Source organism: Pteropus medius, unplaced genomic scaffold, assembly GCF_902729225.1.
Source record: "Pteropus medius unplaced genomic scaffold, Ma_sr-lr_union100, whole genome shotgun sequence".
NCBI lineage: Eukaryota > Metazoa > Chordata > Mammalia > Chiroptera > Pteropodidae > Pteropus > Pteropus medius.
In genome coordinates this window covers 11,997,730-12,069,818 of record NW_024351730.1, presented here as the reverse complement: position 1 = coordinate 12,069,818, position 72,089 = coordinate 11,997,730, and the positions used below count along the sequence as shown (strand labels likewise).

General features: G+C 33.8%; 1 long non-coding RNA gene across 1 annotated transcript; it reads right to left on the bottom strand.

Moving 5' to 3' along the window:
• Positions 1-17,087: 17,087 nt before the first annotated feature.
• Positions 17,088-49,046, bottom strand: LOC120588376 (uncharacterized). The gene is made up of 3 exons (XR_005649238.1): positions 48,814-49,046; positions 25,608-25,644; positions 17,088-17,164 (listed from the first exon to the last, which is right to left on the bottom strand). It is a non-coding gene; the product is annotated as an uncharacterized LOC120588376 (long non-coding RNA).
• Positions 49,047-72,089: the final 23,043 nt, after the last annotated feature.

The following is a 72,089-nucleotide window of genomic DNA, read 5'->3' as shown; positions in this document are numbered from 1 at the left end:
TTCAAGCTAGAAGAAGGAACTCATAAGTATGTTTTCTGTGCAGTTTAAACTTTATGGAAGTGGCAAATATAAAATGAGGGAGAGAAAAAGAGAAATTTTATTACGTGAAAGTGTTTAGATAGACATTGAATTTATTACATTTGTTAAAACTATTATTTTCTTTTTACTGATTTCACCACAGTTAAGGAAAAATAAACAAATATTCCAAATCCAAAAATATAGCACTTATTAGAAGAAGTCATTAAAAATCTTTAAGTCATGTGCCTATGACTGTATTTAGAATCAAATGTATAACTCTAAACTACATAATAGGTTTGAAAATTCAATCATTACTGCTTCTAAAACTTTAAAGTGTATACGAATCATCTGAGAATTTCATTAAATGCACATTCATATCTAATAGGTCTGGGATGGGGCCTAAGAATTTGTGTTCCTAAGAGATTCCAGGTGAATAAACTTGCATATTGGAGGTAGTGACAGTTACATGGCTGACATCTTTTTCTTATCTCTAACAGATTTAAAAATATTTATTAATGCAAGGTTTAATAATAAAGTTTTGTTGCATTGATTTTTCATCAATGTCTACAGTTTGAGTGAAACGTTTGTTGTTGCCTCAAACTGATATCTGTTTATAAAAACACATTTTACTGAGCATAGGTAACTGGATATGAGTTGTATGGGTGTGTTTATGTTGAGGGGATGGCGTATGAAGAATATAAATTGGTAAGGAAACACATCCCTGATAGCAAGAAGGTTAGAATCTACTTGGAGGAAAAAGACACATAAATAATTATGATACAGCATACTGTATTAAAAACGTCAATGGAAAGATGGAACTGGATTTGCTAGGAGGAGTTAACATTTGGGATAAGTGTCTGACGCTACTGCTACCTCATTTACATCTGGTTGGACCAGGAGTCCTGTTGTGTCCAGAATAACCAGACCCAACTTGAGTGCTCTTAACCAGGAGACAGTTTATTAGCCGGCGGCTGTCCTTGCAAAGGAGCAGCCTCGAAATGCCAAGATACAAGGTTTTTAAGCCCCAAATCCTATTCCTCATTCTGTCTTAAACACAAAGGTCCATCTTTCTCCTATTCACTACCTGTCAACCCACTGGTCAGGTGTGCAAGCGGGAAGTACAGAAGCAGAAAGCTTGTGTTAGAATGTTATGTTCCTATGGGTGATTGCCTATGTTCCCATGGACAATAGCCAGTGTTCCCATGGGCGATGGCCAAACAGTAATTTTCAGCTTATATACAATTGATTATTTTTCATGCCACGCAAGCAAGCAAGGTTACACAGGCTAAAATTGGCAGTTAGCGTATGAGCTCATTGTTACAAGTTTCATGATTAACAGAATGTGGTTAAGGGTTCCAGAAACTAGGCCTAAGTTATAGACTTCCTTTGTCCAATTTCAGGTTTTAATTATTCTTTAACCCTTTCACATTTCAGCAGGCCATTACAGTCCAGTGCCCTAGCCAAAGGGCAAATAGTAGTAGGCCAGATCTGTGAGACAACGGCAAACTTTGAGGCAGCTCAATATGACGCATTTGTCTAAAAAGGGAATCCTGTATTGAACTGTGACAAAACCTTCATTTTCTTTTTTTATAATAATGATACATTATTATAGAATTGTACACTTGAAGCATACATAATGTTATTAACCAATGTTACCTAGATAAATTATTTTATTTTATTTTTAATATTATATTATTTTCAGGTATACAGTACAATGGATAGACACCTATAATTTATGAAGTGAAAGAACCTTCATTTTCACAGCTTTGAATGCAAAGCCTTGGGAGACAGTGACAGAAGCAGAAGCAGCAAAGAAAACTGATAGCAGAGTAGAGCTGAGTCACAATCATAGCAGAGACATGCATGCATGTGACAATGAACACTCACTTCTGAGGTGATTATGAGATGATGGAATTGAGAAAGCAGTGATTCTCAAAATTTCTTGCACATTAGAATTACTCAAGGGGCTTTCCAAAATCCCAATGCCCAGGCTAAAACCCAGCCCAGACTCTCTGGGGATATGAGGTTTCAGTGTTTGTAAAAAAGCTCCTTAGCTGATTTCCAATGTAGAACCAAGGTTGAGAGTTACTCAGACTAGGTCTACTATCAACAACTAGACCAGCTGCTAAGTCCTAGAACTCAAAGAACCACTGCTCTAGTTCTGCTTGAGGCTTGGTTATGGAGTTGAGACTGGGTTGCCCTGTTTTTAAAAACACTACAAACACACTGGAATTGCCAAGCTGGTTGAGTAGAATTCTGAAGCTGCTTCAGACCACACCCACAACTACGTAAGAAGAATTTGCATGGGAAAGAATCCAAACCAATGAGAACAAGATACAGAGGTGGACAGGTTCTTGGTATTTGAGCTTCTGCATCCAGAAATTCCTGAAGTTAGTTCTATTCCTGGAGTTTTCTACTATGTGAATGTCGAAATTATCCCTCAACCATTTGAGTTATATTTCTGACATTGCAACTAGGACAGATCTTTATAAAACATAAAATAATATATTTTCTCAGAATAATAAAGGAGTGAAAAAGACATCTAGTATTTTATTTTTTCCATACTTATTTTTGCTGATTTTTTTTTCTCGGTTACCTCTTATTCGAATGAAGTTCAAGTGATACTTAGCTCTGTTCAAAGTTTATGTTTGTGTGGGCTCCTAGCACATCCACAGCAACACTACTCCAGACTAATTGATCAATGTAAGTACTAAGTAATAGATGCACAATGAGAATTTTGTTTATTTAAAGAATTTATTTGAAATAAATTAATAAATATTCCTGATTTTACTTGTTTGATATCTAGGCTATTTTTCTTGACTCGGTAATGTTTCTTGTCCACATACTAGTAAGATAGTGAAGCAAGGTAGTGAAGGATAACAGCAAAACAGTGTTTGAACTGTTAGAATGTTATATCTAAGCAGGGATGTGAAGAAAGTTAATACAGAGGTGACTGATTAAATGAAAATAGGTACAGGAGCCGATAGACTGCTTTTATAAGGTCAAAGAACTATTTTAGGACTTGCTGATTGAGAAGGCAGGAAGGACAGTAATCTACCAGAGTGAATTCAGGACAGCTTCTATGAGTAGCCTCTCTCATCACTCTGAAATCTATTAACACAATACATTCATGACTCCTTTCTACTAACACGATAAAAAATAATTCATTCATTCACATTTTCAGACTTTAAACAGGTTTGTATTATTCTATATTATAATCTTTTTTATTTTTTAATTTAAAGATTTTTTTTTAATTAAGTTTACTGGGGTATCAATGGTTAACACAATTATATAATTTTCAGGTGTACATTATCATTTGACATCTGTATATTCTATTGCGTGTTTACCACCTAAAGTCCAGTTTCCTTCAGCTACCGTATATTTGATCCCCTTTACCCCGTCTACCTCCCTCGCTCCTCCCCCACCTCACTAGTAACCACTAGTCTATAGTCCTCTGGTAACAACTAGTCTATATTCCATGTCCATGAGTCTCTGTTTGTTTGTCCTGTTCATTTGTTGCTTTTAGGTTTATATCTCACATATAAGTGATATCATGTGATTTTCAACTTTTTCTGTCTGGCTTATTTCTCTTAGCATGATTATCTCGAGGTCCATCCATGTTGTCGCAAATGGTAGATTTTTGTCTCTTCTTATGGCTGAGTAATATTCCATTGTAAAAATGTACCACAACTTCTTTAGCCAATCGTCTATCGTAAGACATTTTGGCTGCTTCCATGTCCTGGCCACTGTGAATAATGCTGCTATGAACATCGCTGTGGAAATATCTTTTTAGATAGGGGTTTTCAAGTCTTTGGGTTAAATACTCAGTAGAGGGATTGCTGGATCATATGGTAGATCAATTATTAGTTTTTTGAGGAACTTCCATACTGTTTTCCATAGTGGCTATACCAATTCTCAGTCCCACCAGCAGTGTATGAGGGTTCCTTTTTCTCTGCATCCTCTCCAACATTTGTTATTATTTGTCCTGTTGATTAAACTATTCTAACAGGTGTGAGATGGTATCTCATTGTGGTTTTGATTTGCATTTCCCTAATAGCTAGCAATGTTGAGCATCTTTTCATATATTTGTTGGCCATTTGTATATTCTCTAGGAAGAAGTGTCTGTTCAGATTCTCTGCCTATTTTTTGATTGGATCAATTGTTTTTTGTTGTTATTAAGTTGTATGAGTTCTTTGTATATTTTGGATATTAGGCCCTTACCAGAGGTGTTGCTTGCAAATGTGTTTTCTCATTCGGATGGTTCTCTCTTTACTCTGTTGATGATTTCTTTTGCTGAGCTTTTTGGATTGATGTAGTCCCATTCGTTTATTTTAGCTATTACTTCTCTGGCTTTGAGGTCAAATTCATAAAATCGTTTTAAAGTCCAAGGTCCTTCAATTTAGTTCCTATGTTTTCTTCTATGCATTTTATTGTTTCAGATCTTATATTTAGATCCCTAATCCATTTTGAGTTAATTTTGGTGTGTGCATGGTAACATACAACAGTCTAGTTTCATTCTTTTGCAGGTGGCTTTACAGTTTTCCCAGCACCACTTATTGAAAAGGCTTTCCTTTCTCCACTGTATGTTTTTAGTTTTAGTGTCAAAAATTATTTGCCCATATAAATATGGGTTTACTTCTGTACTCTCGATTCTGTTCCACTGGTCCATGTGTCTGTTTTGCTGCCAATACAATGCCATTTTGACTACTGTGTCTTTGTGGTATAATTTGAAGTCGGGCAGAGCAATGCCTCCAGCCTCGTTCTTTTTTCTCAGGATGGCTTTGGCAATTTGGGTTCTTTTGTGCTTCCATACAAATGTGATGATTTTTTGTTCTATTTCTTTTAAAAAAATGCAGATGAGATTTAGATGGGATTGCATTAAATCTGTATGTTTTAGGTAACATGGTTATTTTAACTACGTTGATTTTTCCAATCCAAGAACAAGGAATATCTTTCTATTTCTTTGTATCTTCTTTGATTTCTTTTAATAGGGTCTTAAAGTTTTCATTATATAGGTCCTTCACTTGTTTCATTAAATTTATTGCTAGGTATTTTATTCTTTTTGTCGTAATTGCAAAAGGAATTATTTTTTCCACTTCTTTTCTGATGCTTCATTATTAGAGTATTTGAATGCTATGAATTTATGAACATTGATTTTGTATCCAGAGACTTTACTGTATTTGCTTATTATTTCTAGTAGTGTTCTTGTGGAGTCTTTAGGGTTTTCTATATAGAGAATCATGTCATCTGCAAATAGTGACAGTTTGACTTCTTCATTTCCTATTTGGATGCCTTTTATATCTTTCTCTTGCCTGATTGCACTCTTTAGTACCTCCAATGTTATATTGAATAAGAGTGGTGATAGTGGACAGCCTTCTGTTGTTCCTTATCATAGAGGGCAGATTTTTAGTTTTTCATCATAAGTGTAAGGTTGGCTGAGGGTTTGTCATAGATGAACTTATTATGTTATGGTACTTTCCTTCTATACCAATTTTGTTAAATGTTTTGATCATCAATGGATGCTGTATCTTGTCGAAGGCTTTTTCTGCATCTATTGATATGATGATATGATTCTTATTTTTTAATTTGTTTATGTGATGTATCACATTAATTGATTTGCATATGTTGAACTATTCCTGTGCCTCTGAGATGAAGCCCACTTGATTGTGGTGTATAATTTTTTAATATGTTGCTGTATCCACTTCACTAGTATCTTACATTGGATTTGCATCTGTGTTCATGAGAGATATTGGTCTGTAGTTTTTTGTGTGTGTTATCTTTACCAGGTTTTGGTATCAGAGTAATATTGGCCTCATAAAATGAGTTGGGAAGTATTGCCTCCTCTTTGATTTTTTGGAAGAGTTTGAGGAGAATAGGTATTAACTCTTTGAATGTTTGTTAGAATTCACTGGTGAAGCCATCTGGTCCTGAACTTTTACATTTTGGAAGGTTTTTGATGATTGTTACAATTTCCATACTTCTGATCAGTATATTTAGATTTTCCAGTTCTTCTTGATTCAGTCTAGGAAGACTGTATTTTTCTAAGTACTGGTCCTCTTCTTCTAGATTATTAAGTTTGGTGTTATATACTTTTTCATAGTATTCTTGTATTATCCTTTGTATTTCTACGATGTTAGTCGTAATTTCTCCTCTTTCATCGCTGATTTTGTTTATTTGTGTCCTTTCTCTTCTTCCTTTAGTGTGTTTAGCCAGAGGTTTGTCAATTTTATTAACCTTCTCAAAGAACCAGCTCTTTGGTGCATTTATTTTTTCTATCATTTTTTTTTATTTTCAATTTCATTTATTTCTGCTCTAATTTTGATGATTTCTTTCCTTCTGCTGACTTTAGGTTTCATTTGTTCTTCCTTTTCTAATTTTTTAAGATGAAGCATTAGGTTGTTTATTTGGGCTCATTCCTGTTTTTGGAGATAAGCCTGTAATGATATGAACTATCTTCTTATGACCACTTTTGCCATGTCCCAAAAGTTTAGATATGTTGTACTATCGTTATCATTCATTTCTATGTATCTCTTGATATCTCTTTTTATTTCTTCTCTGACCCAGTTCTTCTTCAATAGCATGTTGTTTAATCGGTATGTACTTGTGGTTCTTCCTGCTTTCTTTCTGCAGTTGATCTCTAGTTTCAACACATTATGAGAATATGGTTGGTATGATTTCAACTCTCTTATATTTGTTATCTCTGTGTCCTAGTATGTGGTTGATTCTTAAGAATGTTCCATGTGCACTAGAGAAGAATGTATAAGCAGCTGTTTTGGGATAGAAGGCTCTGTAAATGTCAATTATGTCCAGTTGGTCTAATGTGTCATCAATAAGGATGTTATTTCCTTATTGATTTCTGTTTGGATGATCTGTCCATATCTGAGAATGGGGTATTTAGATCCCCTATGACCATAGTGTTTTGGTCTGTTTCTCCCTTTAGTTCTGTTCATAATTGCTTTACATATTTCGGGGCACCCTGATCAGGAGCATAGATATTAATAAGTGTTATGTCTTCTTGGTACATGATTCCCTTTATCATTATGAAGTGTTCCTCGGTATCTTTCTTTACCCTTTTTATTTTAACTTTTATTTCATCTGATATTAGTACTGCTACTCCCACTTTTCTCTGAATGCCATTTGCTTGAAATATCATTTTCCACCTTTTCACTTTGAGTCTATATTTGTCTTTGGAGCTGAGATATGTCTCCTGAAGGCAGCATATGGTTGGGTTTTGTTTTTTGATCCATTCTGCAACTCTGTGCCTTTTTACTGGTGATTTCAATCCATTTACATTTAGGGTGATTATTGAAATATGAAGTCTTCTTATAGCCATTTTATCTTTTGCTTTCTGGTAGCTCGGTATTTCCATTGCTTCCTTGTCCTTGTCTTCTGTTTTCTTTATTTTGGTTTGCTTTAGTGAGTTTTCCCTCTGGTCCTTCTGTTTTATGTTATATACTTCATCTCTGAATCGTTAGCATGTGGTTACCATTATGAATACGTAAAGGATAGTTTTATATATACAGTCATCCATTTTCTTATCTCCATTCCCCATTGCAAATTTGGTTCTTTGAATCCCCCCTTTTTCAGTTATCTCAATTTGTTCCTATATATGATGAATGTTCATTACTATTTTGCTGTAGCAATTCTCTTCTTATTATTTAAGCTTATAAAGCCCTGTTCTTAGTAAGGATTGCACTTCTTTACTTCTATTTGCCCAATAATCACTTTACTTCTAATTATGTTTTGTTTTGTTTTGTTTTTGTCATTTTGTTTTAGGTGAACCTACCCCTTTCAGTATTTCCTGTAGTGCAGGTAGTGGAGAATTCCCTCAATTTTTGCATGTCTGGAAAGTTCTTAATTTCTCCTTCATATCTAAAGGAGAGCTTAGCTTTGTATGTCGTAGCAGAGAATTCCCTCAATTTTTGTATGTCTGGAAAGTTCTTAATTTCTCCTTCATATCTAAAAGAGAGCTTAGCTGGATACATTATTCTATGCTGGTAGTTCCTTTCACTTAATAGTTTAAATATTTGATTTCATTCCTTTCTGGCTTGTAAAGTTTGTGCTGAGAAATCCAAGGATAATCTAATAGGTTTATCTTTATAAGTTACCATTTTTTTCTCCCTGGCTGCCTTGAGAATTCTGTCTTTGTTGTTGATTTTTGATCATTTTAATACAATGTGTCTTGGTGAAGGCCTTTTTGGGCTGAGATATTAGGCGTTCTGTTGAATTCTTGGATTCCAAGCTTTAGCTCATTCCTTAGATTTGGGAAATTCTTGTCAACTATTTGTCTGAAAATGCTTTCTAGTCCTTGCTCCTTTTCCTCACCTTCAATAATGCCCATTATTCTTATTTTTCCTCTCCTGATGGTATCAGGTAGTTCTTGAATTTCTCTTTTATTATTTTTATTCTTCAATTTCTCTCTTCTTCCTTGTAATTTAATTCTATATTTCTGTGTTCAATATCACTGATCCTTTCCTCCATTTGGTTGACTCTATTTCCCAAGCTTTTCATTTTTCAACTCTTGCAGTGTGTTCTTTATCTCCAGAATTTCTATTTGGTTCTTTTTGAAGTTTTCAGGGTCCTTGCTCTGCTCATCTAGCTGTTTTTTCAATTCCTGAAATTGTTGATTTGAGTTGTTTTAGATCTCATTGAGTTTTTTCAAAAGTACCATTCTGAATTCTCTATCATTTATGTCTATAAGCTTCTTTTCTGGAGATTTTTCTCTTTCTGAGATGCCTTGTCACCTTGGTTGTTCATGGTGCTTAAGGGAATATTTCTCCACCTGGGCATTAATGGAAGTGTATTCTGCTATTTTTCCAGAAGGATGACTTATTATATAAAGGTCTCTCTTTAGCCTGCTGTAAAGAAGGTGCTTTTCTTTTGGTTCCCAGTAGGTGGTGTCTAAGCCTCTTGGATCCCTGCTTTATGTAAAGTCTTAATGCTTTTCTAATTTTTTTGTAGATATTTAATCATGCTCACTACTCTCAGTTTTAGTCCCTGTCAGTGTGAGCGACAGTCTGGACAGCATTTGCTCAGATTCCCCTGGGGCTTTGTGATGATTGGTCTTGGAGGGTATGGGGGGAGGGCCCTCTGGATTGGGGGTTAAGGGCTGTGGGTCAGCCTTGGTTTTGTAATTGCAGCTGGCAAAAATCAGCTGTTGTTTCTCTGTGGTCCCGTCCCTCTTCTCTGCTTTCTGCCCTGATGACTGGGCCCTTCACCCTGCCGGCCATGAGGAGCCCACAGCTATCCCAGGCAGGAATGTTCAGGGAACTCAACACATGAACTCGCTGCTCCTTCTCCCCTCCCCCTCATCCTACAGGGAGCTCTGGCAGCTGTGAGAGGCAGGTTCTTTATTACCCTCAGTCCACCACCCAACACCCGAGACTTTGACCTGTGGTAGCTCTTATGTGTAGATCCCACGCTCAGATGTGCTGGTGTGTAGTTTGGGTGTTTTTTGTGGAGTTTTAGATGTTCAGTTTATTGTTATTTCAAGGGGAGAGATCTGGGGTCATCTCTCACTCCACCATGTTTCCAGAAGAAGAGTGTATTATAATCTTAATATGCAAACCTATACCTTTTATATAAATTGGGATTAATCTAGCCACATTGACATTTTACATATACTCTATTACCTTCTGTAACTTTGTTGCAGAAAAGAAAATATACTGTAAGAACATAGAATCATGAAGGAAGTTACAAGTCATAATCACAATTTTTTTTTAACATTTCAACATCCAATTAACTCTAAAAATATCTAGAAGCATACTGTACTTATCTCTTCTTGGTGATGTGCCTTTTCCCATTAAAACAAGTAAAACTTTAAAGACAAGTGTCTTGAATTGAGTGTTTCATTCAAACACCATTCATTATAGCCCCATTTTGCAAAACTGCTAATATCCACTAACGATAAGAAAATTAGCAGGCTATACCTGATTTTTTTACTCTACCTATAAAAGGTGTATAACTTAGCTGATGACTCTTGTCTTTGGTAGCTGGTAAAAGTATGTATTTCTCACCTTCTCCTCCCCATAGGCTAATCATCAGTTCATTTATTTCTCTATTTAAAAAGAACCCTCAGGAGTCAGTAAAAAAAAAAAAAAAAATTACACTATGACTAAATCTACTGACTCAAAAATGTATTTGTTTATTACTAATGAAAAAATATGGTTAATTTATGTTTATCTATACCCTTTAACTATTATCAACTATCTCTGATGACATAAATAGACTGAGAGGACTAATATTTGCAGGTGAATTGTCTTCAGTCAATATAGTTTATTCATTTCTCAAATAATATAAAATATACCCCAGATTTAAACTATGTGGAAAACTGATATACAGACATCGGATCAACTCTAGATTACTGAATCGTGCTTTAATGTAATACCATAAGTATACACTGGAACTTAATTCTAAAACATTCTAAAAATATGAGTATGTTGTTCAATTTGTTATACATAGTACAAACTTATATGAGATCTCTCAAAGAAAATTCATTTCTGATTTTGGTTGTGTCTTTCCTAAAATATTAAATTACCCCAAATTTACAAACAGTAAATTATGTGACCTAACAGATTTTTCGTCTTTACATTGGCGAATAACCAGATTTGTCATCAATAACTATCAAGAACATAGATATTTATGAAGTATTTTTTAATAACCACACTTGATTTGATTTGTTTCCCTTGTCCAATTGTTGCTGTTTTTAAGAAACATTGAATTTCTTTTTAGCAACAACTGTGTCAGTTTTGTTATAATTGTCTCTATTTAAGACAATTAGGAGTGATGGGGGTTTTATTAGTTAATTAGCAAGGCCTGAGGAACACTGCTCCGTCTGCTTAGTTAAATCCATTTTTAAATACACAAAATAAACTATAGGTGGCTGGTAATGATCAGCACATCTTGTCTATGTGTTTCTATTTGTTTTCTTTTAAATCTTTACTTTTAAACCTGTGAGATTCCAGCTGTTTCTTCAAAACAAAGTGAAACAGCTGCTGAGAGATTAACTTAAATATGCAATGACATTCAATATCTTCAGATTTCCTGTTCACTATACTGCTATGACATTCACTTTTGAAGATACCTTTTTATCCATTCTTGTCATTTTTCTAATTAAAAACATTTCTCTAAATAATGTTGTTCAAGAAATGGGGCAATCTTTTATCTTCTTCTTTGAAAAAACAGATAAACTAATTATATTGATTACAAAGTACTTTTCTAATTCTTCTTAGTTACATGAACAATTAAATATATGTTTTCTATCCTTTGGCAATTATTTAAATTTAACATAAACTTTCCATTTGTATATTATTTCTTATTGCTTCCCCCCTTTTTTTAGTTTCTTTTCTCCTATAGTTAATATCTCTTGTGTACCTATCCTGACATCTTAGTTTATCGTTGATTATGCTGAAATATGTATAACTTATTTGAGCCAAAAAGAGAGTCGTCAGTGAAGTAAAATGTCCATGCTTTCATATATAAAGGCATGATGAACTTAAGGAGACTGAACGAGGAGAAAGAAGAGGAACAAATAGAGAAGGAAGGATATGTACCCCAGCTTTGGGCTAGAAATCCTTTGTAGGTCCTGGGCTAAATCGGTTAACAGCCAGACAGTACTGACAGATCACTCTGGTTACTCTGCGTATAATGGTTTGGGAGCAAAGTCTAAGAGATTGCTAACTGCCCTCCAAAAGCCATTGTACATTTTTTTCTCCACAAATATAACTCTAAATGCATATTGTTGTAACACTAGTATGCATAACTGAAAACTACATTCCTCAACCTGCCCTGCCAATAGGGATGACAATATAATTATTAGCCAGTAAGATATAAGAAAAGGGTTTAAGAATGACTTCCAGTAAAACTCCTTTAAAAGTATGACACTGGAATATGTCTCTTCTTTTCCCTTCCTTTTGCCTAGAGTGTATATGTGATGGCTAGAGATTGAGCAGTTCTTCTGTGACCAAATATATTTGTTTACTGCTACATTCCAGCCTCTAGAACAGTGGCTAAAATGGAGCTGAAAAATATTGTCAAATAAATGAGATAATCAATCAATCAATCAATTGATAAATAAAGCAGAAATATACCTCTTTGTCAGCTACCTTGTCTTTATCTCTTACTGAGATTTCTTTTGTTAGTATGAAGATTGGCATTTTTAAGGCCAAACTTTGAAATGGTTGGCTATATTTATTAGCTATGTGCCCTTTAGCAAGTAATTTACTCTTTATAAACTTTCATTTTTATCATGTGTAAACAGGTAATATCTATCACGAATGGTTGTTGTAAGGACCTGAGATAACTTACTATGTCGCTAACTTATTGCCCTGCATATTATAGTTTCTGAGTAACTTGTCCACAAATATCTTACAACTTATATTTCTCTAATACATTTGCTAATGGATAAAATGAAGAATGACTAAAGTTTTATCAAATGCTTACTGGATGACATTTTATGCTAGGCATCCAGAATTTCCTAACTACACCCTCTCTCCATTCAAGTTACTTCTTATTTCATCATTAATATACAAACACTCATTTCTGAATGTCATTACAAAACTTTTAAAGTGTAGTATAAAAATTAAACGAAAATAACATCTTGAAACATCTTCATTCTTTTCTTTTACATTGTTTTCAATTGATGAGAAAGAAATTATAACTAGATTATTAAAATATTCATCTTATTAAGGATGAGACACTCAAGAACATTTTTCTACAGTAGAGGAGATAATCATTAATATAAGGTAAAATATAAATTCCATCAGAGAGATTAAAAAGCAGAAGAGGAATACAAGGGAGAGAGATTTTCTTGTGGCTGGGAACACCAGAAAAGACTTCAGAAAAGAAGCAATAGAGTAACCAGGGTCTGACAAATGGAATACTATGGAAGAAAGGGCATACTAGCTGACAGAACACCATTGGAAAGACAGGAACAGAAAACATATTCAGGTCGCCATCAATAACTCGGTATAACTGGAAAGTAAGAAATGTAAACAGAGTAATAGAAGATAAATCTCTAAAGGCGTCAAGACATGAGCTTAGTTGGCTAAATAATAGTTAACCATTTTTCGAAAGGAAGATGTACATACAACTGTGCTCATGTACTTCACTTAGTAGGATGATTAGTTTCTGGAAATGAGAGAGGTGACTGAATCAGGGCTATTTAAAGGCACTGTAATTTTGCTGTGGAGATGCAATCCTGGCGTTTTTAACGGGCATTTGTTCATTCTTTCCTTTAATCACCTGAGCTTATGACAGGCTCCAAGTACTGTTTCTATAACTGGTCAGGGATATTTCTTATGTCTTTCATAATGTTTCCAGAATGGACAAGAAATGTGCCTCCAACCATAACTAAAGGTCTATTTAACATCTGACTTAATTTACTTCTTTTTTTTTAACAGTCCAATCCCATCACTTAAAAATCTTTTGGCTGATATTATAAATCAAAACAGTTTACCAGGCCACATCAGGTTCAACAAAAGATATTGTAAAATACACACAACAGGGAGAGTTCCATGCTGAGAGAGTGTTAGCACAAACAAATAAAAACAGGAACAGAAAACTCGATTTTAGGATATAATTTTTTCTTTAGAACTGTATTTTTCTTCTTTTCAAACTTCTTTCCTGTTTCATATACTGAAATCTTGCCCTATCCAAGAAAGTTTGCATTTTATTGTTACCTTTAATTGCTCTATTCTTAAGAGAGAGAAAAAAAAAAGATAAAAAAGCATTACATAAGCCAGTGGTTCCGTATTTCCAATTCTCTTTTGATAGTTTACCTGACAACTAGAATAATGCATGTGGAAATACTTTTTCCTGTACGCAGTCTGCTTCTTTGTCAACTTCAATAACAAGGTTCACTGAATGGCCTCATTGTCTATAAGCAACTCCAGAGCCCCTTAAAACTTGCTAGTCAGACTGGTAGAATCAGTAGACATTTGGCCTTTTATCACAGGAAGGATGCATAGACTGACATGCCAACTAAGCTGAGCAGAGTAGGAGGATGGGGTAACTTGAACAAATCTCATTTTTTAATGACACTTCCGCCTTCAGCTGTTCTATACTTTCTGAATTGTTAAAGTCTGAGAAATTCTTTCTGAGCATCTCATTCACTGGTGGAATCAGGTAGCCTCAAGTATGATGTAAATTGCTTCTGGAGCATAGCATGGAGCAGTTTACTCACTACTTTTTGATACACTTTGTGGGACTAATTAATCAAAACACCAGACTGTACATCAGGAGGCAGTCATAATTCTTCAGAGAACATTTGAAAAGTCAAAATTAGAAACAATTATGGATTAAAAATTCTGTGGGATCTTTAATCTGCCTTTACTAGCAGCAACATCTAAGGGTAATCATCATGATTGAGTTCATTAAGAGGATTCAAAGTCTGAAAAAATTCAATTAATTAATACCTAAATGCAATTTAAAATCATTCTTTGAAGATTAACAAACCTCGAATTAAAAATATTTTGCATGTGTGATGAGCAGTGATTTCTTTCATGAAACAAAGACATAAGAATACTATGAAGTGTTTTCTCTGCTCCTGCCTTTTTTTTTTTTCACTTTTATCACCCTATTTTTCATGTGGGTGTCCTAACTGTGAAATCTCTCTTGTACCAATATGCTGTCCTCCTAAATTTCTTTGTGGAAAAAAAAAAACAAACCCAACCTTGTTCAACGACTGTGGTTAGATTTCTAATTTCTTAATAGCAAACACATCAAATGCTGTCAGTTGAATCTAAAGTAAGTCTACCTACTCTGTTTTCTAATCTCTATCAATAACTAAAGTTTCCTACAAACCAGTGAGTTTTTTATTTTATTGTTTGTTCTTCTAGTGGCATTTTTTAACCAGAAATGTTGAGAAAGAAATTTTATCTCTGAGGAAACTGAGAACACTTTCCTGGAAGTATGTGATATATTTTTTAATTTTGGTGGTTGGTGGAAAAGATATTTTAAATGGCAAAATGAGCAGAATAATATAGTCATTAGCTACAAAAACATTGGAGTCACCCAAACATGGTTTAAACCCTGGTTCTATTGAGTATTCTTTTTGTAACTTTGAGTCTCAGCTTCCTCATTACAAAAGGTCAATACCTTCATTATAGAATGTAATGAAAATTTGAAAAGATGGTATATTAAATGATCTTCCCACCATAGGCACTCAACAAAATATAGCTTCCAACAAATAAATTATTGCCTTTTCTCATTTCTGTCCCTAAAGCTATAAAAACATCAAGAAGCTCACAGACAAATTCTGACACTAGTCTTCTCAATCAATAGAAACCATGCCCTTCCAACCAATTGTTTGACAAGGGATCCCCTGAGTTGGGTCACACACTCAAGAGCACATTAGTGTCCTAAAAACTTAAGCTTTGATTTAATAGATCCAAGGTGAAAAAATAATACAATTATACCAAGCATTTAAAATTGTTGTGAACAAGAAGCAGAAAAAAACAGAATTTTAAATAAATTTTTGGCAAGATGGTTCCATGACAAACCCTACCTCCTCATACACGATCACATTCCCTTTAAATACAACCTCTATTTTATAAATAAAGTATATTGATGCTGAAGGAGAAAATGTGAAATGCCATCCAAAGAATACTCTATGAGACAGCAAAAATACCCTTTTTTTTGTTACTGTTATTTAATGTAACCAAATGAAAGTTACATATGAGATTCCTTTAATCAGTTTTGGAAACTCATAACTGCATTCTAGTGGAGGGAAATGTTGGTCTGCTCTACTACCATTTTCTCTGACCTAAGCCACTGGTTTCCTCTGACCTTTAAGCCACTGGTTCTACTTTTTAAGGTTCTATAGAGTTTTCTCTTTTTCAATCTCTAGCTTCAATTTTTTCCAATGTATAACTCGATCTCTTCCATTTGTTTTGCAATGGTATGTTTTGTTCTATTCTCTTGGCTTTTTTCTCCTCTGCCACTGTAAATACCATTTTCTATGCAGCTCCTAGGAAACCAATAGATTTTCCTTTTTTATTCTTAAAAATCTATCTCATCATATCCTTCTTATGATAACAAAAGTAAGTAATTCTATGTCTATGTTACTAATGAAGTAATTAAAACCCAGAAATGTTAAATGACTTCAACAAAGCAGCAGGGGGAAGCATCCAAGTGTTTAAAACAAAGCTCAGGACTCCTACAGCTTGCATGTAAAGGACATGTAGCCCTTCATAGGTTATGACAGTGTCATCACTTATATACCATTTTTACCTCTAAAATAATGGTTTAAGACACTTGATCAAGCTCACTTTGCAGTAGTTGAGGTGTCTGGATGTTAATCTGAACCTTCTGACTCCAAAAACTAAAACCATGCTGCTCTCTCCCTATGATGTCATATGACCAAGGTTAACTCCCTGCTTAATGTTCTCTCAAGGACTAAGAAAAGCCTTTGTCTCCAAAATATCTCTTTATTAATGCCTTACAGTGGAACATAAGTTTTCCATCTACATCATTTTTTTTTTTTACATAAAAGCATAGGACTTGTGATGTAAAAATGTCAGCAAAAGTGATAACATAAAGATAGCTTCACATAATCTTTCATTATTGTCAACCAAGTTTGACTGAATTCATTAAATTAAACCACCAGAGATATGAGTTTTACAGATAATCATTATTATCAAAAAAGAATGTTTGCAGAAAAATAAGTTGCAAGTTGGGCATGCTGGGGTATAGCTCCTTGAGGAAAGAAGGTGTGCAGTGGATAATTATCAAGTCCCTGCATAGTGAGACATTGGTGTCAAATAGTGAGAATGTTGTTTCCACCAGAATGACACTGAGGCTTTCTTGTGTGTCCCTCCCAGTCCTATGGGTTTAGTTTGGCTCTCTAGCCTTCCCAGAGATACTAAAATACTTTTATAAACTCCCTTCCTACATAAGCCAATTGTAGCGATGCTGCTAGATGCCTTTTTTATTAGGAAAATATTGTGTGTGTTTTTGGTTTTTCGTGTGTGTGTGTGTGTGTGTGTGTGATCATGTGTCAGTTTTAAAAAAAAATAGTCTAATATCCCATCATTCTTACAGACATGGATGGCCAATGAGATTTAAGTAGAAGTCTCCTAGAGGGGATGATTTGTCTTCCAGATATAGGTACCGTACTTCATCTGTATTCCTTCATTTTTCTTCCTGACTGAAAAGTAAATTTGTAAATCAGTTAGTTATTTTTGACATTATGAGGAAATCAGGAGAATTAAACTACAGGCTAGGGGTGATGGAGCAGAAAGACAGTAAGAGCCTAAAATGTTAATGTTTAGAGCTCTTTAATATCACTATATAACTTATCTACAGTCTTTTATTTCTCTAAGAAACATAAGCTTTTATTTGATTAAACCACTATAGTAAAACTTTTGACCATTGAGGCAATACACTATCCAAAATAATTCTTTTTTTCCAATTATGAAATTATTACAGTCCACATATACAGATCAAACTATAAGTACATATGATTTATTAACATTAATCTCTGTTCCACCACTATTTGACCTAGGACAGTGATTTTAATTTTCAGGATTTTAACATACAAAAGTGGTTGACTTAAGTAATATTTAAGTAAATTTTTAGTAAATTTTCTTCCTTCTAAAGTTCTAGAATTCCATGAAATGTCCAATATAATTGAAAAGTAAGTATTTTTTTCACTTGTAATGGCTGTGTAAATTGAATCAGTTATAGCTGAGAGAAGACACTGAAAATGTTCTAGAGAAATTACCAAGGATTTGATTTGGGGTGGATTTGGGACAAAACTTCATACACTCAACAACTGGAAGCCAAGTGAAACATACATCTAGTTACAGATAACAAAATACAAAAATATTATTTTTTAATGAGCTTAAGAAAAAAATTAGAAAAGAGTTCTGGAGGATAATAAGAGTTTCGAAGGGATTATTGCACAAAGGAAAAAGACAGAATATCGGAAACTGCTATTTCATGTGAAACTGAAGTTAGTTGTGTGCCATATTGATCACATTGTAATAGAGGATGCTGATACTTACTTCAAACATTTATAATTTATTAGAAAAAGATTTATTGATGATGTACTACATGCAAATCACGTGAGAAATATAGTGGAGTGTAGAAAAAAAATAGCATGTTCAGGTAGCTTTAAATCAACCTAAAACAGATAAGGCAGATAAGGCAGCTTTATTTAAAAAAAAGAAAAGAAAGGAAGAAAGGAAGGAAGAAAGGAAGAAAGGAAGAAAGGAAGAAAGAAAGGAAGGAAGGAAGGAAGGAAGGAAGGAAGGAAGGATATTAGAAGGAAGGAAGGAAGAAAAAGAAAGAGCGAAAAAGAAAAGAAAGAAAGAAAGAAAAAGTTAAGAAAGAAAGAAAGAAAGAAAGAAAGAAAGAAAGAAAGAAAGAAAGAACGAAACTGTAATGAACGAACGGTAGCGAATCTTTAAAGAAAGAAAGAAAGAAAGAAAGAAAGAAAGAAAGAAGGGAAGGAGGGAGGGAGGGAGGGAGGAAGAAAAGAAAAGAAAAGAAAAGAAAAGAAAAGAAAAGAAAAAAATATAAAATAGCATGAAATAATAAAAAGGGCATAAAAGCAGAGTCTGCATTTGGTTTGCCTGGGATAATCCTGAATTGATCCTGTTGTACTGGCTTAATTATTGACATTTTTCCCTTCCATACTCAAAACTGCCCCACAATGGTTATATGGGTTTGAGACTGAAATTTTCTGTCATATGCTGACCAACTCAGTGTTCGTTTTTACTCCCATTGCCTTTTGTCATAATATAAGGAAAAAAAATAAGACTGTAAATTTATCCTTATGCTCTTCAATTCTCCAATTTGCTTTTTTTTCATTCTACCTAGTCATTAGCACCACAAAAAGAATCTAAACGAAATCTGATGAAGCAGTATTTTCAAAACTAGTAATATAAATAGTCCACTATATTATCTTTAGAAAATATACTGAATAACACTAAGTAGGATAAAAAAAAAGAAGAAGAAGAGTAAATCCAAGGACAAAATGAAACTGTAGGTCATACATGAGGTTTTTTAATAGATTGGAGATTTGGAGATTAAGAGCATCCTCTTTGCCTAAGGAAAGATGCTATTAACGTGTTCTCTGATTATAAAAGATAAAACTTTGCTCCAGTTATAAATGTCATTTACCAAATGAACTTGTAATATCCAATTTTACATCGTTGATAGTATTAGTTCTTCTGGCAGGAGCTGATATTCAGAAGGCACTAAAAGGTGATGATGATTTTTAAAAAATCACGTTGAATTACACGTGCCTGTCCCGAAAGAATAGCACACAGTGAGAGGTAAATAACTGATCTTTAGTCATAAGGGTCATTCTTCTACCTAGGTAACTTTACTTAAGACCATTCGTGAATTTCTATGATTGGCTTCAGTGTTTTCTGATTCTGTTATGGAAGGAATAAAAATGCTTTTCATATTCTTGACACTCACTAAAACTATCATCTTCTTCTCTAATAAATAACAGGAAGTACTGTAATTAAAAGCACACAGATTTTACTCCTTCCCAGTAATGTGACTTAGCACAAATCCCCTGTAGTAAAGCCATTTATCTGTAGTTTGTTGAGTCATAATTACAACAGACTTAAAAAAGCAGTTTTGGTTAATAATGCAGCGCTACAAATTGAGCAGGATTAATCTATTCCATTATTCTGTACTTCAAAATAAATGAGGAGGAGCAAAACAACAGAGCAAGGCGATTTGCCAATTTTCCACTGAAGTAAGCCATCCTGCTTTAATCATTGTTACCTGAAGTAAACTAAAGAGATTTATAAATCACTTACAGATTCTGAAAAAAAAAAAATGTTTCTAGGTTTAGACAAGACATTAAAAGATTACCAAAAAAAAAAAAAATGTAATTTTGTGGATTTAATGAAAGATAAACTGGGAGTAGAACTTTGATTGAAAACCTGGTTAAAAACAAAGCATAAAATAAAACCCTTCTTCTCCATCTATTCTTGAGACCCTTGTCTCTCTATATTTAGAAAGGTTTTTTCCAAAGGTAGCATCTAAAAGTGGCGGAGTGAGAATTTTTACCCTGATCTCTTTGATACCTCAATTATCAGATTCATTCTCTTCTTTGCCAACCTAAGCCCTGGCACCATCGGGACCATTTCAGTTTTCACATGGTTAACTGGCTAACTTAACTGATGTCCCAATATCATTGTTCCTTGATATACAGAATCCAGCATAATTCACCTTTACTTTAAAGAAGGATTCTTAGGACCTCCCATCAGGATTCTCCATCACTTGGATGTTCTTCATTTTTCAAATCTCGACCTTCTAATTTCTACTTTCTGGCTACAGCCTCTTCTCCTTTTATATTCCCTATGGTTACGCTCCAAAAGCACCACTGAGTCAATGATGTTGAATTGCTCTTTTTCTTGACCTTTCTCTATTCTAATTCTCCAAAGGCCCTGTCTATGTTTCATCTGCTTTCTTTATTCCATCTAGACCCACTGGTTGATGATTTCAGATAATTCCTAATTCTTGCCTAGCATAATTCAGTTGAAAGTGCATTGAATATAAAATATGACATACACAGGTTAAAGTCCTGTTTCTGCCATTGAGAAACTGTGACCTTCTCTAAGGTACTATGATTTCTCAACTTTAGGTTCTTCTTAAGTAAAATAGAAATAATTTCTACCTCTGAACATTTTGTGATGATTAAATGAGGTAATATGTATGAAGTTAACCAGTAGAGATAGAGGCTAAATAAAGGTTAATATTCCCTTTATTTAGCCTCTATCAAGAATTCATACAGCTGATTCCCATCCCAAGACCTAATCATCTAATATGTCAGCTTCTACAAATATGCTACTAAACTATGATGTAAAAAAATATATATCTGGCCTCAGTAAACAATTTCAATAAAACTTGAAATTCCTTTTACTGCTCTCTGGGCTGTTCCTTTTAGCATCTCTCCCTTTAATTATTCCAAGCCCTTATTATATTTTTACAATCCATCCCAGTCTGCTTCTCTCAATTCTCACAAATTATCTTGCCTTGTGCTCCTCTCAGAATCTAAAAGGCTATGAAACATGAACTCTATCAACTTCCCTCCTCACACATTTAAATTCATTTCTCTACCTACTTACCAATCTACTTTTTTTCTTCACACTTATTCTTTCTTCTTTTGTGTATGTCTCAAAAGAAGATGCCCCAACTCACCGCCAAGACAGATGTCCATCGATGTTAATAATTTCATTCTCCTCCCCCTCCATCTGGGATCATGCTTGATTAAAGATAACCCCTTCCTCTTGAACTTTGCACTTTTTTTCTCAGCATACGAAGCATATTTGTTTCAATTTAAAGATATTTTCTTGGTCATTTATTCCTCCCAGAGCATAATCCTTGCTCTGCCCAAGTCCTTGAAAGAGCAGACTATTTCATTATTTATTATTCCCTTTCTAATCCACAGACATAACTTCTACCTTCGTTACTTAATAAAATGTTTTTTGAGATTATAAGCACTTCTTAATTACAAAATTTGCTAGGTATTTTTAATTCATTATGTTGCTTTATTTCTCAGAGGTATTTGCCACTGTTGCCTTCTTAGGAATATTTTTCCCCTCTTGACCTCAGGATATAGTTCTCTTCCTAACTCTACTGACAATCCCCAATTCTCCTCCATTTTACTCTACCTCTTTACTCAGCCCTAAAATACTTAGTATTCTAATTTCTATCTTGGATTTTCTCATACTCTATACATTTCTTTCTAAGATTATATTCATGTTTGTGACTTCAATTGCCAAATATAAAACTTGAGAATACTCATATTTACATTTTGCATTGTACTGATTCTTGAGCTACAGGTAAATTTGTAACTGTTATCCATCTGCAACTGGATTTTCCCTCATTAATTAAAGGATCTCCATTAATTGAATCAGTACAATATAAAAACCTGTCATAACTTTCTTTTATATAACAAGGTATAGCCACATTAGAGTCCAAGAAGCTAGAGAGAGATCAGTGGTTCTGTTTCCAGATAGTCAGAAGAAAAAAAAATGATAAGTCTGAGTAAAAAAACAAAAGGAATACCCTAAATCAAAGCATTTTTGAAAAAAAAAATGCATGTGACAAAACTACCCAGAAAAGTCCTATGTGATTGTTTATAATGATACGGGAATATCCATGGTTTGTGTTTGATATCAGCTGTCAATCTGCTCATGGGTAGACCAAATTGACCTAAAGGCAGACTCAGTGAAACTAGTCCTTGGTTCCTCAGTTTATAACATCTTTATATAAAATAAACCCAATTACCAAATCCATTTAGTCCTATTACCTAAATATATCTCAGGCCAATTCTCTTCTTTGTCCCATTGTCACTGCTTCTGTTCAAGTTATCATCATTTGTCACATCTACTATTGCGATAGCCAGCTAATCTATCCCTCTTGGTCTCTCTGGTACTAATCTGTCTCAGGTCTAATAAATCTTCTACACTGCCTTCAGAGTAATCTTTTTACAACGAAACCTGGTCAAACCACTCCATTGCTATAAAAGTCTTCTGCTGAAACATCAAAGTCTGTATCCCTTAGCAGCCAAACAAGAATATTAACAAACTTGAGTCTGACTACGTTTCTAGGCTTGGTACCAATTTCTCACATCAGCTGTGCTCCTGTTCTCTGGTCATGACATACTTTCACACCTCTGTATCCCCTACTGGTTCTAACTGTTATGTCTGAAAATCTATGTTTGTGTCCAGGGAAACAGCAGTAATTCTGTTTCTAACTGAAATATTATGTCTTTGTCATGGCTGTCTATACTGTGTTTTCAGTACCATGAATTAATATTGTCATAATTAAATATCATATCCTTAAACTTCTATGATCTACTTGAGGTCAGAGACTCCATTTATTTAAATTTTCCTGTTTTTTCTATTTAGATGTATGTGTGCTTAATACCAATAAATGCTCAAAAATGTTTGAGCTGTTTGACTATTTGGATGGGTGACTGGCTGGCATGCTGGATGAATTAATGAATAACAAGTTATTATAAAAATTACCATGTCCCATATAAATTCTAAAATGATTTGAGTATATTTTACTCAAAATATTCTTAGTACTTTTAGAAGAAAGCTTACAATAAACCACAGAAAGTGAAAAGGATGCCAGCCCCAAATTTCTTTCAGATACTAGATGACAAGATCAGTGATAGTAATGCTTCTTACAGTTGCTATTTAAAAAGTTTAAGTAATATTTAAACATATAAAAATTACTACTAGTAGTAATTATAGTTTCCAAATTGATTGAATGAAGACTCAGGATAAATTAATATCTGGCAACTAATTAGTCACTATGAAAGGACTAAAACTGATCAGTGATCACCCTGCTCTCCCTTGCCGCTCTCAATAATTATTGGTGATGTTTGCTAGCAGTCTCAGCACCACTCACTTCCCAAGGAGGTTTATGTGGAGTATATTCAGCCTCAGAAGTTGTCGTCTGGCACAGTCTACAATCTGTTGGTTTATTCTATGTCACTAGTCAAGTCTCAGTTTCTTCCCTGATACTCATCTATCCCTGTATGCCAGTCTGGTCAGTGAGGCTTCTAGACCTCACCATTCTTTTGCCAGCTTTCTTTCACTTTGGCAGAATAGATTGATCACTCAAATTAAATCACTCTTGCCTACTTCAATAGCTTTAATACTACTTACCACCTGAAATTTTCTTGGGCTTTATATAATGTTTTATTACAATGTTTGCTTAAATCAAGCTTGTGTTTGCATCTTACCTTCGGACATTGTACATGCGAAGCTGCATACTCTTCTAAAGTTCCAGTACTATAATCTAGATGTGGTTTTTGGCCCCCTTTTCAGTTTACATTAAGCAGAATGGTTCTCAATGAAAGAAGAGTAGGAATATTGTCCCCAGTGGGACATCTGGTAATGTCCAGAGATATCTTTTGGTGATCACAATAAGGAATGCTCCTTACATATAGTAGGGCCAGGGATCCTGTTAAATATCCTGCAATGCATAAAACAGACCCCAGCTCTACCCATAATAAAAAAATTGTCTGGCTTACAATGTCAAGTGTTGAGGTTGAGAAATCCCATGTCTAGCATTTTCCCCCTTCCTTGTATATCTATTAGTGCTTAAAGTACTAATATGCCTCATAGCTATGCTGACCTCAGTTATAAAACCAGGGCAGAAAGCACATAAAGTTTGCCAAATTTTGATACTATAATTTAGTCACTTGGACTACTTTTTGCCCAGATTTCCCATCTTGATAAAACAGCAGATGACCATTTCTCTTTTACAGAGGGCCCTGGAGCTTTAATAAATCCATTTTAATGAGGTGCTTTGCCATCCTCAGGTGAAAAATGCTCCACAAGTGTTATTCCCCTCACAGGAGAGAGCAATGATTGCTTTGCAGATTGGCACATGAAGTTCATTCCTGCAATGCACCTCCATCCCATAGCTCCAAAAAGTACAAAATTTGCTCATAAAAAATAGAAGCAGACTGACAACTTCAGCATTTTCTTTCACATCTGTCAGTAGAAGTAGCGTCATTGAAGAATCAGATGTCAGGTGGCTGCATTTCTAAATTATCCAGGCATCAGCCACCACTGTTACTGAATTTTTTGCTTGGTTTATAGAATTCCCTAATGCATAAAAAGCAGGCAGTAGATGGAGATTATATTGATCTCACAAAAAGGGGGGATTATAAAGTCCTTACTGTACCCATCAAAAGTTTCAATCTGGAGAACGTGGTATGTAAAACAGTAAGAATTGGGAGGGAAATGATTAAGAACTTTGCCTCTTTTGAGTTCAGAAAAAGGCATAAGTTTGCTCGTCTGATAGGACTTAAATATTGACCTGTCCCTGGGAAGCTGCCTAGGTATGGTAGCCTAGATGGATTAAATTTGCTTTCCTTTCCAAATGAAACTGACTAAATGAGACTTTAAAGAGCTAATTCGATTTTTTAGTTGTTTTTTATTTTAACTAGAAAGACATTAATACAAGGTCAACATAATTTTCTCTTTTGTATATTACTTAATTTATTATATTTATTCTAACATGGTTGCAATCATGGTGAATTTTACTTGTATGGTCTTTTAACTATCTTAATTGTTATTTTAGTGAATTATTCAATTCATTTATTCATTTATTGTTTCTTTCAAGTAAATATTTATGGAGTGCATCCTCAAAGCCAGCATTACATTGAATTACCTTTTATAGATACCACTGTCCAACCACTATCTTCTCTTGCTTAGACTACTTTGATAACCTTCTGACTAGCCTCTATTTTCTATTTAGTGAATGAGTTTGGTTACATATTGGAAAATAATTCAAATAAGATTGGCTTAGATAAAATTCAAAGTGCTTTTTCTTTCATGAAACTAGAAGTTGGAATGTAGTATTTGAAGTCTTGTGCAATAGTCCACAGTCACTGACTCATTGTCTCAGATGTCCTTAGATCATAGCTTCCGCCCTCTAGATCTCTTTGTAGTTGTAATTTGGTCCTTGCATCTCCATCCTTTACCTCCATGTTCTGGGGAGGAAGAAGTAGTGGGAAAAGGGAAAACAGCTACAAGCTGAGTCAGCTCCATTCATAGAGCTGTTCCCCAAAGTTCCACCCAGAGACTCCAGCTTACCTCTTATTGGCCATTGCAGTTACATGACTACTCCAAGCTGCAAGAAAAGCAAAGAAACATAATTTTTACCCGTGTGTACGGCAATCTAAAAAAACATTAGGGTTATGTTAGTAGAAAGAAAAAAAAAGAAGAGAGAATGGATATTGAGTAAGCAATTGGCACTATCTTCTATATCTTGTTCTACTTTTGTTCCGCTATAGTCTTTTTAAAACATAAATCCTATCAAATCATTTCCTGGTTTAAAGCCATCATACTTAGAATAAAATCTAAATTCTTTTCCATAGCCTATATGGCAATCTATAGTTTGACATCATATCCTACTATTTCCCCCTTATTTCCTGCTATAGCTACACTATCTTTTGTTCTTCAAACACCCCTAGTTCATTTCAACCTCCAATCCTGTATACTTGCTATACCCTCTGCCTAGGATGCTCTTCCACAAGTTTTTATGGCTTGATTCATTTTATTAGTCAATAAGTTGGTTCAGAGAAGTCTTCACTGATCATATAGCAGAGTGCTGAATTCTGAGTTTATACTTCCTAGATTAAAATCTTGGCTTCAGCCACAAGTTAACTGAGTGACTTAAGCAGTTACTGACATCTTCTTTACCTCGGTTTTCTCATACAATTAAAATAGGTTTAATTGTATCTACCCCATAGGGTAGTTGATAGCATTCAGAGAGTTAATAGTTATAAACTGCATAGAACATTATCTGGCACACTGTAGTCATTTGATAAATGTTGACTAAAAAAAATTATTTTATTTTATTATTATTTTATTTTATTAGTTTCAAGTATACAGTACATTGGTTAGACATTTATATAGTTTATAATATGATCCCCCTAATTGTTCTTTCTCTCCTCTAGTACTTCCCTACCATTTATAAACTACTAGCCATGCTTTGACACTGCTTCGTTTTCTTCAAAACACAGATTACTATCAAAACTAATTTATTTATGATATTACTTATCAACTAACTACTTCCAGAGTATATAAGCTATATAAAAGGTACCATTGCAGAACCAGACCTTAGAACAGTTCTTGGCATAGATTAGGTGCTCAAAATGAAATTACTGAATGAGTTATGAAATAATGAATACATTTGTTTTTCTGATATTATAAAATTAGGTCACATCTAAGAGACTATTAATGGATTATTAACGTATTTGTCACTAGATTGTTGACATATTTTTTCTAGTTCTAACTTGGTTTCAAAGAACCAAAACTATATTAGCATCTTGAAAAAAACACTAATTTAAATAAACTTTATTTCAAAGCTAGGAAAGAAATCACAAGCTCTCGCAGGTGTATTTCTCAAAATTTAGAGCAGAGTGAATAAGCTTTTTCTGCAAAGGGCTAAAATGTAAGTACTTTAAAGTTTTGAGAGTTTATTTTATAATATTAAATATATTCACATTAGCTGTCAATAGGCATAATTATTATAAAACATTATTTTAGTGAGAATATTAAAGAAAAATGTTAATCAGTTGAGTTTAAATGGTTTCTGTACTGATATTAGAAATCACTAATGGAAATTAGGGGCAACTGCATCATACACAAATGAATTAAAGATTTAAAAAATATTTTCTTAAGTTCTTTAGGTAGGAGTAGAATTAGTAAAATGATAAATATATGCTTAAAGAATTAGAAATTTAAATTAAAAAAAATATTTTTATATTTGGATTCTTTAAATGATTAGCCAATAATGTTTTATGTCATTTCACCTTTTTGGTCATCAGTTTCTTGTTTTTCAAATAATTCCTAATATTCTTGAATGTTATAATGGAGGGAAAAGGTTAAATTCCAAAATTTTATTGTAAAAATATATGCCCATGGATTTATCCAGAAATTTTTTTTTTACATTTAATCTTTAATTTAAGAAATAAAATTATTGTTTCTTCCTAAGACGAAGACTTAAAACACCCCAATAAGACCCCAGCCTTGTCTTGTTTCCAAAGGGTGAAAAGTGACATTATAACCACACAAAAGCTTTAAAAAGTCATTTTGATTTTGTAGACATTTAGCATGTGTACCTGCTGTTGTGCTGAACTGGCAGGTGGCTAACAATTTTTACCACTGTGAACCTTTTTCTTTAATGCCTGCTTGCAGTTTCATGTCCTCATCTGCCCTGAGGAGAAGAGCGTACCTGCTGTTTAATCTGCCTAACTATCCTGCCTGATGAGCTTGCCATTTCGTGTGCGCCTATATTATAGCTGTAGTTTCATTACACATTCTAGAGTTGCCTTGTTCCAAACTGTCTGTTCTTAAAGTCATAATGCAGTTCCACAGAGCAATTCAAAAGAGAGGTAGCCGCTATGTCACACAAGAAGATTAGCTGGCTCTTAGAGCGGGAAGTCACTTTGTGTGATTACCACTTTCCAAGGGCTAGCTCTCAGCTTTGTTAATCCAGAAATCTAATTTTACCATGTCATCAAGAACTGATCAGGCTTTGGGGAATTAAGTCAGGGCATGACTAACCAAGCACACCAGAGAATGATGATTCATTGACAGAGACTGGAGCCCTGGATCGCACAAACCTACACAGAGGTCTCCATTCAAAGCACCCATTGTCAGAATCAAAACATCTGAAGACAGAATTTATCATTTAAAAATAGCTTCACAAGGGTTGAATCCATGTTAAAGAAGTTGGACAATTTTAAAAGAGGCTTTATCTATTGGAAAAAAATGTCAGGAACTAATAATACCTTCTTCAGCAGTGGAATAGACTTCTCTTGGAAGGAAATAAATTTACACTTATTAGAGTTTACTCTGTGTGTGTTATCATATTATGAACAAAAATAATTTCCCTTATTTGCACAACAATTCAAAGTGGATGGTGTTGTTATTTTCACTTACTAGGACCAAATTTGAAGGCAAGAGCAAGTCTCACTGCTTTAGGGAGTAGAGTTAAGAAATATATTCAGGCCTGTTTGACTTTAAACACTTCCTATTGCATGAAAATCTCTTAAACTCTCTGCTTCAATAAGGGACACCAAGTAAAAACTGACAAAAATTTGTGTGTTTATTTTCCTTTTTCTAAACTCCACATAAGCATCACTCCACTCTGGTTGATCCTTTCTTCCTTTAGACACTTGTTAGACTACAAGTTTCTTTATCTCCATTCTTATCCTGAGGCTCCCTTGTTCTTCTTGATTGAACTTGGGTATTTCCAAACCTCTAAAAATTTCAGAAAGCACAATGATATTATTAGAATATAACTAGCCCTTGGTGAACTCCTGTTGTCTTCTAGTGCTTATTATTTTTATTCAAGTAAACTGGATTTTTTTTTAAATAAAGTTCAACTTGGTGGCATAAAAATATAAAATGATTTATTTTCCTTTAATCACTGCCTTCCAAAATGTTCTGTTAAATTTCTGCTCCCAGGTGGGAGGTGGATTCTTCAATGACCATCTCAGGAAGCTTTCACAGACTTTCTGGACATAGTTGACTATATAGTCAGTCTACTACAGTTTAAAATTCCACGTGATAAACTCTATAAAGCTTTCATCTTCCCTATTGTTGGCTATAATTGTGGCTTTACAAACATTAATTAAAAAAAAAAAAAAGACATGGCTTCTTTTTCAGTCTTTCCTTTTCTTCCCTCTTCTAGGAAGTAGTTATTCTAATAATGAGACTAAGGAGAAAGGAAGGGAAAATGCTGAACATCAGTGTACTTAGCTGGGAATAGCTGAAATTCTCTCTATAGTGGCTGCTGCTGCTTTTCTGGCCAACATTAACTGATTACCTCTGCCTGCCAAGTGTGCCTCTCTCATGACCTACTTCTAAGAGCATCTCCCCACAGAACAGTTCCTAGATGTGGGAGTTCAAATTCATCCTCTTCCACTATGATCTTCCCAGCTTCAACCTCCAGTTGTCTGCGTCGTGTAAAGTCATCTTCCTTAGCCATCAGTCTTCCTAAGTTGGTTCCCACAAGGATGGCTAAAAACCAGTTAGTTACCTTCCCCATGCACTTGACACAGAGGAAAGTCAAACATCCTTATCATGCCAGTAAGTGTGAAGACTGCTTCACACACACCACACCCTGCCCTGTCCCTTTCTCCAATTTTTTTCCTCTGCTTAGAAAGCTAGAGGGACAGTCAGAAATATAAATGTCTATTCAAATGAGGGAAAGAACACCAGTCTTTTTTATTGTAGTACAGGTATGTGTCTCCATCATTTGAATTAGTGGCAGAGTGCCTACCTTTCACCTGTCTTCATGGAGGAAAGCCTCTTACTGTCTCTTACTATCCACAATTCATTTCTCATGAGGCCAATGATGTTACTAATACTCCCTTTATCTCTTGCCTCCTTACTCTTCTTAGATATAGTGAACAGGAAGTAAGATTGAGGTGGTAAGTGGTAAAAGGAGGACTGATTCCAATGGCACGTAGCAAGATCTGGAAGGAGAATACAGCACCAATTTTTGGCAACTATCTTTGGAATGAAATGCATTTAGTGACTTTCTCTTCAGCTTTGTCTTTCAAGCTTTTTGACTTGAATTAAGTCTGAAGAAAAAGAAAAAGTCCTATCATAGTTCCTATTACACATTTATTTTTTAATATATTATTCTAAAAAATTTCTGAATGCCTTCTATATGACAGCCATTGTATAGCGAATGCTCATATCAAAAACAGATAAAATATAATTACCACCCTCACACTTAGAGTCAGGTGCAGTAGTTCATACCCTATCTTCGGTCACAAGACTCACAGCTGCCCACTAATTTTAACTTGAACTCTTTCTCGCTGTAATGATAGTATTTATTAAGTGTGATAGGAGCATCTAAAGGGGTGAGAATGGTTCTCTGTGGGAGGTGCAAGGTCAAGAAAGGCTTCATAGATGACGAATTGTTCCATCTGCCTCTTACGGAACAAGTAAGAATTAGCCAGTTAAAAAGATAAGAATGGCATTCAAAAAAGAAGGAATAGCTGTTCAAAAGTATCAAGGCATAAAAGAAAGAGGAAAATACAAGTAATCAAGCTTAGCTTCAACAGAGAATCCATGTTAATAGTAGAAGGATAAGTAAAGCAATCATATTTAATAACTTATTTTTACTGTCTTTAAACTAGTTATTCTTAGACTTTGTCACACATGAGAACTTCTCCAGGTTCTTGCTCAAATGCAAATGCAAATTCCAAACACCACCAGAAATTCTGAATCGATATTTATGAAGAAGGGCCTAGAATTCTGCACCTTTTTTTTTTCTTTTTGAGTTTCTAGCCATTTTATTTTGACATACATGACCTTAGACACAAGCAGGCAGGCAGTGCTAGGTGTACAAAAAGGGGCAGCTCAGCTCAGCCCAAGGCCCAATTCTGTACTTTTAAAGATATTTCAAGAGAATCTAAGCAAGTAACTTATGAAGTTCACTGTAATAGATTCTGAAAAATTACTGCAACATTTTAAGCAAGGGGGTAATATGTTTAGATTTGCATTTTAGACATATACCTCTAACTACCCTATGGCCAAATGACTAGAATAAGGCAAGACCAGAATCAGGAGGCTAATTAAATGACTATTACAATGGTCTAAGCAAGATAGGAGAGTAGACCAAACTGTCAAATTACAGGATGGACTAGGCAAGCAAATGCCTAGGTACCAACATAAAAAGATTGCTAAAATAATCACTGGACAGAATTAAAAATATTATACAAGTTAAATAGGAAAGATTTATAACATAATTAACAAAATGGCAAAATGCATATTGATGATCCTCCTTCTGAATTAGAGAACAATTTTCAATAACTTTTATCTCTGTCCAGTGTTTAATTTTTTTGTTATTTGTTTATTTAGTTCAGATGTTCAAATTGGGATATGTAATTATATGTCAAACCACCAGCCCTGAAACCTTGAGTCAGAAATTATAGTCAATTGAAATTATAAAACCATAGAGTATAAGAGCAAATTAAAAGATTTATGTTATTAGCTGAATAAAAACTTGATATGTCTTCTAAAGAAACTGTGATATTTAAGGAAATTACCAAAGAAAATGGAAGAGGAACAAAACCTGTAGAAAATTTGGGGCAAGGGGACTTGCTAACAAGGGAAAGAGAAACAAACAAACAAATAAACAAAAACAAAAAAGGTCAATAGCCATTTCATTTCTTGTATATCTGATAAATGAAAATAACAAAGATTGAAATGGGGGAAAAAATCATGTTTAGTTGGGTGCATGTGTGCCTAGAAAAATATTTTGAAATTTCATTCATGTCATTTTCTTTCATATTGTTTTTTTTTTCTTCCATAGAGTAGGATTTCTTAATACAGTAAAGTGTTAATGCCAGAAATGAAGAGAGAGAGATTAAAATTTGTGGATTCTGAATTTATGAATTCTAAATGTAGGGGATATTTCTTCAAGGAAGACCTAGTTTTAGAAAAGGTTTTTTAAACTCCTCGAATGACATGTAAATATCTGAAGGAGTAATTTAAATAGTCATTGCCACTTTTCAGTTACCTGTATGATTCCCTCTTAATTCCTTGAAGGTCCCGTTGCTCCTGATAATTTGGATGGTTAAATCCTGTAGAAGGACCAATATTATCCTGCCAGCCTAGAGTCAAAAATTTACTCGCGTTATAGAGAACAAAAAGCTAAATTGATTTAAAACTTGAGCTTGCGGGATGTGATTTATACACGGGAAATAAGGAAGTTTCTCTGGGAGTGCTAGAATAGCCAGTTATGTTCCAATGAAATTGGCTTTGTAACATAACAGAAATGTGCCTACAGTACCAACGAGAAGGTTGTGCTTAAAGAAAAAAAAAAAAGCCTACATAGAAAAGTTTCAAAGAGAGCTGCCTGCCCTTAGAAGGTGAACATCCCAGGGCAGCAACTAGCAATTAGGGAAATGGAAAGACTCCTCTTTGCCTATGGAGTAAAACATTGCTTAATGGATTGTACACTGGGGTTGGGAGGTTGGGAGCACAAGTAATAATGTGGAAGTTAAGGCCTTTAGGGTTGGTCTGAGAAATTAATCTAAAAATATCGGGTCTCATTCCACTGTAATTTCTCCAGTCATGCCAAAAAATAGTGACATGAGCCAAGAAGTAAAAGAAGCAGAAACGCCACCCATGATGGAAACATGGAGGTGTAAGGACCTGGTCATTTGTTTGTCAGCTCTCCTTTTCCAGGGCTCTTTGTGGTCAAATTTAAACAGAGATAAGGGAGTGTGGGGTAATGACTCATTCTGAGAAGTCCAGAGACTAGGCGGAAATGATAAGTTTGAGAAAGAAGAAATAAGGATAGGGTTTTAGGTGAATGACAATGCCTCTGTCAGCTTAATGTCTAAAATTTCTATATGGCTGACTTTAAGACACAGATATCTGTTTATCTTCCAGTCCTGCAAGGGGAATTCTGCTTGCCTGTGACTGAGCTGTAGAAAGAAAGGTGATAGTAAAAGCCCAGTGCTGGGAGGATAGAAGATCTCATGAGTAAATGAGTCTGCATCTTCTGATGAGGAACCTACTCAGCTCAACTTCCAAAGCCTGAAATTTCTGTCTGGGACACGTCTGATCTTCTTGAACAGCTCTGAGAGAAAAATAAAAAAACTACTAGATGAGAGACTTTTGTGACTATACAACGATTTACTGAAAAAGAATGTGGCTGAGATAATATTCTGAAATATTAATCTATGCACACTTTGCTCCTATTTGTTTTTCCATTTCTTTTATTAGCAGTTCATAGCAGTATACCTTACATACTCTATCTCTGTCTTATCACCAAAGCATGGACCTGGGATGGCAGAAATTCATGGAAGTCCCAAAGTTTTCCAGCAGTCTAGTAGTAACCAAGCATTCAAAAGCAGAAATTAAATGGAAAATTGGAAAACGTAAAGCCTTAAATCTCACATCTGAGACTGTGAATCAAGATTCATTTATCCTAACATGTTATAAATTGCTCATTTTGAAACTAAAAAAAAAAGTTTTATCTATAGTAAATAGAAAATTAATTTTCTTATCCACTCAAATAAGTGTTAAACAAATGTTTAGAAGTTATCAATTTAAAGGTATACCAAGTCATTTGGCTGTCCAAGTGACAAAATGCCCCAGACACAGGCCTACTTCTGAACTTTGGAAGGCAAAAAATGATTTAAGAAATATTTGGAAGGAAAACCAACTTCTGCCTTATGATCTTCGATCCATGCTTTCTTTCAACAGTTATGTGTCTTTCTCTTCTCAGTGTCTTCTGTTAAGAAGAACTGTGTATATGAAGCTTGAGGACAGAAAATGTGATATTGTCATGTACACACTCGTTCACACAGTAGGCACTAAAAAAATATTTGCTGAATGAATGGAAGAGATTAAATTTGAATGTATTATACAAGATACTGTTTTATTTGAAGCTGAAAAATTGAAAATATACCATATCTAAAAAAGTAATCTACCTCCTTTGATTGAATAATGAAACAACACATAGAGGTTAGACATGTAATTTCAGATTTCTATTGTATCTGTGACCTAAATTATGACTTTGGGTAACTGGCTTAACCACAGTTTGTATCTATTTCCTTATCCTTCAATTTCTCTATTCATAGAATCATAGTAACAAAGTATCATAATTCTTAATGACCTAATAAAATGGTGATGAGAAATAAATAAGTTACAGTTAAGTACTTTACAACTGAAACATAATGCATAATGTTTGTGTAAGTGGTTGAACTGACCTTTCGGCAGCCAATTAATTATTCAGATTCCACTGTTATTCTGAAGCAGTCCAGAGAGGTACAGTTACTGTACTTATCTATTTATAATAAGGTTTAAAAATCTAGTTGAAATATGACAATTTTGATAAATACTTAAGCTGGTTCCTAAATTTGAAGCCTCATTGTGAGGCAGAGACCATTCCGGAAAATACAAAGGACAAAACACATCAGAGAAAATTTAATTTAGAAGTATAGTTAAGATTGCTTTATTCAGGATACTTATTTTACCACTCCTTTTTGCCTCCACTCTAAACACTCAATATAAGAAATAAGAAGAGAGAAGTAGAAACTTCATGCTTTTCATAAAATGAAAAATATTGTGATTATCTAAAAAAACCAGCAGGAAATTCTTCCAGGGCTTAATGATGATGATGTAACATTAGCCTTGTTCTGCCGAGAGGATGATCAAAGGTGGTAATGAGAGACTACATAACTTTACATTAGTCAGGTTATAAAAGATTCCATCAAAAGATGAAATTTCCAAAGTGTAAAATTGAAATGTTGCAACTTGCAGAAGACTGTGTCATCTTTTCCTGAAAAGGCATTAAAATGTCACAACATCATAGAAGAAAAGGGTTTATTATTACCGAGACATGATAATGTTACATACGCGCGCGTGCATCCCCCACACACATTTTTTTCACACAAGCACATTAACGCCATCTTCTATCAAACTAAAAAGCCTGAGTGTGCCTGAAAGACAGTTAGCTATGCTTTGTGAGTTTGAATTCACCACATTTGTGAGAAACTTGGCAATGTTTTCTGACTCTTTGAAGGACTGAGGCGAACTTTAATTCTCCTTGAATTTCAAGCAAATTCAATCAGATCAGATCAGCATTTTTATTTACTAGAGCAAAGTTAAGATCCCCTCATTCTGGTAATTCCAAAAGCAGTAGTAAGGGTATCCTGTAGAATGTCTCAATTGATCATGAAGTGTTAAGAGAGAGAATAGTGTTCTCACTCTACAACAAAGATAGAAGAATAGAAGAGTCCTAATACTGCTTGACACTTTATTTCTCTATGAGACCCATGCAGTTTAGACAGTCTAATTGAATTCAGTTTTTAAAGTGCATGCACCAAACACGATGACTAGAGCATTGTGATACATGCTAAAAAGGAAACAAATGACATATGTATTTCCTTGGGAAGTTCAGAACTAACAGTTCAAAACCTAAAAGTTTGCTTCTTATTCAAAACTTGAAAATCTCCTTAGGAAAATGCCACATTGGAAATGAACATGTGCCTCTTAATTAGATCAGTACAGTCAGAGAAGGAAAGACCTACTGAGAAGTACTTCTTTATCACTGGCCTAGCATTTTGGGACAATACTAAAATGTGCTAAAAGTGTTACATAGTCCCAAACTAGGATCATATCCAACCTTAACTCAGTAAAAGGCTTCTATCAAAGTTGGGAACTTAAATTCTATGACTCTCAACTTGTGCTTTCTTTGAAAAGAATGGCTGGTAGAGGTGGATTCAATAGTACTCTTGAAATTCAAAGCACATGTATAGATGGGTGAGTAAGTTAAATCAATTTGTGATAAAACTACACTATATTCAAAATAAAGTCAAAGTAGAGATCTAAATCAGTTTCCCTAGGAATTCACAGAAATGAATGAGCCTTCTGTGTATAGGAAATAAGGAAGCATTTCAGGTAAGTTTTGAAAGTTTAGGAGAACAATGACAAGTGAAGGAACGGACTGAAAAAATATATATTTCAAAAGATAGAGACCCGTAAAATGGCAAGTCCTGGCTATGGCAAATATACTGACTTCATTGAAGTTTTGATTTATATGAAACCACATATCTTGAAAGGCCTTGAATTTAATGCTAAAAAGTTTGAATTTATTCTGCAAATAATAAAAAACTGAAAGACTTTTGAGATGAGGAAAGGTTATGTTAGGTAGCTAGTCAGACATGAGTGACAGTGGGGAACAAAGGAATAGAAGCTCAGCCTAGAGGCTGCCTGAAGAACCCCCCAAAAGTGGTAGAATTCTGGATACTCACATGCACACTAGACAAAGAGTTATATAGCAGCCAAGTGGCAATCAAAATGACTTCACTTGCCAATCACCTAGAAATGCTTTTGGAACCACCCATCATGGCCCAAATATAAGGGAAGACATTCCCACATCTGAGTCTTTTTTGCCCCATTGTGGCCTTTCGTGTGGCTTTTTTTTGTGGTCCTTTTTGCCCTCTTGTTGTGGTTGTTATTACTGTGATCCGTTGAAACTCTCATCGCTGAAAACATGTGCCTCCTTGTCTTTCTAAAATATACTTTTAATAAATCTTTTCTGAATCTCACTGACCTCTGATTCTTCATTGCGTCAATGAGGAATAACTGAGGGAAAATGCTAACTGCATGTCTGCGCTGCCGTTATCCCTCTTCCTCACCCCTGCCGTTGGGGCAACGCCAAACTCCAATAGGCCCCAGTGGTAACAGTCATGAACCTACTCGTGATTTAGGAAGAAAATTTTAGCAGTGGAATGGAGAACGAAATTGAGCAGCAAGAAAATAAAAGAAAGACATAAAGTGTAGGACATAAGAAATAGAAGTAGGCAAAGAAAAGATAGGGAGAAATAAAAAGGGAATTTTTGAGGTAGAATCAAGGTTTGTGAGTAATCGGATAAAAGAGAAAAGGAGGATAAATTATCATATTCTAGGCAACTAAAAGATTGGTGTCAGCAGTGATAGAAATAATGACCATAAAAAGAGTAGACTATTTCATCGGGGATGAGAATGAGAGTGAATAGAGAAAATTCATTTCATTTCAAATGTATTGTGTTTAAAGGACACAGATATAAGCAAGTAAAGATATTCATTAGGCCCGTGAAAATTCAGATTGTCAAAAAGGAGAATGCTTGGGGCTGGAGAAAGTGATTAGAGATCTATCTGAATAATGATAATAATTGAAGTGATAGATATGAATGGATTTGCCCAGAAAGAGAAAGATGTAGTCAGTACACGTAAGTGGAGAATGAGTAATACGTCCCACTTATCTCTAAAATGATCAATTTATCACAGTCAATGAGTATGACTCAGCATTTGAAATCTAAGGGCAATGTAAGCAGAAGGAAGGGAGATATTACTGATAGTAAAAGGAAGGCAGGTAACCATGTTATTTTCAGATGACTTTTCTAAATAATGCAAGATATTTCCTGTATAATAAAAGCCTTAAAGAAGCAGAGTATGCAGGGCCCAAGAAAATACCTTTAGAAAACAAAGGAAAGGGGAAAAGCTAACCTAAAGCTGTTTTCAAAATGGGATGCAAATAGCCTTATAAATATATATCTCTCAAGAAAGTTTATGTCATAAACATTTTATTTTGAAAAACACTGCCATCTAAGAATTTAATAAATGATTAAAGGAATTGTTTTAAAGTAAACTATATAGTATGTATGGATTAAAAGTATAGCAATAGCTGGAGTGTTTATGAATTTTTTATTATAAAATCAGATACAATCAAATGACCTGGGATAATAATACATACAGGAAAAGTAAACTAACAAATAGAAATTTCCTTTTGATTAATCAGCTTGACTTCAGCATTCTTATTCAAAATCTTTATAAAGAAGTATAAAAAAGTACCTCAGTCATTAAACACATGATTTCTTCTTACCTTTCAGCTTTACCTATCCTAACATCTTTCCCTTTGGATGGATATCAGCTGTCATCTCTTATAAAACAAATTTCTTATTTGTAACAAAAGAGATTACACACACACACACACACACACACACACACACACACACACACACACATATGTATGCATGTATATCATGTCTTCAGTACTTTTCCTCTGACATAAAGTTATATTTATAATAGGTATAGAAGAAAAGGTGATAAATTATGAGTACTTGGTAAACCTCAGACGCTGGTCCTTTCTATTTCTCATGTCTACCATCCTCCCCAGATTCAGACTGCAAAAGACTTTCATCTTTGGTTTCTTTGCCTCTCCTGCTCTCTCCATCATGTAAAGACGTGTTTGCTTTGTTCCCGACCTGTTTTGTAGAATTTGAGAAATCAGGAAAAGAAAACCTCCAGAAGGAGAGGCAGGGCTGATATTCAGACAAATATGTGTTCAGAAGTCAAAGAAATATTGTTTTTGGTTGGCCTTCATTTTGATTAGAAGATGCATGTGCTGTCAAGACAGTTAAATATATTGAATATTAACCTCAAGAAGAAACTAGAACAATGCTTTTCAAACTATCTGTATTAAAAGAGCAGTTTCTTCTTCCCAGTCCATCACGGATCAATATACATTTTTAAATACAATAAAAATAAAATAACATAAAAGTGAAACTCTAAAAAATAAAAAAAAATTCAAGTCCATTTTTTGTTACTAGATTTATCAAAGAATCGATCAATATGCTATAAAAGGTTCTAAGTGTTTCCTCTTAATTTCTGTACTTTTCTCATTGCTATTGACAGCATATTTCTAGGATCAGCATGAATCTGCACAGAACTCTTAAAGTAGCTCTGCATTGAAAGATATTGTATTAAAGAAGGAAGAAATGAAAACCATAGGTCCAGGAAGGGTGAAAGAGCCAAGAGTACATTGGCCTGGAGGTATTTTTGGTAAGGAGGGAAAAGTGGGGCTTGGAGAGAGGCTTTAGCAGCATCCATTAGAGAAAAACAATATTAAGAACTATTGCTTTAGTTAAAAATTGGAGTAGACATTCTTTGAAGAAATACTGAGCAAAGAATGGATCTCCTTTTGTTAATTTTGGTTGTTGATTTCTTTACTAAATTTGATACTTGAAGAGACGAATGTGCAAATACAGTGTGGTTAACTCTATGTTTAGCAGAGGAACTACCCAGCTCTATCACCTAAAAGAGGAATGCTTCTCTTAAATTTGGGGTTATGAAGGATTTCTCAAAAGAAGAAACCTATACTTTGAGACTTCAAAAATAAATAAGTCATTGAAGAGAAAAAGGTGGCAGGAAAAGTTTTCTAAGATAAGTAAATCAATAAATTAATAAATAAATGATGAATGAATGAATAAATGTATAGTCAACAACTAGAAAGTAAGAGAGCACCTTGAAGTCAAGGCATTTTAATGTGGCTGAAAGAAAATAGTGAACATGGATGATAACACCATTTCTATAAGCAATCAATTAGCCACATATTGTGTTTGCATTTTCTACCCTTGAGTTTTCTGAGATGCAGGTTGAGTTCATTAAACACTGAATACATACCCATCCATCCATTCATCCAGTATCTGCTTGGTATTAGACATTATGTTCTATGCTGGAGATGAAATGACTATGAAGATACATACCTTAGAATTTTACTTCAATATTTCACAATTAGTAGTGTGGATACCAAAACCAGGGTGACCAGAGAATTAGAAAAGGCAAATTAAATCTTCAAAGAAAGCTGAATTCCATAATTAAGTTTACTTTTTGTTATTGGGGAGAGGATAGTGGTTTGTTTTATTTTAATTGGCTTTTTTTTTTTTTTATTCTAATGGTATTTACTCTTGCTGAAATCCTGGTGGACAAGTAAACATTCATATAAAGACTGCATGAGTTTGGATTCCGAAAAAAAGTGAGGCCACAAAGCTTAGAGGCCACTTAAACCAACAATGCAAAAACACAACAAATAATTTGTACCACTACAGAAATTTAAAGGGCTGTCACATGAATTTTATCTGTCTTTAAAGGACAAAATACATCACTGAACCATCTGGTTCTCTGCCTCTAAAGTCTTTTGCTTTTCCCACCCAAAACTACTTTTCACCATCATTCCTCTCTATCCCAAACTCCAGCTCAGGGCCAATCTTGTACTCAGGGGAAATAGGAAAATCCAAGGCTGAGCATTTTAAATAGTAAAATACCACTAACATGAACTAGCTACTCATTTTTTTTTTTCTGATCACAGTAATATTAAGAATAACAAGTACTATATAATAACACATAGTGATTTTTTATAAGTCTAATCTTTATAAGAATTTTATTTGGTATGTACTGTACCTGTTTTCCATCAAAAAAAAAAACCACTGAAATTCAAAGAGGATAGGCAATGATCCATTATCAAATGTCTAGTTAATATTTGAGTGACAATTTAAATCTAGTTCTCTCTGATTCCAAATCCCATGGTTTTTCTACAACTTTATTGATTTCCTAAAAGGTGAAAACAGAAGCAACTTAATAAAGATTTTTCCCTTGAAAATATTCAGTTTTGTCTTTTATCTTTACTTTTGACAATTCCTCATCCAGCATATTGTTTTAGTTTCTACTGCGCTTCTTAAAAGCAATTTTTTGTTATCTTTTTTTTCCAATGCCCATTTCTCCATAATTTATTAATGTTATATTAGCTACAATTTTAAAATTAGACTAGGAAGGCAATTTTGGCAGATGTTACTAGCTAGCTGCTAAAAATGATTCATTTCTTTTTTGAGCCCACAGTTGGAAAACATACACCAGCTTCCCTTGCAGTAAGTTCCAGCCAACTTAATATCAATGGAAAGATAAATGTCACTTCAAGATCTGGCCCATAAAGTCATATGCTCCTGAATCCATCACTGAGGTGTTGTGATTGCACAGGCCTTGCACTGAATATTCTCATACCTAGATGTAAGAGGTAGGATCAACCCACATTATCCACATAGTCTAAGAAGGGGGCGGAGGGAGTGCATTTTCCCAAAAAGATGCTTGACAGAAAGGCATATGCCCAATGCACCTGGATTCTATACTGTTGAAGTTGCCAGAGAGAAAACTTACTAGTACATGAGGTGCTTGGTACAACATGTAACAACCTCCAATTTCTTTTGATGTCCTTTTGCACTTAAAGAATCAATGGTAAGTACCACAAATTGACTTCGGGGTTTTTTTTTTTTTCAACTTTCACCAACTTTTCTCTCTTCTCTCCTACATTATTCAATTTAATTCCACAATTATATATTGAATACCTGTTCTTTGTTTTAAATACATATGATATGCCGTACAATTAGTACGGCATTCTAGTAGAAGAGATAGACGTGTAAAATGACTAACTCTGCTATACGAAAGAAATGAGTAAGTACTATAGTGAAACTTAACTGTATTGACTTATTAGATTAGAATTCTAAACACACTCATTTCCAAATTACATATTCTGTCTCTATGAGTCAAATTTTATTCCCAGGAACATAATAATATTCTTCAGTAGTTAACAGGAGTTCTCTACTCAGATTTTGCTGGTCTCTTAAAACAGATGTTATATATCAATATGCTAATCTAAACCAACTGAACGATTTAGATATGCTATGAATAATATTATAAAATGAGCTACCTTGAGTCATTTCCCACCACCCACATTGATGTATATTATCCAGATATACCAAAAATGATTTCTTGTGGTACAAAGTGAAATCAAATATAAATATCTTCCTGGAAGGTGAGGACTAAGAAATACGATTTCTAAAAGTATATAGCATCTTATGAATTTAAAGATTTCATATAGTGCTGATACTTTGATCTATACACAGGAGATGAGGCAATTAACAGTACGAAGAGTTCGAAGTTCACAAGGAGTGCAAAGTTATCACTTAATAGGTAAATATTTGAAAGTTTTCCTTTAAAAATATTTTTGACATAACCTAAACTTACCAAGTTTGTCATTTTGGTATAAATTCTAAGCTCATGAGATTTATGGATTTTGTAGGAAAATCAGTTGTTGATTACTTCATCTCATTGTTAATGATAAGAGTTGTAAGTCAAGGAATAAGTAACCCAAAATGATGAAATGAGACATCAGGTTTTATGGTATTCTAAAGCAGATACAGTAACTTACAGATATGGTTTCAGAATTGCAATTTACCAGCAAAAACTATATATTTAAAAAACAAGTTTAATATGATCATGTTTCAGCTATGCGTGGCTGTCTATATAACTATAAAATGATCACTACATGCTTAGAAATGGGCTCTGAGATGGGACAATTCCTCAGGAAAAAGTAAGCCAGCCTCATTTCTTATTTATTCATACGAGAAAGAGCATACAATTTTTCAAACGATTAACACAGATATGTTGCCATGTAATTGAAGAAATAGAGAATTAAGAAAAAGAAGAGAGAAAGATTGGATTTCTTGACTTATGTTTCCTTGTGATCTCTAGATTGAGGGCCCTTTAGCAAGGTGATTAGTTGGAGAAATCAGAAATATAAACTTAAGGTACATGATGATGCATTATCATTTTTATTAGAATTATATATTACATATAATATATAATATATTACATTATATATTAACTGATACTCATTAGAAGCTATAGCCATCAAGAAGTAAAACAGCATTTCAGCTTTCAATATTTCTCCTTCAAACATCACATAGAAAGAGAGATAATGGCTAAGGTGATTGAAAAAAAAAGAGAATTCTAAAATAGGATACTTGAAAGTTAAAAAAAAAAAACTTAGTTGAAACTTTTTATTCATTGATTGCATATTTCCGATAATTAACATTGAAAAATAAATAAGAACTGATGTTAGGATTTTAAAACAAACAAAGATCTATAGTTCTTTATCTTCCTGGGCTTTAATTGAAGAGGAAAATATTACTTTTCAATACATTAAAATAATTCCATGAGAATGCATGCTGTTTTATTTTCATAAAAAATTTGGAGCTTATGGAGAAGATGGGTGAATGTGATACTCTATCATTAATAGTTTATAACTGCTGCAATAGGGTCTAGAGATTGTAGATGACATTTGGTTGGAAAACTTCAGATATTCAAAAGTTATATCTCCATGATGTCACCTCAGTAAGACTGGTGAGGGTGGGGAACAATTAAGTCAGTGATATACAGTCATGTTTGCCCATGACTTCAGGGTTAAGATTATGAGTAAAAAGATTAGATAGCCAGATCAGCAAAATTTATTAATTCAATTATGAATTTGAATCACAACACATCCTGATGATAAAGAAATGAGGTATTTGGCTCCTATGCATCTCTTTTTATTAGAGAGCAAAATCATTTCTAAAAGCCTTCCAGAAATGTTTTATTGGCTGGATTTTATTTTCAGCCTCTATAGTAGGAGGTCGTTCTGTCAGCAACCAACATCACCATACTGGCACTGACAGTTTAATAATAAAATTTATAATTTAAAGTTTGGCTCTATTTTTGGCGTTTGGTTGCTGACATTTTTTTTACTTTTTCCCCTTCAGCCCCACATATGAGCTAGCTGAGAAGAAATAATTTCATGCAGTCCTACATTTGACTCCATGGAACCCCGCTTTCTAACCATCATAAACATCCTAAGCCAGTCTCCTGTCCCTGCTTTCTCAAGCAATTTTTGACCAGCTTTGGAGTCCACAGGGCTCCCCAGAACTTCATTATATGAGTCATAAACTTTTTCATACCCTCTTAGTGTATGTGGTAACATCAGTTGACAACCAAAACAAATTTTGGATGAGGGTCCATCCTTTTTCTATTGGATGACTTAAACAAATTATTAGCTTTTATAAAGTTTTGATCTTTGCAATAATCTTTTAAGGTAGTTTTAATTATCTAAATAATTATAGATCAGTAAACTGAGATTCTCGAAAACCAGTGACTTTCCCAAAGACAGATGGTAAGTGAAAAACCTAGGTCTCAAATATGACAAACCAGTGTTACTGCTTCTGTACTACAGTACTTCTGATACATTTTCCAAATATGGTTTGGTAAACTGTCTTTTTTTAAGAGCAATAAAAAATTAATGACATATGGGGGTCTATTAATGTGTCTGCACTAAAAGAAAATTTCTTAAAAAAACAGAAAATATTCATAATATTTATATGTCAAATAAATATCTGATAAAAATTATAAGAAAAATCTTGCCACTTGAATTAAAAAAAGGAACTGGTTCAAAGCCACTGGAAGTTCCAATGACATGTAAGCAAAAATTAATTGACAGAAGGTTAGGATTATATATGTGTGTTACATCTACTTATGTATAAGTGCATATGTGTGTGTGTCTTTTCTGCAATTTTTAAGAACTCCCTATGAGTCAATCACTGTGCTGAATGCCTTACATACCCCTTCCCACTTGATCTTCATAGTAGCCATAGAAGGTAGGTATTTTTCCTGTTTCACAGATAATAAACCAGAGGGTTAGAGAGTTCACATAAATTGTTCAAGATTATACACTTGGAATCTAGAAGAACTGGGATTTGAACAGAGAGTATGTGAATCTGTATAAAGTTTGTAATCATAATAAGCATTTGATACTATCTTCCAGTAATTATTCTTCTAGAAATTATTATGTTTGGGAGGTTATTAATCAAAATATTTGAAATGTTTTTAAGTGTATTTATTGTTAAACGATCAATATTTAAACATATTACTAACTCAGACTTCCCAATTATTTTAAGGTAATAGTTACTAAGTACTATTTTCCATGTCCTAGGAGATAGGTTGAGTCTTCATATCTCATTATATTTTTTATTATTGTTAAAAAAAATGAAAATATCTTCATAATCGACTTTATATATTCATTATTCATGTTAATAATTTCTTGCTTTTCAACGATTACTTTACAGTTCTAAAGTGCTTTCACATTTTCACTTGTTCCTTATAAACAAACCATCAAGGTAGGAAGAGAAAGCATTGTTATTCTTATTTTATAGCCATAGCTACTGCAGAGAAAGTTTATACATAATTTTTTACAGTCTTACGTAATGTTTTTGATTTGAGAATAAACAAAAATGTTGAAGATACAACAGTATCTGAAAAAATGATTTTTTTAGTCATTTACTATATCATCGTGTATTCCACCGCAGGAAGTAATTTACAAAAGACATTTCCAAGTGAAAAGTTTTGGGCATCTTTTTAATTTTTAAAATGTTATACATATTCACCATGTAATATATTTGGGGGGTGTGGCATTTTCCTCACAATGAAGTATCAAATGAGCAACAGAGACAAAAGGGTTTAAAATGTCATTTTAATTTGCTGTAATTACTTTTAATACTACTTTTTTAAATAAGCTGACACATATAAAATTATGATCCTAAGGAATAAACTTTATTTATTAATTTTTCATTCATTCAAAAAACTTTTATTGAGCACTGACTAAAATGTTCTTAATGTTCTCGAAATGGCCTTAATGTTGCCCTCAGCTTGACTAAAGTTTAGAGAAGCTTCTTCTTGACTCTAGGCCATTGAACTCCCTTTACATAGACAATTTACTTTAGAAAATTTTCAATTATAAGTTCTTTCTCTAACCTTTTGAGATGTAAACATTTCAAAAGCCTCTTGCTAATTTTATTACCCAGGAACATCTTTCTCAAGGACCTAGAAACCACCCCTTTGAAATATAATCATCAAGGAAGATAGTATTTCTATTTCCCAGTTTCTGTGGGAAGGTAGGAAACTTAGGCACCTGGCTCCAAGCTGTAAAGTGACTTCCTGTTAAAAAGATAGGAAACGGTTTACCTACAGTCCCTCCACCCAGCTCTTAAAAACGCCCGCATCATTTGTTTCAGCAGAGTTGAGCTCAGACTGAGTTTTAGCCTTTCTCCTCTATTGCTATAACTTCAAATAAAGTTTTCCTTGACCATTTTACTTCTTTTAGCGCAATTTTTTACTTTGACAGCAATATTTGCTAAGCACTTTTCTAGCATTGAGGGTAACCCTAGATGAGTAGAATGGTTACCACCACCCTTAAAGTGTTCAGAGTCTACTCATGAGATGGGTTGGGGAAGGGGAGAGTAGCAGCATTCAGATCATCACAATCTATTACAGTGGTGTTATGAAAGAGAAACACAAAGTGATAATTTTTTTAATGTAGTTATACAAGTAGGTCATATAATACTTTCCAGAATAAAATTTGAGGTAAATTTTAAAGATAAGCTATATGTAAATTTTAGGGTTACCATAACAAGCAAGGGCTTGTTACTAGTAAGAGTTACAAATTAATACCAGTGCCAGTTCAGCTTCCCCAAAGACAGTGGCATTTACCATATATTTATCTTGTCCAGCTCATATTCTTTGTGCAATACTGAAAGACCTTGGGTAAGTCTCGATCTAAATGTTAGTATGGAGGTGGGGTTCCATAGTGTAGTGGTTAGCACATCAGCTTTACACACAGAAGGTCCTGGGTTCGTGCCCCAGGTGGAGCCACAAACCATACCCCGGTGTACCAGGCCCTCCAAGGTGCGCTAGGCCCCAGGTGCACACCCTGAGCTTGTGGGAGGAGATGCCCTGCCTTCAGAGATCCAGTTCTTAAGGGTAAAGGCAACATCCATAGGTCAGGGGTGGAAGTGGCGGGGAGGGAGAATTAAAGACTGTGGGGGGGGTTTGGGGGTTGGGGTAAAATTAATTAATTAATTAATAACTAGATAAATACATAAATAAATAAATGTTAGTACAGTATTAAACTTGGCCTCAAAGAGCTCACATTCTACACTAATTTTCAAAATGTAATTAGCAATTTAAACCAGGCAAGATTGCAAAATAGTGCAATCCGTCGTTGTCTCCACTGTCTGTCTCCATACACTTCTTCTAGGTATCCAGAACATAATAATACCCCAGAGCCACCCCAGACTCCAGCTGCTCAAACTCACAGTGTACTAGTCTGCCTGACTGCCTTCCTGTGCTTTTTCCTGCTAATTAATTAAAATGTTTATATCATACATGTAATTGTCTTAGAGAGCAAATCCTGACCCTTCCATTTCAATATTAACAAATATAATAAACAAGTTGGTGCTAGTGTAGTAAGAGTTGGTAAATTTAAGCCCTTCCTATTGGCATCGTTAGAAGATAAACTAAGGTATCTTAAAAATTTTAAGAGTTTATTGGAGCAAAAATTGATTCCAATCTGGCAATGCCAAACTGGAAGTAGTTAAAGCAGCCCACTGATAGAAGCTAGGCAAAAGACTTAAGAGAAAAAGAAGAAACAAAGTAAGGAAATCATTTGACTGGCCATTTCTTAAGCATTTGCCTCGTTTGGAAAAACCTAGTTGGCTGTTTGTGATTGGTTGACCTTAGATTTTAATTTATTAACCTTGAGGCATTTACAGGCCTATTTTTTGTTGTTGTTGTTGATTGCTTAGGAAGGCTACTAAGGTATTAAAACCATCTCAGTCTAATGGCCCTCCTGGTTTAATTAATAATAGCATACATCAGGGAGTGTTCCATAAAGGAACATTATAGATTACTTAAGTCAATTGCCTTCGGAAACTTGAAACAGGCTCAGGAGACTGATATACCAAAATTAGAATCCTATCTCCTCTACTCACTGCCTCCTCTTCCCAGGGTGACTTGGGCAAGTGTCTTTACCTTTGCTAGCTTCATTTCTCTGAGCTATAAAATGAAAATAATAACTGTCTCTTCCTATAGAGTTCTGGGGAATCAGCTATGCCTGACCAATAATGAGGGCTCTCTACATGTTAGTTATAAGTAACTTTTTTCTATTCAATTATTCATTCAATAAATATTTGTTAGTGGCTAACTGAACCAAGCACTGTTTTGGGACTATTGACAAATCAATGAACAATATTAAATACATTCCCTCAACTGATCATTAAACTTCTATTTGAAGACCTCCAGTTATGGGAAACCTACTACCTCCTGAGGTGACTCATTCAGGCAATTGTAATTATAAGAAATATTGTCTTAAATTAAGTAAAAAATCAGTTGCTCTGCAATTTTCTATCCATTAGCACTATTTCCACAGAACTAGATCTCCACTGAGTAAGTGTGTTGGCTTTTTACCACACAGGCTTCTAAATATAGAAGATAGTCTGAATGAAGTCTGGATTCGTAAGAGATTGTAATGCTCTCTGACCCTGACTGGTCACTTTCTCCAAATCTACCTTTTGTTTTCCTCTGCCTCTTTGAAAAAATGGTGTATAGAACTGGTCATGATATTTCGTCTTTTGAGATAATGCGCCTCTTTTTAATAAAGTCTAGGGTCACAGTAGATTTACCACAGCCACATGACTGACAGTAACAATTCCTACTGAGCTTCAGGCCATCTGAAAGCATGCTGTCCTAAGCCTTAAATCCTTTATATTTTATACTCACGAAGTTGTGCGTGTGTGAGCGTGTGTGTGTGTGTATGTGTGTGTTTTAATAAAGCACAGGTTTATATTTTATATTTAATTTATCACAGCAAAATATTTACATCAATCTGCCTCTGGTTTTTACCATGCAACATTTTACCGTCCTTCTCAGTTTTGTGCAATTTGCAAATTCAAAAATGTTCCATCTCTCTCCATCTAAGTCACTGCTATAAAATGTAGACCACTGTCAGCATTGAGAAACAAACTCATTGTTTCTGTGTTAAAATTTTCTCTCCAGTTTGAAATCAAGCTATCCATCATCACTATTTAGACACCATTGATTTGTTATAAATCCATTTGATAATGCTATTTTCTCTAGACTCATATTATATGGTGAAAATTGGAATTACAATTTCCAATCTCCTTTTCTGGCATTTATCTTAGTCTTTATAATTCTTAAAAGCTATTCACTAATATGCCCTCCGTAAGTTCTTTTATAGAATAGAATCTAATCATAGAACAAAAGAAATGTAAATACTCACTTTTAAAATCCAATCATTCCCTTATAATCTCTTCATCTTTTGAGGATGTGTTCTCCTTTCTCTTCCTTTCCAAACACCATTTGCTTTGACTGAGTGGACAGTAATTTGAGAAGTTTTGATCTCTTCACTGCTTTCTGGTTAATATTTTTATAGCTCTACAACCTAATTTCCTTCCTTTCTGCCCTCTCACCCTCCCTCTCTCTTTTTACTTGGGCCGCCTTCTCTTTCTCCATCTCCCCTCACTCCCATCTGCTTTTCTTTCTCCAGAAATAATTACAAAATAAATTTTTGTTATCAAGAGCTAGTATAAAGTGAAAAGAGTTCAAATGTTTGGTGGGGCAAATAATTCTCTATGATTTGGGCATTTTCTTAATCTCTTTAAATCTACTTCATAAGTTTTTATGAACATTAATTGAATACACATAAAGATTTTGAACATAATAAGTATTAAATAAATGTTACTGTAGCATGAGTTTAAAGTTATACTCTACAACTTACATGGCTGAAATATATAATTTGTGTTTTTATCAGATTCAATCTCTAATCCAGATTCTCCATTCCCATTCAATAGTGAGAAGGTGAGAGGCAGTGTGATTAGACCTTCAACTTGGCACTAAAACTATCTTAGTTTATCTGAGTTTTAAAATGGTGTTTTGGGTTTTTGTTTTGTTTTGTTTTGTTTTTGGAGGGAAGAGACTTTTTTGTTGTTTTTTGTTGTTGTTTACGAGATACACAGTAAATTTTAAAAATCAAATATCCTATCCATGCTGTTTTACCTGGTTGTTCAAAAAAACTCCCCACTCTCTCCTTACTTCCCCAGTGGTTCAGGCAAAACATCATAGTCACCCTTCCTTTGACCCTGTTCACAAAGCCCAACACTTTCTTCATCTCTTTGTCTGGTGAAAACTTTTCTTATATCTTCTATCCTGACTATGATTAAAATAAAAATCTGTAATTCAAGTCTCCTAGAAAAGACTCTTGAAATGTAAAAGGGAGTATTTGGAGCAGACTGGCTTAGGGTAAATTAGAAAATAATTATATCTCCCTCACATTAAAGAAAGGAGTTAAACAGTATTTTTTTTTTATTTTAAAAATAACAGTAAAAGGAACATGAAGTCATTCTGTACAAATTCTATAAATCAAAATTAGAAAATAAATTAAAATTTTAAATTATAGTTATTAAAAATTTAAGGTCCCCAGGATATAATAATTTGTTGTAAAAAGAGTCATTCTTATTTTTATGGAAATTAAAGTGTTTATTACAATTTCAATGTATACTTGCTCCAACATTTGTTTCTTATTTTAAAAAAAGATCTGAGTCATGTGACAGGGTGGGCCTTAAGTAATTTTTAATGTTTTATGAGGAACTAATTTCTTCTCTAGCAAAGTTAATAGAGAATGAGGGCTAAAAAGTTATTTTAAAAGGTATCCAGCAAATCTGTGTCCAAATAAATTAAAAATTATAATTAAAGTTATAATAGGTTTTATCAAATTTAAGTATTTTAGTTTTTTAAGAATAGAGGTCTCATCAACAGCACATTTCTTACTATGGTCATCAGGCAGTTTCCTTGATATAAATATATGTGCCACTTTTAACATATAAAATCTAATTCTTTCAACATAGTAGTAAACCTTTGGTAAGGAAGAAATTGCATTGGACATGAAAAAACTGATTTTGAGATTATGTTTGAATCATAGATGTACCGATTGTGAAGTATACACTCAGACTGAGTCTTCTTTATTCTTTTTCTAGTGTGTTTTGAATGACAATTAATGTCAATAACAATAGTCTATAATTTATTTGGCATGAATATGTTTATAAATATCGACAATTTTTTTTCTTCAAAGAATTTTATAATTTCTGACCATGATTTCAGAGGCTCGTACATTGACTTTTGTTCATGCATCACTTTGCCTATAACATTAATTTTTGTTAAAATATCATAAGTACTACAGACCTAATAAATTTTTAGAGTATATTTTAAAAGTATATCTTTGTTTTTCATTACGAAATCTAGATTTTATTAATTATCAATTTCTAAAAGAGCATTAGAGAAGTATTTTCTCATGAGTATTCTGTGGCGTGAAGGCACCAATTTGACTTTCCACTGCTGTTTTGACACTGGTTGCAAAGTTATGGAGGAAAAAGTATTTTTAATGTAGCTCAACATTTATTCACACTGAAAAGTTTTTTTTTTTAATGTATTAGAATCAATAAAGATTTTTACCTCATTGTTTACGACTACATTTAAAAAATGAGCAGAACAAGAAATGTAAAATATCTTTAACTACTTTGAGCATTTTCTATCCATTCTCTTTTCCAAGTATATGTGCAGTATTATATTGCTGATATTTCAAATTATTTTTTATGTCTAGATTTAGGGTTTATTTTTTCTTTCAGTATTCTTCCAAAAATATGTATGGTTGTTCTATAATTATATCTCTTACTGGATTAAAAAAAAAAAACTCAAAATGTCCATTTTGATACACTTTCTGAAATAGAAAAAAATCCCATGATATAAAATAGAGCTTCTTGCATTACCTTCTAAACACTAGTCATTGCCTTGGCAAAAACTAAATTGTATGTACAATTTGCTCAACAAGACTTAGCTAATATTCTTCTTATGCTTACTTATTCTCTGTTTAGAAAGCTTCTATAGTTTATTAGATTTCAGTTTTGAACACAACATTATTTTCACTCTCTTCGTGTTTGCTAAGACTATTTGATACATGCTGCCTATGTTTTGCCCCTTTTCATTCCTTATTTGAATATTTTTCATACTCACCTAATTTACAAAATAGAAAAAAAGACAGTTTGCTTTGTAATAAAGTAAGAAGGATCTAGTGTATTTTTAGCAATTTGGAAGCATTCGTCAATGCATTAGAAGTCTATTCTGTCATTTGGTAACTTAATTTTTTTTCCATTGTTTAATATTCAAATTACATTATCAAGTGTCCAGATCTTCAGAAAATATATTTGGTAATAGATCTTCCTGCATATTTTTTCCTAGTTTTCCTTGAAATGTATTATTTATGGTTGACATGGGGGTAGAAGCTAAATTCACATCCTTCTTCATCAGTGACATATTAGTGCTACACTATACTGAGACAAACAGTTCTGAAATCTCCTTTTAATAGTATCATATGTTCTCCAAAAATGTATTCAACTAATGCAAAAGATATTCTTTCATTTACTTCTCTGATTGCTTTCTGTTTTGTTTTCTAAAACTTATCTTTTTATCCTGAAGTGGGAAAAATAATATGTAATAGTTTAAAATTATTTTAAAATGTGTAACAATTTAAAATAATATGAACATGATAGGTTCATCAAATTTTAACAATAGGTAACTTTTGTACTGATGAAATTTTCATAAGAACAATAGAATACTTGCTCAAAAATAATTGACCAAAACAATTAACTGGTAATTTATAACTACTTATAATTATGATTACTTATTTCTATGCAATGTTCATTTTGTGATTATTGAAAATAAGTGTATACTTATAGCCTAAGCATGTAGTAGTCTATACTTAGATTTGTGTAAGTGCACTCTATGATGTTCACATAATGATAAAACTGTCTAATGATGCATTTACCAGAACGTATCCCTGTCATTAAGCGGCACATGACTCTATATTACTTTTCATTATGGCCGTTGGCTTTTCAACTTACATCCTAATACCACACTGTTTTCTCTCCATAAAGTCTCGAGATAATCTACCTATGAAACTCTAATGATTCCTTGGATTATATTTTTTTTTGATCATCTAAAAATTGTAAATATTTTATGCAAAATATTAACACAAACAAATATAAAAGGCAAATAATAACCTGGGAAAAATATTTGCAATATATACAACAGAGCAGGGGGAAAAAAGCATTCTTTTTCTTTAATTAAATTTATTTATTTAAATTAATTTCAAGTGTACAGTACATTGGTTAGACATCTATATAGTTCATAAAACGATCCCCCCAATTGCTCCCTCCCTCCCCTGGCCCTCCACCTATTAATGCTAACTGCATTCCCTCTGCTGTACTCCCCATCCCCGTGACCAACTATCAACTACTAATTTGTACTTCTTTAACCCTTCAGCCCATTCTCCCAGCCCTCCAACCCCTCTCTCCTCTGTCCGTCACCAAATTGTCCACTCTATTTGTGAGTCTGTTTTTGATTAGTTTATTCTTTTTGTTCCTTAGATTCTGCATATAAGTGAAATCATATGGTATTTATCTTTCTCTGTCTGACTTATTTCACATTTTAAAAAACACAAGTCTAACTAAATCTTCACATTTTTTGCATTTAAATAGATCTCAGTAGAGTTCAGTAACTTATTCAATTTACAAAGTCATTTTGTAGCTTAACTGGACTGTCTTAGAGTTTTCAGTGTGGCCTCATATTTCTCGTTACGGTAAGTTAATGAATTTATAACTCATAATTATCATCGATGCTAATATATTTAAAGGAATCCATTTTGTGTATAAATGATGAGATAATTATGAACTCACCAATTCTCCCCAGACTTCCAAAATACCTTCTCTAGAATTTTAGAGCTTCATCTTAATATTATTCCTAATAGTCTGTTACATTTTTGAAGGGAATACTAGAGGTCTTAACACATTATTACTGGGTTATTCAAGATCCTCACCCCGCTTCCTAGAGATTGGTTTGACTATAAGATCTAGAGAAAAGAAGAACACCTAAAAGCATTCTTATTAAAAATGTGCTAGCAACATAAAAATAGTTATGTCATAAATGAAAGAAAAAAAAATATTCCATGAAAGATAATGAATTAAAACAATTCTACCGTGTGGCATCAATTCCACTGCCATATTCTTATTTCCTATTTTGCTTTCATATTATTTTCTGAGTAAGAAACAGATTTCATTTTTCAAAATTCTCAATTGTAATAAAAATGTATTAAAAAGCCCTAATACTTTCAGGCTTGTTAGCACATTTTCAAAGATAACATTAGATGTGCAGTCCCAAGTGAGAATATTGAAACAATACACATCAACTTATTGGACTTGAGAGAAAAATAAGTTTGTGGTATGTTTTGTTTGCCCAGATTTACAATTAGATCATAACTTTTAGTCATGCATTATTAACTGGAGCTAGGACAGGAAAGGGGTTTTATTGTCACAGAGAAATTAATGATTGTTCTTCAAGAAACATTGCCTCAGAGGCAGAGTTATTTGGAACCATTTCCTGTCCTCTTCCAGGGAACTTGCTACTCTGTACTTGAAAACAACTTCCTAGAATCCTAAAACCTGAAGAATAAAAATAGTATAACAAAGTTGAAGCTACTTGCTGGAACATAAGCAACTGTTTAACTTCAAGGAGCCCTCTACATGCTTGCCTGTGCCTGATGGGAAAGCCATTCGCAGTTCATGTTCTTTTTTTGCATCCTAAAGTGCAGACAGAAACTTCCATATTATATTCTGAAATAATGAGTTAGGAGTTATATGGAACAAACTTAACTATGACTTCCTCTTCTTCCAAAGCATTTGTCTGGCACCCCGAGGAACTGAAGTCGATTCCACATGGTAAACAGCAATGAACTTTTAACCTGATGTTGCTGAAGTTTCCAGAATTAAAAAATAAATAAATAAACATTGAGTAGTTAATTTCCGACTGGACTTTGTATTTCATCACTTTTTTTTTTTTTTTCCTTTCTGACTTTCATCTTCTTTTTGCTGAGAAGCAACTCAGGGTATAAGAATCAAATTTCGATTTTCGAAATTTGGTATTCAGATCACCACTGCTCCATTCTCATAAAGTATCTAATATTTTAAAATATTTTTCCTACAATCACAGTTATGTTTCTTTAGCTTTCAGTCACTGACAATCTTTTGTGATTATCATAGCAATAATTCTAAATGCGTATGCATATGTATAAGACAAACCTTTCTCTTTGTTATCTTTATCTTGTTTTTCAGTATTTTGGTGTGGCCTTCTTTGAGTTTATCCTGTTTGAGCATTGAGGTTCTTAACTCTAAATTTATATCTTTCATTAAATGCCCCTCAGGAGTTATTTGATTGATAATTGGGTGGTAGTCTATATTGGAGGTCAGTTCTCCAAATTTTTGCTATGTTATTTGAACAATATTTTGAACAGTATTTTATTTGAACAACAAAAATATTTGGTTCTGATTGTAATAGTCTTTCAAAGTGTGTAAATAAATGACAGAAGTGAAAATAGTGTTTATCTCAGGGAAAGGATGGGAAAGAAGTGAAAATAGTGTTTATCTCAGGGAAAGGATGGGAAAGAAGTGAAAATAGTGTTTATCTCAGGGAAAGGAGAGGATCAATGTTGCCTAGGGAGATGCGTAAGGGAAATTCCTGGAGTGTGGGAAGCGAGTAGAGGGTAATGCCTGGATATATACAAAAAAAATAGTTGAGTTTTAGAATTAAGATTAGTACACTGTACACACTTTACTATATATAAATTATATCTTGATAAAAAAAAATTTTAGGCATTCTCTTTTCATTGATCATTATCACAAAAATGGTGTTTGTCATATTCTTGAAGTTCTATAAAAAATTAGTTTTAGGAACTACAACAAACAATATAAATGGCAATATTTAATTAGTTTGTTGAATACTTCTTCGGCAACATTTTTAGGGGCATCTACTTTGTGTCAAGTGTAAAACCTAGTCACACAGCCACATCTAAGTGCAAAGGAGGCCGGGAAATATCTTCTACTTTTCTACTCAGGAGGAAAAAAAGCTGATTTTGGTAAGCACCCCTCCAACACTCCCCCTCACCCACTGCCCATGACCTCCACCTTATTTGCCCATTACCCTACTGCAGCCAGTCCCCGCTTCTTTCTGGGCTTTCCGATATAACAAGCTTCATAGAGAGACCTCTAGTCCGTACAGGCCCTGAATTGACATGCCTGAATTTTGGCAGAAAGAGATAACGAGGATCAGGTGCTGTTTAAAGTGCTGGGAAAAAGTAGTAAATGAAATGAACAATAATGCCAACCCTTATTAGCTTACATTATCTCAGCACTTTCTCACAGCCTTGTGAGAAGAAAGAATAACAGCTACCTGTCATTGTTACAGAATAAGAAGAACTTCCAAAAGATTGTTTTGATTAGAAATATCTCCTGGATTCAGGTAGCATATCATTAATAGAGATTCTGTCATTTGAATTAATCTTCTAACCCTCTTTTAAACATATTATATAATATATTAAATATATCAATTCTCTGGGGAAAAAAAGTGAGAAGAGCTTCTGTGTGAATCTGCCTGTCAGATGTCTTTCCTTGAGATGGAAAAGTAGCAGTATCTAGAGGATAAAAGGGTCTCTGAGTACACACAAAAATAGTACATAGATGGAAAACAGAATAAAGAAATATTTCCCACTTCATAATTTCACTTCAGACCTCTATGCATGGTAAGTACTTTTGCATTTATATGTACAAAACTTTAAGAAAAATATCAAAAACCAAGATCTCACCCTAGAATACTAGATGATGAGCTCATTTTCCAACCATTATACTAGTCAAATAAAATATTGAATCTTTAATGTCATGTGATGCAGGCCAGTTTTATATGTCCCCAAAACCGCCTACTGTATGTATGATCAATCAAGCAAATATTACCAATATTCTCAAAACTTGAAACGAATACTTTTGAACAGAAGTTCAAGGAGATATTTTTCCTCTCCTCCATCCCTGCCTTGGAATAGTTGGAATCATTAAATACAGTAAGTGAAGAGATTATAAATTGAAAAATGGAATTTGGTATGAGAGATTTTTAAGTACAGTTTGTTGCTTCCAGTTTTTCTGTAAAGAAAAAAAGGTATGAAGAAATCTAGTCCCTATTATGTCCTATCAGCAGCTAGAGCCCTTGACTAAGACTTTTTATTTAAATTTAGATCCCACCTAGATATTTAAAGCTCTTTGTGAAATTGAATGTTTCAGATAAAAATTCTAAAATTATCTTTATTTAAAGTAAGCTTGTTTCTCTTGTCTTGATAATAGGAAAATATATTAGCCATTATTTCTTTCAATCTCAAGAATTTACATTTTTATTTATCACCTCTCACAAATTCAGACAAAACTTGCATTGTACTGTGGAAAAGTCATCTTTTCTATCTGGGCAAGTTAAATAACATCTAAACTTTTGTTAGCTATGTATGTACATAAATACATAGAAACTTTATCTATATGAGACTTAAATTTTATTTAGTCCAAGTCCTTCATTTTACAGATGAGAAAAATAAGACCTAGAAAAGTTACGGAAATCTATTATTAACACTAGGAAAGAAATAAAAACCTCTTGAGAGTGGGTCACTAGTGTTAGTCCCACATAATAAGTATAATGTTTACAGAACTGGGTTGGATTTTAACTTCAAATCTAAATTGGATGAATAGGTTTCAAATTAGTTCTAGGATAAACATCAAATAAAAATGAACAAGAATAAATTTGTTTTTCAACAAGTACTTTAAGTCTCCACTGAGCATAGTTAATTACACATATTCTTGTAGGGGCAGTAGCCCAATCAAGCCAAGCCCCACAATTACTTAGTTCCCAAATATTTTATTCTGTTTTGAAAGTGGCTTTACTTCTGTTAAATTAATTTTCCTGAGGGAGGGTAAAAACGAATTCAGGGCTTGTTTATCTATTCGGAGGGATACATTCCCATTCTGCATGCGATGCAGAAATTTGAGAAAACTCAAGTCAAGGCATTAATGCAGAAACTTTAAATCTGTTCATTGACTCTTTACAGGATTAACTTTCTAAGTATGCTTAAATTCTGCAGCATTTGTTTGCGATAGAAGTCAGACTCCTTAAGCCTAATCAGTAGCTATTGCTGCAGTTTATTTATAGTTCAGAAGGTCAAACTGATTCACTTAATTGGAAAACGCTGCTTCCTAGTCTATGTGCCTATTGATGTACTGTGCGTTTGATGCGATTAGTTACCAGGGTGAGTTTCTAACACGACCTTTGTTAATAAGGTACAGTCTCCATAAAGAGCTGTTTGCAATTTCTAAGAGCCATTTACATGATGTGCTTGGTAATCAGTTATATGGTGCAATTCCCATGGTGGAGAGAAAGATCCACTTTAATTGCAATACTGTAGAAGGCTCAAATCTGAGAAATTTTTACTATTCTGTTGTTGATTACTTGCAGAGTTTCAGATTTGCTTTTAAAATGGAAAAGACATGTTTGGACAACTAGCCTGACATCATGTACTCTCCATTTGGAAAGTTGCAATAAAAGATATAAACATCACAAGGAAAAGAGTACATGGATGACAGAATGGAAAATTATTTGCCCATTCAGACAAATATTGCTCATGGCATAACCATCCCTCATTTACTTTCAACACAGAATACACACAGCCACAGACACACTCTCTTTCTCTCTTTCTCTCCTTCTCTCCTTCTCTCTCTCTCTCTCTCTCTCTCTGTCTCCTCGATGGTACTTTTTGAGCTTGTTTTTAGAATTTGTATTTAAAAGTGCACTACTATCAAATCTACTTGACCAACCTATTTTTAAAGAATACAATTTGTGGATTTTCATGATGCTTACGGGACACAGAAGACAAGAATATCCATTTTAAAGAGAAAAAAAACAAAGCATACTTTTTCAAATGAGTAGCATGATATAACAGAAGTTCTTTAGACTTAGAGCTATGCAGCCTGGAATCAGCGTTAGCTTTATCGCTATCTGTTATGTGATATTGGTCAAGTTAATTAACCTCTTTGAAGCTCTGTTCATTTATCTATGAAATGAGAATAATGGATATCTCATAGATGGGTGAGTATTAAATAAACTAGCACACGGTCTGCTCTGCTGTAATATGATCATTCCTAAGAGAACTCAAAGCAAAATCAAAATATTAATAAAACAGTTTTATTATATTTATTTTCTAATAAAAATAGTGAAAAGAGAAATTAAGGGTAAAGGAACTTCAGACTAGAAATAAAAGTTATTTTTTCTGAAATATTTAAATCATAAAATGATTTTTAACTGCAAAAGCTATAAAATCTAAATGTCAGAACTGGAAGCTAAACATCCCAAAGATACCCAGTCTTTAACAGTTTCTGTCATTTGCTCAAGAACAGTGGCTTGTCCTTTTTCTCTGCTACAATGCTCCATACACATTCCTATCCCCCAGCCATAACAAACACAAAGCCATTAAAATAAAATAACTCTGCTCCTAAACAATACCATGTTTTTGTCAGAAGCCAGTTACTATCGAAAGTGAACTGCATAGTACAGACGTTCCCACACCTGAAGGCTTATAAGAACCACTTGGCAAAACTTAACTCCATTCCAGACTGCTGACACATTGCTGACACAGTAAGTCTAATATGGGGGCAAGGAATCTGTGTTTTAATAAGTACCTATGGTTTCTATGATGTAAGAGGTCTGTGGCAAACACCTTGAGTCTCTAGGGCAGAATGCAAATCATGTTTCCTAATTAAGCTATACACCAAATTGTATCATATTTAATTTACCTTATGAACATGTGGACTTTAAGGAAAAAGCTTATATTCGAAAATACAAAGCATGACATCTTTATTTTTATGATCAAAAACATTGTTTGATTTTTTTTCTTTTTCTATTGAATAACTCATGTTTTTATGAGACTAGGCAATGGGACAGTTGTGTCACTGAAGTCGGACCTGGTAAGGGGGCTTCTTCAGGAAGTTTCCTGACAGTGGATCTCTAAGGATTATACTGAGACTGAGAACAGTCCTCAATAAGCACTCTTGAGAAATCTCTGTAGGCACCTAAACAATGCAGAGGAGGCCTCAAGGATTTGCATCAGTGTGTGGAGAGAATCATCAGGAAAATGTTTATATTCTCTGGACCATAATTTTTCCCCCTCAGTTGGTCGGGCTTGGTGAAGCATAGATGTAGAGATAACAAAGGATAGATTCTAATAAAATTTCTCATATAGATATCAAAAATAGTTTTAATATCAATTAATATGAGTATTAATTTTATTTGGTGAGACAATTTATTTTTTTAATTTCCTGTATTAAAACATTATAAATGAAAAAGAGAAATGCAGTCATTAAAGAAATGATATCGGGTCTCTTTTGGCAAAGTCAATGATCATTTTCATTTATCTTTATTAAGGTCCAGGTTTCTTAAAATGGAGACTCATCTGTTTATTTTCTTAAAGAAAGTATTCTGAAAAACATTTTCTTTTATTGGTCTAGGAACAGATTCAAATCAATATTTTTACATTTTCATGACTTAGACATATTTTAAAACTTTTAAACATCACTACATCAAATTGCTTAATTCATTCTAATTTAGTTTCTATCCAGACAATTCCATTGTTCAATCCAAAAGAATAGCCACCACTAAAAATAATATACAAGGAGCAAATCTGAATCGTGTTGACATTGCCTATGAATTATGCTCAATAATCTTATTTAGCGCTACCCTGAGACTTACTGATGGCATAAGAGACACAATTTTTAGAATAATTAATTAATTAATTTACTTTTTAATTAGTTTTAGGTATATAACACAATGGTTAGACATTTATACAATTTATGAAGTGATCCTCCAGTTACTTTAGTACCCACCTGGCACTATACATAGCCATTACAATATTTAGACTAGTTAATTTAAAAACAAAGTTGTAAAAGGAAATATCAGTTACTTGTGCAAAATTGATAATTCATCTTAACAATGGTGTCGCAAAAATATGCAATGAAATAGGTGGGCGTCTCAAGAGCCCTATGTGCTATAACCTGCAGATTCAGAACTTCTTGCTTCAAATTCTAGGCTTCTTTTTTTATTTTCAAGGTTTCATACTCATCTAATTTTTTTTTCCCTTAGATGTTGTATCCTTCACTTGATTTGATAGACTCACAGATGCTTTATGCTTCATGTTTCCTCTCCTCCTTGTTAAGTGTATATTGCCTCTCACTCTACTTTTTTTTTTAATCACATGTAATAGTAAGACATTTCTCTATGTGGAAAACTAAGTTATAAGTCTTCCCTGGTAAGAAATGTTTGAGTTTCTTTTCACAGGATCTGTTTTCTGAGCAAGATGTCTCCACGTTTCTCTTAAATTGAACAATCACATGTTCTCAGAATGAAACGATTTTCAAGATCTGAAAGCAGAACCGCAATGACACATAGCTGGCCTGGTACCAAAAGGCCTCTTCCTGAGTGACAGCATCACCAGCTGCTCATACACTGGAGCTGGCTCTATCCCCCTGGTAGCAAAGTAAGGGAATACATATATCCTGGGACCTTATGTAGATAGAAACTTGTTATAATCAACCTCTCTTAGTGTTTCTGTAACTTTCTTGGGAAAGATCTCTACAGTAAATCAATTAACGTATTTAAATGAGCCACTCAACTAGGTAGAGAGCCAGAGGAGAGAAATAGTAATTAGGGGGATTGTTTTATACACTATATAAATGCCTAACCAATGTGCTGTATACTTGAAACTAATAATAAAGTTAAGTTAAAAAAGAAAAAAAAAAAAAGAATGAGCCACTCAAGTTAGTAAAGTAGATATAAAGTGTGGCAGTATTATAGAAAGCAAGCAGATTTAAAGTTAGGGTGCCTGATTCTAGTCACATCCATGTTACTTACAAAGTTGTGGCCATAGGCAGTCATGTGCTCTCTCTGAGCCTCTGTATTCTTAGCTTCAAACTGAAAATCATACTAGAGATAATCACACTGGGTGGCAGGATTGCATGAGATAAAATACATAAAAAGGAATCAATAAATAGCTCTAGTTTCTCTCATCATTTTATTTCATCTTTATATGAATATAGTAATAACCAATTAAACAGAAAATAGTAAAAACTGCACTTTTGTCTTTTTCATATTTAGGTAGAAAAAAGATATGAATCATTAAATCAAAACATGAAAAGTAAAGATCCAGAGAGAAGCTACAACCAACTGAAGACAATAGAAAATATAAGGTCAAATCTATCTGATTTTCTGGTCCTTAATCTATTTCCAAACTCTAACTTTTCTTAAAGGTAACTAAAAAGTAATAAAATTTAAAACATGGTTTTCACCACATCACATTGTCTGAATTTTCAATTCTTCGTATTGTTCTTTGTATTGTTCTAATGTTCTTTGTATTGATTCCCATCTCTGATTCATTGCGGCTCTAGAAATGGTGAATAACTTAGGTGCTCGAGATGGGAAAAGATGACATTAGATAAAATGGGATGATAGACCTACTGTGCTTGGTCTCCCCTGTACTCCCTCCATTGACTGTTTTGCAGAAAGGGGAAAAATTTGCCCATAACTGGTCATTTTTATATTGCTCCAGTATATAGAGGGGGCCTGGTCATTATTAGAATCTGCTGCAAAACATAGGAATGTGGAGCTGGTGGCAAAGTAAAAGATTCAGCCTAAGATCTCAGAGTTAGATCTTGGCAGCATAGCTTATCACAATTTCTTCCACAAATACACAGGAGTATGCTGGAGCTTTCAGTGATACGAATGTGAGTATGAGAAGCTTAGAAAATCTTCACTCAAGAGATTCCTACCATGGTAGGAATCATTGCCACCACCATCCAAGTATCTTTTTTTTAAGGGAACTGGGAACGATTCCAGCACAAACTGAACAACTCCAGCCATCTGTATCCTGTATTCTTCGCTGTAAACCCGTATCCTTTGAGTTTCTTGCAATGATGTATGATTTGTCTAAGACTTTGTTGAAGCTCTTATTATTACCAATTCAAAATCTCAGTGGGACTAATTCTGGGATATTCCTGTTGTACTCAGGAAGGTACATCACCAAATATATCACCATAAATAAGGATTTCTATAATAGATTTGATTGTAATTTAATGATGAAATTCAATAAAATACAATTGCCTGACTTGTTGCCTTATATCTCATGTCTCAAGCTCTCTTTTCTGCCAACAGAAAGAAAAACAGACCCATAGCTTGTTTAACTCTTTCAATGCTGTCTTGCTAAAAAGACTTAATTCCTGCAGTGCAATCTATTGTTTGTTTTCTCTTCTGAGTCCCATTACTTCTAGTTCTTATTCACAACCATCTTTTACTTTAAATGATCACTCTCATTATCTACTTCAGTGTGTTTCTTCTGTCAAATATTAGATGATTGGCTCTTATTTTCCCTGATTTTCTCAGCTAAAACCTTAGAATTATCTTTCTCTTTTCATCTCTCTTACATTTTAAATATTTCCCCTAAATTATTTTTATATCTCTTATTCTTCAACCACAGTATATGTGATACATGTGAAAGAAAATAAATTGATCTGCAAGATTTACAAAATAAGATTATGCCATGACATTTACACTAATTGGTATAACATAAAATAAAAGAGAAGAAATATCTTTGATGCTTATGGGATCAAGCTATTTAACTAGTTAAATCAAATAATATTTAACATAGCTAAGGAAAGATTGAAATATCAGCAAAAGGTAATACTTAGAAGTGGAATGTGGAAAAAATGAGTCCTAAAACAAGCTTTGATAATCCATGGTCATCAACATTCAAACTCTTTAGAATGCATCCTCTGGCAGACACAAATAATCCCATTACTAATGAGATACACTCTGCTGTGGTGCAAAGATATGTCAGACACTTCCTTGGCCTGTAAATAACATTGCTCAAGACTATTTGTTTTTATAATTTCATTTGTACCACACATCATTATAATTTAGATGGTAAATTTAGATGCCTAGGCACATTTATATAGAGAAAGTGATCAGAGGATGCACATTATCTTTTCACCAAAAAGAGAAAAGTCTCTTTGTGAAGAATAATTTGGCATCCTAAATTATAAATCTGTCTTTGATAAAAAAAAAAATTATATATATATATATATATATATAAAATCACCTGCATATTGACTGATGAAATCCTGTTTACATGCTTGCCAAGCCAAGTCCTAAAATCTGTGTCATGAAGATATCATCACCATAAAAGACTTCTTGGTGTCCAGCCAAATGACAACAAATATACTTGAGCTTTTCTCTTTTTACAAACTTCAATACCAACAAAATATGAAAGTTTTTTTCCTAAAAATTAAGAAAAAATTATTTGCAAAAATTTGGTCATCTGTCTATACTGCCTTCCAAATTGCATTCCATCAGTCTATAATTTTTGCTAGGAATGTGTATTTTTGTTTATTAATTTAAAATAATTTTTTTCACAATTTGACAACTGTACACAATAGCTGGTTTTCAGATTATGTTTTTGTCATAGACATTGTTAAATTTGCCAATAGCCATTTCCTGCTTGTTCTTACTTGTGAAATTTTTCAAGATTGCATAGTGACTAGTCCCAAGGGATAATCACAATTGATTTAAGCCAGTCGTGATCATCCTGTCCTCTTTCTAGATACTAATATTTCGAGCCTGTTATTCATAAGACATGACCCAACACATTGTTCTGGTCAATAAAATAGAAGTATTCTATGTTGTAGAGAAGCTCTATTCCTTAATAAAAATAACAGATATGTAAGGAGAATTTACTCAAACCACCTCTTCTCTTGTTTCTTGCCTTTGACTATGTTGTAATAATATGATGCTTGGAGGTGGTACAGCCATATTGTGACTTTGAAAAGAAAGCTAAGATAATTACAAAGATGTCAGTCCAGTGAATTGAGAACTAACACCAACAACAGCATATTTCTTGCTTTCATGATTTGCAAGAAAACTGTGTATCCCATTTAATCCATTATTAATAGGGCCAACATTGTTTCTATATATTTATTTATTCTGGACCCAAGAAAATATAAAGAACCATTTTTATGTTATAGGAAACCTAGTGGAGATGTGAATGTGTGTCTGGGTTATTTATCTTTTCTTCTCTGACACGTAGTATCTCAATCCCAATTAACACTAACATATATGTCTAAATTTGTACTATTTTAGATATTGAAATAATTTTTACTGATGGTTCTGTTGTTTTCATGAAAGATTGCCAAATATAATGTGATATTTGATGAATATTATCAATTCTCTTTGTCCAATGGCAAGTCCTAGTCTCATTTTTAAGGTAAACATTCTGGTTAGAAAAATTGGGATTTTATCTAGTAATCTTTTCACTCATTCATACCAAGAGCAAATAAGCAAAACTTATTTTATATACATTCATTCACATTTTGAAATAGATTTAGCATATTACAGCAATCATTATCACAGCATAGACACTGTTACACATTAAGTCTTTAAACATCAAGATCTCACAATACCTGTGTCATCCTCAAAGGCTGGATGTACTACTACTTTCACAGTTGGCCTGCTGCATATAAGGGACAACTACAAAACTTCTCTCAAATTATGTTGCCATAAGAAATTGCCAGTTAAAACATAATAATGAAAGAAAGAAAAAATAAATCTCAACTTGTCAATAAAAAATGCTTTATTTATATATATATAAATAACCTCTATATAAATAACACTGATATATATATATATATATCAGTGTCAACAGACACTTCAGATACAAACCTCACTATCTAAATTGTCTTAAATGACAAATTAATCTTCAAACAAAGCATGCAACAAGATAGTTGTAATATGTTTGTTTAAAATCGTACATATGTTTGTTTAAATTGCTCTCATTCTAAAAGCCAATTTTTCTCCATTTGTATCATCCTCATTAAAACTCCTATCAAATCACATAGTGTAACATATATAGGAGATATCCTGTCCATGTAACCAGAAGGTATCTTTAAAAGAGTATTTGCAAAGTGATATTTTTAAGGTTGGGATTTCTTAGAACCAATTGTGGAAGAGGTTCATTTTGACATGTGGGAAATAGTTTTCCAGGAGGAAAGTGACAGCAAAAGAATTGGAGATATAAAGTGTAAGGCACATTTTGGGATTACACGGTTAGGTTAAAGCATCAGAGACATGAGTGGGAGTGGTAGAAGACCAGGTGCAAATGGAAATAGATCCTAAGACATATAAGATCTTGAAGGACATTCCAAGTTCAGTACTAATGGTCAATATGAATATTTTGAAGGTTTTTTTTTTTTTAATCTTTTATCCATTTCTTAAGCTTGGTATAAGAAGCAGAGGTCAGTTTATTCCTTGGATTCTGGAATGTTTATGTAAGTCCAGAGAACTATTTGTATTTGTGAATATACTTGCATATATTTAGTATCTAAATCATGGCCTATGAAAATACATTCTACATGTTGTAAGTTGCTTCTAATATTTCTTCAACTGGGTTCTTCATTACTTTAGTAGATAGTACATGGAAAGGACTTTGACAGAACAATAACCAATATGTTTCTCTTCAATCGCAAGATTTTGCTTTTTGCTGTGCATGTTTCTGGCTGTACTGTTTGCAGAAGTGCATTCCAAAGTACAAATGAGTGATTGTTTTTTTAAAAGGAATAAGAGCTTAGCCATCTCATAAGAAGTTGGGTCAAAAGACGAAATAAAGTGATTACTGGTAACTTCTCTGCCAGGGAAAGACATTACTTTTTAAAATCATCATATAAATATAACTCTACCTAAATCAAACCAATAAATGCATATTGATCAAGGCATAAATGAGTAATCTTATTATTTAGCACCTCTTCTTCATAGATGAGACCTAAAATAATAATGCAGGGGAAATTTATTCACACCAATGAGAAAATTGCCATGGTGTTTTAATTCTACTCTTGTAATCCTTGGTATTCTAAACCAAAAGGATTTGCCATTCTCTAGGACTAGGACTAAGATTGACCCTAATTGGGAAATCTAGATCTTTCACCTAGAAAAATATATGTGAGAGGTGCACATTCAAGAATTATAGGTAGACTGGTCAAGATGGTGTAGAAGATAGATGCTGTGCATGCCTCTGATTGTGACCACCCCAAATTATAATAAAACTATGGAGCAACCATTACTGGGAGTCACTAGAGGTCTGGCTGAACATAGGTCCTACAACTGGGGACATACATAAGAGGTCACCTCGAGTCTGGGAGGAGGGACAGAGATGCAAAATGGCCCAGTCTCACAACCTCGTGTGGTGATCTAGAATCAGGAGGATTATCTTGACTGCAGAGCCCATTCCGTCCACTGAGGAGTGAGGGGTCCCAGCCCCACATTGTGCTCTTCAGCCCGGGTTTCCAGTGCTGGGAAGAAAAGTTTCTACAACTTCTGGCTGTGAAAAACCAGTGGAGACTGTGGCTGAGTGAGGTGGAGGGCTGTGGGACTCGCAGACATTCCTTTTAAGGGGCTCATGCTTACCACTGATGAACTCACTTGCTCTGAGCAGCAGCGCTGGGGCAGTTTCTCAAGGAGCGCCAAGGACATATGGGGAGACACTGAGTTGTCTGGCTTCAGGGTAAGGGCTGGAGGGGCAACTTTCTTTCAGACAGAAGTACTGGCAGAGGCTACTATTACTTTGTTGAGCCCTCCCCACTCCCAGAGTTCAGACACAGGTGGCTGCCTCATCTGAGTCTCCATCAACCTGGTTAATCACCAAGCTCTGCCAAGGTGATTTTCCGAGACTCAGCCTCTCTCAACTTGCAGGCCCACCCAAGCTGCCTCTAGTGCTTTATTTCATACAAATGGCTTATCTTGGCTCATGCTGCAGACTTTCTTAAAATCTCTCAAAGGCTCACAAGACCCAAAGAAGCAGTATCTGGTTTCAGCATGCCCTGTACCTCTTACTAAGCAGCCCCAAGCCCTGCACCAGCCTCCATTTCTGGCGTGGCCTCTCAAGGCACCTATAAGCCCAGCACAAATGGCAGCCCTCTGCGAATTACTTGGTGATTCTTACCAGGTGGCTCCAGAGAGAGGTACACAGGCTGAGACTAAACTTGGCCTACAGCTGGGCCCCTCCAAGGAGGCCCTTGGGCTGACACACCCAGTGGCCTGCTTCTATCAGCTAAAGATCCAGAGCACCACTGAGGCTGCATTTGAGGAATACACATCCCAAGGGCAGACTGGGCAGACACCAGAGCCCTGCTAAAGTGAATCCTGCTCTATAGGGTCAGCCCCTAACTGGCCAGTCCTCACAACCAACCAGCCTAAGGGTAAATCCCTCCCATTGAAGTGCTAACAGCAACCAAGGCTCAACCACAACAGGAGGGCACACTCGACCCATACAAGGGACACACCTTGAGCACCTGGCTTAGGTGTCCAAGGAAGACTGAGTCACTGGGCCCTATGGTACACCTACTACATAAGGCCACTCTACTAAACTGGGAGACTTAGGAGCCCTGCCTAATATTTAGAAACAAACACAGGGAGGAAGCCAAAATGGGGAGGAAAAAAAAAAACATGTCTCAAATGAAAGAACAGAACAAAGCTCTAGAAAAAGAACTCAACAAAATGGAGACAAGCAATCTACCAGATGCAGAGTTCAAAACACTGTTTATAAGGAACTTAGGGGAAGAATAGATGAACTCAGTGAGAAATTTAACAAAAAGATAGAAAACATAAAAATGGAGATGGAAAACGTAAAAGGGAACCAATCAGAAATGAAGAATACAATATCTGAGATGAAAAGTACATAGAGGGAATCAACACAAGAAATAGAGGATCAAATCAGTGATTGAGAGGAGTAGTCCCCAGTCTTTTTGGCAGCATGGACTGGTGCTCCAATGAGAATCTAATGATCTGAGGTGGAGCTGAGGTGGTGATGCAACCCTGGGGAGCGGCTGCAAATACAGATGAAGCTTCGCTCATCTCGTCCGCCACTCACCTCCTATTATGCAGCCCAGTTCCTAACAGGCCATTGACCAGTACTGGTCTACAGCCTAGGGTTTGGGAACACCTGATTTAGAGGATGGGGGTAGTGGAGAACACCCAATCAGAACAGCAACAAGTAAAAAGAATCTAAAAAATTCAGAATAATTAAAGAAGCTTCCAGAACAACATCAAGCACAATATTCACATCATAAAGGTACCAGACAGAGAAGAGAGAGCAAGAAATTGAAAACCTGCTTGAAGAAATAATGACGGAAAATTTTCCTAACCTGGTGAAGGAAATAAATATACAACCCCAGGAAGTTCGGAGAGTCCCAAACAAGATGAACTCAAAGAGGTCTACACCAGGATACATCATAATTGAAATGTCAAAGGTTAAATACAAAGAGAATCTTAAAAGTAGCAAGAGAAAAGCAATTAGTTACCTACAAAGGAGCTTCCAAGATTATGAGCCAATTTCTCAACAGAAACTTTGCAGGCCAGAAGAATTTGTCACAAAATATTTAAAGTGATGAAGCAAGGTCCATAACCAAAATTACTCTACTCAGTAAATCTATTATTTAGAATCAAAGGACAGATAAAGAGCTTTCCGGACAAGAAAAAGTTAAAGGAGTTCATCACCATGAGACCAGTATTACGAGAAATATTAGAAGAACTTCTTTAAGAAGAAGAAGAAAAAGAATGAATTAAAATCTTGAATAATAAAATGGCAGTAACTACATATCTATCAATAATTACTTTAAATGTAAATGGATTAAATGTTCCAATCAAAAGACACAAGGTGGCTGAATGGATGAGAAAACATGACCATTACATATGCTTCCTACAAGAGATTCACTTCAGATTAAAAGACCCACACAAACTAAAAATGAAGGGATGGAAAATAGTATTTCATGATGGAGCTAAAGGGTCTTGTGCTGAGTGGAGTAGGTCAGATAGAGAAAGACAAATGCCATACAATTTCATGGACATGTGGAATCTAAATAACAACAACAACAACAACAACAACAACAACAACAACAAAACAGAAAGAAACTCATACATGCTGAGAACATTTTGAGAACAAATGGAAGAAGTATTAGAGGAGTAGATGAAAAAGGGGGAAGGGATTAAGAGTACAAAATGTTAGTTACAAAATAGTCATGGAGATATAAAGTATAGCATAAGAGATAAGGCAATAATATTGTAATAACTATGTATGGTGTTAGATGGTTACTAGACTTATTGGGATGATCACTTTGTGAGATTTATAGGTGTCTAATCACTACATTGTACACCTAAAATTAATATAATATTGCATTCCAACTATAATTAAAAAATAAAAATATTATCTAAACAAAAGAATTATAATTTCTGGGAATAAATTTATATTACAAGACTGATCCTTCCAAACACACTTTCAATGGGAAAATATGGAGGTATCCATTAGCAAATATTAGTATGCTAATAACAGTATTCTATATTATTAAAGTATTTTAAAGTACCTGACCATCACTCAGGATATCAATGTATCAAAGTAATATGTATCAAGTACATAGTAATCCATGTAACTTAATAAAAGAAGTTATGGTGAATCAGGAGGTCTTGTTTTACCTATAGGGTATCTATCTATCTATGACTACAAAGTTATTTCTAAAACACCTGATATAGAAAATAAAATATTCTAGCCATGCCATTTCTTGGATGCTGCCCAAAGGTAATTAAAGCAAACATTGAGACATATCTCAAACTAAGAGTTTGAGGTAACTATATTCTCAATGTATAGGATTTCCAAATATATTTGGTAAATAAAAGATATATATGTCTTATGTATTAGAACAAATCAGTGAGAATATACCTATTTTTCTAGACCTAAATACAATAGGTCTATTGTGACTATTAGAGCAGTGATGCTATAAAATAACATGGCTCTTAATTTTATCATGACCAGTCAAAAAAATATGAGGATATATGTCAGAGGTAAGGAAAAATATTTATACATTTCTAATCACTCAGATCTCATGTTTGATTGGAGACTAACAGAACAGAATAGTACAAAAACTGGAACTATCTTCTGGTTTGTCATATGATAGGAACCTTGGAAACTGAAATTGTGCAAGGTTTCATAATAATACTGACAATAACAATTTGCTCATATACGTCAATAATGCTAAGAAAATGATCTTTAAAACATACCTTTCATAGAAATGCAAAGAAGTTAATCTCTTAGGTTATAAAAGAAAAGAAATACACAACATGCATTTGGCGATAGAGTTAGAAAGAGTGAGAAAAACAAGAAATAATGGAATTCTTATGGTTTCAAGATGGTGTCAACATGTGAAAATTAAATATGCATGTGTGTGCAATGCGTGTGTGTGTGTCTCAAAATATGTTTTTCTCAATTTTGATTAATGTTGTTTTTGAAAACAGAAAGCCAAAGCAAAAAGAGTATTTAATAAGTAACTTTGCCATTTTTCATAACCAAGATTTTAAAAATTATTTTTATTAATATTATTGAGAATATAAAGTACAGAACTATATACTACCCTTTGTTTAAAAAGAGCTGTCTGAAGACTATATATATATCAGTTACCATAGACACAATGAATAAAGAGCATTAGACTTGCGGAGTTAGGATCCATTTTATGCTATTACATACTCTATCTTGTCATAATGAAATTTAATTTATAGCTAGTTTATTTGCTGAAAGAAAAAACTCTCCTATAATATTCTACTCTTTTTCTTTTTTCTTTATTTTTATTTCCTACGGGCTTTTTTTGCTACAAAATTTTTCTATTTTGTTAAATTTTTTTAATGGAAAATTTTATTTACATACATTTTTAATAGGAAACTGTATTTGTTAAAAACATTCTTAGTAGGAAATGAAATTTACATACCTAAATTACTATGTACACACCAACACTGTGCTAATAAACTCACTGTCTGTTCTCTATCTAAATTTAGTCTGTAATTACATTGTTTGTTAGTTAAAAACCCTTAAGACTTTTTGACTTTGTTTTCTCCTTATAGTTCTGTTTATGAAAATTGTTATTCTTACAGATTATTTTCTGAAAAAAACATGAAACTTGTTTCTTCCACAAAGCAATTAGAAATCACATTTAGATTTGGGATCAGGAATATGAGAGCTACAGAGCAAGAGTAGCAGCTCTTGAATGTCAAACATTTAAAGAAAGGATACTGAGAATAAACGATAAAGACAACAAATATGAAACCCTGTTAAGATTTAATCATCTATTTAAAATACTATGGATAAGAAGCCAGGGGGTCAGAAGATCAAAAATGAGGACATTCAATCTGGTAACAGAATTTTCATTTCTTCATTCCTATTTCAGGTTTCAAGGAAGTTTGTCTTTCCTTTTTATAAGATTATTATTTTATATTTTAATTTCTCTCCCTAAATTTCCCAGATCTCATTAATTGAGTATAAATGATTGTCTCATACTAAGAGTAATCATTAAATAAGATGTTGTTTTCTTCCCAAAACAAATCTACACAATAATTTATATCTACATCCATATTTTTTCTTTCCTCTTGTTACAACTGACAAATAAATCTTTTTTGAGAATGTCCGCTTCTTGTACAAAGTGTTTTGGAATCTGTCTCTTGACAGCTTTTAAAGAAATATTGTTC